General features: G+C 45.9%; 4 protein-coding genes across 8 annotated transcripts; 1 reads left to right on the top strand and 3 right to left on the bottom strand.

Annotated features, from left to right (window-relative positions):
* Window positions 1-18,749: 18,749 nt before the first annotated feature.
* LOC120319903 (arylacetamide deacetylase-like 4) lies at window positions 18,750-21,444 on the bottom strand. The gene is made up of 4 exons (XM_039369252.1): window positions 21,433-21,444; window positions 20,379-20,595; window positions 19,873-19,900; window positions 18,750-19,763 (listed from the first exon to the last, which is right to left on the bottom strand). Exons 1-4 carry the CDS (start codon window positions 21,442-21,444, stop codon window positions 19,298-19,300), a joined length of 723 nt encoding a protein of 240 aa, XP_039225186.1. The 3' UTR covers window positions 18,750-19,297.
* Window positions 21,445-24,948: 3,504 nt separating this feature from the next.
* On the bottom strand, window positions 24,949-35,504 carry LOC120319911 (zinc finger protein 397-like). Of its 2 annotated transcripts, none has more exons than XM_039369264.1 (4): window positions 35,292-35,504; window positions 33,582-34,425; window positions 30,579-30,699; window positions 24,949-26,263 (listed from the first exon to the last, which is right to left on the bottom strand). In XM_039369264.1, exons 2-4 carry the CDS (start codon window positions 34,272-34,274, stop codon window positions 25,089-25,091), a joined length of 1,989 nt encoding a protein of 662 aa, XP_039225198.1. In that variant the 5' UTR covers window positions 34,275-34,425; window positions 35,292-35,504; the 3' UTR covers window positions 24,949-25,088. The 2 variants fall into 2 exon arrangements, with proteins under 2 accessions (XP_039225198.1, XP_039225199.1); XM_039369265.1 differs by having other exon boundaries at window positions 33,588-34,425.
* Window positions 35,505-37,911: 2,407 nt separating this feature from the next.
* Window positions 37,912-51,499, top strand: LOC120319908 (zinc finger protein 184-like). Of its 3 annotated transcripts, XM_039369257.1 has the most exons (5): window positions 37,912-38,449; window positions 40,386-40,468; window positions 44,047-44,761; window positions 45,334-45,454; window positions 47,973-51,499. In XM_039369257.1, exons 3-5 carry the CDS (start codon window positions 44,078-44,080, stop codon window positions 51,029-51,031), a joined length of 3,864 nt encoding a protein of 1,287 aa, XP_039225191.1. In that variant the 5' UTR covers window positions 37,912-38,449; window positions 40,386-40,468; window positions 44,047-44,077; the 3' UTR covers window positions 51,032-51,499. The 3 variants fall into 3 exon arrangements, with proteins under 3 accessions (XP_039225191.1, XP_039225193.1, XP_039225194.1); XM_039369259.1 differs by lacking the exon at window positions 40,386-40,468; XM_039369260.1 differs by lacking the exon at window positions 37,912-38,449 and having other exon boundaries at window positions 40,425-40,468; window positions 44,073-44,761.
* A 3,457-nt stretch (window positions 51,500-54,956) lies between these two features.
* Window positions 54,957-67,943, bottom strand: LOC120319912 (zinc finger and SCAN domain-containing protein 30-like). Of its 2 annotated transcripts, none has more exons than XM_039369267.1 (4): window positions 67,733-67,943; window positions 66,304-67,151; window positions 63,422-63,512; window positions 54,957-57,219 (listed from the first exon to the last, which is right to left on the bottom strand). In XM_039369267.1, exons 2-4 carry the CDS (start codon window positions 67,003-67,005, stop codon window positions 56,480-56,482), a joined length of 1,533 nt encoding a protein of 510 aa, XP_039225201.1. In that variant the 5' UTR covers window positions 67,006-67,151; window positions 67,733-67,943; the 3' UTR covers window positions 54,957-56,479. The 2 variants fall into 2 exon arrangements, with proteins under 2 accessions (XP_039225201.1, XP_039225200.1); XM_039369266.1 differs by having other exon boundaries at window positions 54,957-57,222; window positions 67,733-67,942.
* Between the last annotated feature and the right edge of the window lie 1,778 nt (window positions 67,944-69,721).

Raw genomic sequence — 69,721 nt, 5'->3', positions numbered from 1 at the left:
TGGATGGAGTCACTGAAGCAGTAGGTATGAATTTAAATGGACTCCAGAAGATGGTAGAGGACAGGAAGACCTGGAGGAACGTCGTCCATGGGGTCGTGATGGGTCGGACACGACTTCGCAATTAACAACAACATCGCTTTTGAATACAGATTATAAGATTTTCTCGAAAATATTGGCAAATAGATTAATGCAAATTTTGAAGCAAATGATTCATAGTGATCAGTCTGGATTTATAACTGGAAGATATATGAAATATAATGTAAGACAAATTGTTAATTTAATTGAGTATTTGGATAAGAACAATCAAGTCCCTGCAGCATTGATATTTTTGGATGCTGAAAAAGCTTTTGATCAGTTGAATTGGCAATTTTTATTGAAAATTCTTTTTTTTTGTGTATAAATTTTTATTTTCAACTTTACAATACATAACAATCTTACAAATACTTCAGATAAAAAATAAAACAAATTGATACACGCCACATTCGGTCTTGCCCGCCCATTTCCCCCCAAACCGCATCCCACCTCAAACCAACTTACTTCTTTCCCTCTTTTTCTTCACTCACCCCCTCTCCTCCTTCACCTCAACCTTCCTACATACTTCTCACCTTCTTCTCCTCCCTCTTGATGCAGTCCAGGGGAAATGCCCGAGCAGTTCCTCTCTCAAAATTAAAACATTAATATTATATACAATAAAACTATTTCTACTTTATCTGAACTACTTAAACTTCAACCCATCCACCCCCCCTCCCCCTGACCTCCCAGAGCAAAATACAGGATTATGCAAACATATTAAACATAATCTATTTAAGTTTACTAATTATACAATGAACAAAATCATAAAAACCCTTAACTCTCTTCAAACTTTGACATCATAAGTTTATAAACAAAATCATTACTCATAGAATAAGTGAAACTTTGTAGTTCCATATTTCTTCTGAACATATTCTATCCATCTTCTCCATACATTAAAATATCTCTCTTGTGAATGGTCCTTTAAATAAGCAGAAATTTTAGCCATTTCTGCTAAATTAGAAACCTTAAATACCCATTCTTCTAAAGAAGGCAGAGTATCCTTCTTCCAATATTGACCCACCAGTAATCTTGCTGCTGTTATTAAATTCAACATTAAAATAGTTTCTTTAACATTAAAGTCCACGAAAATTCCCAAAAGAAACAGTTGGGGAGTAAACTTAATCTTCCTTTTAAAAACCTTTTGAATGTTCCACCAAATCATAATCCAGAAGGCTTTAATAACTTTACAGGTCCACCAAACATGAAAATAGGTTGCATCCAAGCAACCACATCTCCAACATTTAGGTTGCAGGTTTGGGTACATACAAGACAACTTTTTAGGATCCAAATGCCATCTATAAAACATTTTATAAAAATTTTCCCTCAAATTCTGGGCCTGCGTAAATTTAACATTTCTAGTCCAAATTTCCTCCCATAAGTCCAACGAGATCGGTGCTTGAATATTCTGGGCCCATTTAATCATACAATCTTTAACTAACTCTGTTTCTGAATCCAATTTTATTAACTCATTATAAATTCTTTTAATATGGGCACATTTCTGATCCTTGATCTGAATTACCAAATTTTCATCTACTAAAGTAATTCCCACTTGAAACCACGATTGTAAAATGTTTTCTTGCCTTAACACATCAGAAGACTTTAATTGAAAAAGGTTAAATATCTGGGAGTATATATTACAGCCTCTAATGTAAAATTGTATAAAAATAATTATGAGATATTATGGTTAAAAGTACAAAAGGACTTAAACAATTGGAAAAAATTACAATTATCTTTGTTGGGGAAAATTGAAGCTGTTAAAATGAATGTTCTACCAAAGTTTCTTTTCTTGTTTCAAATAATACCTATTTTGAAAAAAGACGCCAATTTGGATGAATGGCAGAAAGATATTGTTGTGTCCTGAGCATGCAAAAGCAGGCTCGGGACGTTGCAATGGTCCCAGGCTGTTGCAAGCTGCCCGGGACCAGATTGAGTGGCGCCAGCCTGTGCGCATGCACAAGGTGCAAAAGCGCGCCATTCTTTGTTACCTTTTTGCCCGGGGATTCTATTTAGAGGCAGAGAGGCCTGTGTCGGAGAGAGATGTGAGTTGTGTCGGAGAGAGATGAAGAGAATAAAAGCTGTTATAACCATCAGAATGTGTGCTCTTCTTTCTCCATTGACTCGAGGACTTAACACTGGCGCCGAAGGTGGGATCGCTTACAAGATAAAGAAAGAAGACTTGTAAGGCTTACCCAAGGAGTCCTGGAGAAAAGAAAGACGGCGTTAAACTCTGCATCTGGCCTGCCAGTACAGCGTTGCTGGAGGTAAGCTGGCTGATAGACCCCTTCCTAGAATAAGAAGCAAGGATAGCGAAGATAGGGAGATTGTCTGAATTCGACGTTACTCACCCAGAAAGATGGGAGTCTTATGTTGCTAGAGTAGAAAATTACTTTAGAGTGAATCAAGTTAGAGAAGATGGCTTGAAGGCCACGACTTTGCTGTGTGTCTGTGGTCAAGATGCATTTGAGATTGCAGAAAATTTGGCAGCCCCTGCTCCTCTTGAGTCTGTCACTTATACAGACTTAAAGAAGTTATTGAAAGAACATTTTCAGCCCAAGTTGTCTGTCATTGCATGGAGGCACACGTTTGAACTGAGGGATCAGAGAGTTGGTGAATCAGCCAAAGAATACATTGCAGCCTTGAGAAGAGCAGCTAAGCCCTGTGATTTTAAAGATTTAGAAGAAAGGCTGACAGACCAATTTGTATGTGGGTTAAAGAGCAGAGATTTGCAACAGAGACTCTTTGCAAAAGAAGATATTTTTTTCCAAGATGCCTTGAGAGAGGTCACTGCAGAGGAGGCAGCAGGTGGGGTGGTCAAGAACATGAGGCCCATCAGGAACAACCCAGAAGCAGTCTCTGTGCACCATGAGGGAGTCCAAGAGAGCTCGGAGGAAGATCCTGAAGATGAGGTGGATCATCTCTACCCATCCAAAGAAAGGAAGCAGAGAGAAGGCAAAGAAAAGGCTCCAGCTGTGTCCAAGTGCTTTGGGTGTGGAGGTCGCCACAAGAGGGCCGTTCTGCAATCTGTAGAGCGTGTGGAAGGCAAGGCCACACAGCATCTGTTTGTCTGGGCCATCAGAAGGCACAACATCGAGAAGAATTGCGTCTGAAAGGTACCAGGGTCTCCAGCCAAAACAGGGTGGGTTTCTGCGCATCATGCAGAAGTATTTGTAGAACAGGAACACACATACCACTTAAGAAGAAACTGTCACTTAAGGTGAGGTTACAAGGAGTTCCATTGGTTATGGAACTGGACACTGGGTCTGCTCTTTCAATCATTTCTATTCACACTTTCAGGAAGATTTGTAACAGTAGTGGGTTCCAGGCCAAACATAGGCCATCCAATATAATCTTAACAGATTTTCAAAATTCCAAGGTGTGTGTAAAGGGAGAGGCCACCCTTACAGTACAGCACAAGGATTTTGAAGGTCCATTGGATATATTGGTAGTTGGGGGTGAACGAACGAGTCTTATTGGACTTGATTGGTTTGAGTCTTTGGGAATCCAAGTTACAGGGCTACACAATTTGCAAACGTTAGGCCTAGCAGAGGTCTGCAAGGAGTTTGCAGATGTATTCAGTCCACAGCTAGGATCTTACAAAGGGCCTCCAGTTTCTTTGAAACTTGACCCTACTATCACTCCCATTAGGGTGAAAGCAAGGAGAGCACCCTTTGCTCTTAAGGGGAAAATTGATGCTGAACTGGATAAATTGATCCAGCAAGGTATTTTAGAACCTGTTGATTTAAGTCCATGGGAAACCCCCATAGTTACACCTCTCAAGGCTAATGGGGACATTCGCATCTGTGCAGACTACAAATGCACATTAAACAAGGCATTGCAACAGCATGCGTATCCCGTACCTGCAGTCAGCCATATTTTGGCTTCCCTAAAAGGGGTGTGGGTTTTTGCAAAGTTAGATCTGGCACAGGCATATCAACAGTTACCTGTTGATGAAGCTGCTGCTGAAGCACAGACTATTGTGACCCATAGAGGGGCATTCAAAGTCAAAAGACTACAATTTGGAGTAAATGTAGTTCCTGGAATTTTCCAAAGTGTTATGGAGAACACCCTGAGAGGTATCCCCGGGGTTTGCCCCTATTTTGATGGTGTCCTTATTGCTGGAGAATCTACTCAGAATTTAGCTGAGAGATTAGGTGCTGTTTTGCTTCGTTTCAGAAAAACAGGCCTAAAACTTAAAAAAGATAAATGCAAGATAGGAGTTACTTCTACAGATTTCCTGGGATTCAGAATAGATGCCAGGGGTATTCACCCTGCTGATTCTAAATTAAAAGCCATACAGCAGGCTCCTAGGCCTAAGTCTAAAGCTGAGTTACAAGCATTCCTAGGCCTCTTGAATTTTTACAACGCTTTCCTACCTAACGAGGCTAATGTAGTAGAACCACTTCATAGGCTTTTAGACAAGCAGGCAGTTTGGCAATGGTCCCAAGTACATGAGAAAAGCTTCAGTGAGGTCAAGGCCTTGCTTACATCAAATGATGTGCTTGCCCATTTCAATGAAAACCTACCACTCTGCATCGCTTGTGATGCTTCCCCTTATGGGGTGGGGGCTGTATTTAGCCACTTAAGAGCTGATGGGACTCAGGTGCCTGTTGCATACTACTCCAGAACTTTATCCTCTGCTGAGCGAAATTACGCTCAGATAGACAGAGAAGCCTTGGCCACTGTAGCTGGAATTAAAAAATTCCATGATTTTTTATATGGCAGACATTTCATGGTCTATACTGACCATAAGCCCCTGTTGGGGTTGTTTACCACTAACAAACAAACTCCCCATATTATCTCTCCTAGAATGCTGAGATGGTCTATTTTTTTGTCAGTCTATGATTTTTCATTGATTCACAAACTTGGCAAGGAAATGGGCCACGCTGATGGCCTAAGTAGATTACCTCTGCAACTGGTAGAGACTGTCCCTGCCCCTGCCATCAATATTCTCTCCATTCAGGCATTGCTTGAGTCTTCCCTAAATGCCAGGGATGTGGCTGCTGAATCAGCCACAAATCTCACGCTTACTCGTGTGCTTTCATGGGTTTTGTCTGAGTTCCAAAGTTTCTGGCTCAAGAAGCATGAGTTATCCACTTTTCAGGGTTGCCTGTTGTGGGGCAGCAGAGTAGTTATTCCTACCTCATTGAGACCTAGAGTCTTGGCCTCTCTCCATGAGGGTCATCCTGGCCTTGTCAGGATGAAAGTGCTTGCGCGCAGCCATTTATGGTGGCCAGGATTAGACAGGGAAATAGAGGCCCAAGTGCATGGATGCCACTTGTGCCAGCGTTCACGCCCTGAAATGCCTCAGGCTCCTGTGCATAGATGGGAGGAGACACAGTCACCTTGGTCTAGGGTGCATGTGGATTACACTGGGCCCTTTCATGGACAATTCTTCTTGGTCCTTGTTGACAGCCATTCCAAGTGGCTTGAGGTTGTTCCTGTCTCTTCCACTACTGCTGCCAAGACCATTAAAGTACTAAGAGGGATTTTTGCTGCTCATGGCCTTCCAGATCTTCTGGTTTCAGACAATGGTCCTCAATTCACTTCTTCCAAGTTTCAGGCTTTTCTGCAGGCCAACATGATTCGTCATGTGACTTCGGCACCCTTCCACCAAAGGTATGACTGAATGGATGGTTCGCATCACCAAGGATGCTCTCAAGAAACTGACTTACGGTGACTGGCATCACAGGTTGGCAGATTTTCTTCTTGCTTACCGCACCACACCTTCTACTTCCACTGGGAAGAGCCCGGCAGAACTTCACTGGGGGCGCAGACTGATCACCAAGCGTGACAGGTTGCATCTGGACAGGGTGGCTCCTCAGGTCTCCTAACCAAGGGCACCAAGGTGTCTGCAAGTGGGTGCCCCGGTATGGACCCGGAACTATGGGCCCGGTCACCTGTGGGCTCCGGCGGTAGTATGCAAGGTCACTGGTCCATTGTCCTACGAGGTTTCCCTGGATGACGGTCCTTCGACGGCATATCGATCAGCTGCGTACGAGACTGGACTCTCCCTCTTCAACTCCTGGGTTTTCTACGGGGGGAAGGGGAACCACTGTGGGCAAAGGGAAGGGTGTTGGCATCAATCAGGGGCAAATGGAGAGATGGAGGAAGGCCTTTCCCAAGGTTCTGCAAGTGTCCCTAACAGGAATTCAGGGGAACAAGGAACAATACAGGCACCAGTACTTATTCCAGTCAGGGAGTCACCCAGGGGGCATACTCATTATTCACAACCCCACTACAGCACTCCAAGCAGGGAGAATAACCGGGAGCATCCAAACAACCCAAATAACACAAGAGAACTGGCATTCAAACAAACAAGCTGGCCCAATGCTGCAACTGCTCCCAAAAGGAAGTCTGCATACAGGGAGGTAGTCAGAGAGGCAAATCCTGATTCTGGTACCTCTGGCATGGAATGGGGGGCAATTGAGTACTGGGGCACCGCAGAAACCCTAGACAACCCAGTTACGGGGCTTGGGAGTAAAGGGATGCGTTCCCTTGATAGGTCCATTGTGGACTTGGAGAGTACCACAGAATCGCCAAATACTGGTGGGAACATAGAGGGGCCCAATAGCCTACAGTTAGGCAGATCAACCAGGTACAGTAGGGAGCAAAGTCCTGGTCTGACGAGCCTGGTGGGCAAGCAAGCAGACCAGGCAACAGAAACCAGGTCACGGGGACCACCAGGGCTTAAAAGAGGGGGCAACTCCACTACAATCACTGCACAGGATGGTCAAGGGAGTTCTCAAAATCTGAGGAGGTCACAGAGGGCTAAAAGATCGCCCAAATACCTGGAAGATTTTGTGACATTGCTGTCAAAGCAAGGGAGGTGAAGAGGGTGCCTGCTGTTGGGTGAACTTGGAATTGTGAATCTTGGGCACTTAATTCCAAAATAATAGCATGGTACCATGTTATAGAGTGGCTAGTAAGTAGCTGCAACAGTTGTGCGGTTCCATAAGGGATAGCACACCACGTCCATTTGAAGGTCGCGTATAGCTATCTATATAGGTTCATTAAGTTTCATCCGGGGGGAAGGGGTGTTGTGTCCTGAGCCTGCAAAAGCAGGCTCAGGATGTTGCAATGGTCCCGGGCTGTTGCAAGCTGCCCGGGACCAGACTGAGTGGCGTCAGCCTGCGTGCATGCGCAAGGCGCAAAAGCGCGCCATTCTTTGTTACCTTTTTGCCCGGGGATTCTATTTAAAGGCAGAGAGGCCTGCGAGCCTCTGAATTGTGTCGGAGAGAGCTGAAGAGAATAAAAGCTGTTATAACCATCAGAATGTGTGCTCTTCTTTCGCCATTGACTCGAGGATTCAACAGGTATTAATAAATTTATTTGGGCAGGGAAAAAAAACAAGAATTAAATTTAAGATCTTACAAGATGCACGGGAAAGAGGATTTAAGGCGCCTAATTTGAAATTATACTATGATGCAGTGGTTTTAACACTGGTTAGCGATTGGCTTAATTTAACAAATAAAAGTATACTTCATCTTGAGGGATGGGATTTATTATATGGGTGGCATGCATACTTAATTTATAACAAAAAAGTTGACCAGGCTTTTAAATCTCATATTTTAAGAAGTGCTTTATTGCGTGTCTGGAAGAAGTATAAGTTAAATCAGTGGTAGTCAACCTGGTCCCTTCCACCCACTAGTGGGCGTTCCAGCTTTCCTGGTGGGCGGTAGGGGTTCAATCGAGCCGTTTAAATTTTCGGATCCATCGAGCCCTCCGATCGGCTCACAGAGTTTTCCAGCAGGCACGGGGTGTTAGTCTCAGCTGTGCGACCCCCCACGGAGCTCTCGAAGGCCAGAGAACCTCGCCGAAGCGCGCCGTCGTTGCGAGGCTCCAGTCGACTTCCTTGACGATCTGGATCACAGCAGAGGCTGCACAACAAGGTAAAACCGCAAGTGCCTCATTTTTGGCTCCAGGGGGTGGAAATTAAAGGTACAATGAACAACAAGCTTCCCCTCAGGGCCCCTCAAGGCTGGGAAGGTCCGGCCGAAATACAAGCGGCCGCTAATTTTGGTGCAGCCGCTATTTTGAGAGCCAAACAGAGCCCTCAATCATAGAGGTTTCAGGCATCTCTGACAAGAACCAGGCTCTCTTCATCCTGCTGTGACAGGCACGGATCGGGGGCAAACCAGACTCCACTGGGCATTCCCTCAAGACCAAGGTAGAGGCCTTGTCTCAAAAAAAGAAATACGCTCGTGGCTATTTGCCAGAGTATCTGAAGATGGGTTTCATAGAATCTGTTGTAAATAAACAACATCCAATGTGTTTATTCTGTCATAAAACATTATCCAATGAGGCAATGAAGCCAAGTCGATTGCGAAAACATCTTTCTACAAAGCATCCAAATGATAAGGACAAGCCCATTGAATATTTTCAGGAAATATATAAAAATTTCAAAATTGTTCAACAATCGTTGCATCATTTAAGAAACAACATGCAGCGAACGAAGATGGATTAATTTGCGCTTATCGCATTTCACAATTAATTGTAAAAAGTGGTAAAAGCTATAATATTGGAGAAACAGTAATAATACCCTCTATAAAAGAATTTATTTCAACAGTAATGCATCAGGATATACCTGAAAATTTAAAAACGTTGCCCCTAAGTGATAGCACAGTAAAGCGACGAATTGATGAAATGGCAGTTAATGTTGAAAAAAACCTGATAAGTATTCTCCAAAACACTTCATTTTCTATGCAATTGGATGAGTCTACCACTGCAGATAATAATGCTTAATTGATGACATATGTACGTTATTTTGATGAAAAGGGGTGTTGTCTTACCTGAACGCCTTTTCTCAGTACGGAGATGGAGAATCCACCTATGGGTTTTCTCTGTCTGCCTGTTCTTGAGACCAAGCAGCCAAATTAGCCACGCCCCTCTTGCCAGGAGATCCAGTCTTAATGAGGGCGAAGCGGCTAAAGATGAACTTGACATTGGGTCTCAATTCCCTAGAACGGCCTAACTGACCCTAGGGTGGGTGTAGATTTTCCATCTCCGTACTGAGAAAAGGCGTTCAGGTAAGACAACGCCCCTTCTCCTGTACAGGAGATGGAGAATCCACCTATGGGACATACCAAAGCCTCACTGTCCCGATGGGTCGGAAACAGATAAGGCTGGAATAGATTCCCCAGAGACCACTTGCTGGAGGACCCTCCTACCAAAGGAGGCCTCTGCTGAAGCAAAACGGTCAATTTTGTAGTGGCGTACAAATGGAGATGGCGAGGACCATGTCGCAGCCCTGCAAATATCCTCAATGGATGCCTGAGTGGCCCAAGCCGCAGAGGTTGTGGCACTTCGAGTGGAATGGGCAGTAAGATGACTTGGAGTCATCAGGGAAGCAGACTGGTACGCTTCCGCTATACAATTTCGGCTCCACCTGCCAATGGTGCCCACAGAAACCTTCTGTCCCATGGAAGCCGATCAGAATGAAACAAAGAGGGCTTCTGATCTATGGAATGCCTCCGTGCGCTTGAGGTACCGTCTCAAAGCCCTGCAGACATCCAGTGTATGCCACTGCCGCTCCAAGTCATGCGTCGGATTTGGGCAAAAATTTGGTAGAATTACTTCCTGTGATCTGTGGAACAGGGAATTTACCTTTGAGACGAATGAAGGATCTATACGTAGGACAGCCCTGTCTCTGTGAAAAATGTAGAGGTCATTCCTGACCGATAATGCAGCCAGTTCCGATATTCGTCTGGCTGATGTGATGGCTATCAGGAATGCCACTTTTGGGGACAGGTGTTTCAACGAAATGGTTCCTAGAGGTTTAAATGGTGGTTTTGTGAGAGCACGGAGGACTCTTGGTAACTCCCAAGTTGGGTACCTGTGAACAACAGGAGGTCTGGTGGTGCACGCCCCTTTGATAAATGCACGAATCCTGGGATGGTGAGCCAAGGGAACCGAATCCTGACACGAGAGAAGAATGGACAAGGCCGCTACTTGTCTGCGAATAGTCGCAGGGGCAAGGCCTCTGTCCAGTCCGTCCAACAGGTAATCCACTATTTGGGGAATGGTCAATTTGGATATGACAAGTTGTCACCTCCTACACCAAAGGCAAAAATTCTTCCAAGTGGAATCATAGATGCGATTGGTCGCAGGACGGCGCGCAGCCTGAATCATGGAGATGGCTCGCGAGGAAAATGATTCTTGTGCCCTTATGCTGCGTTCAAGTGCCAGGTGGTCAGTTGCAACCATTGGGGATCCGGGTGACTGAGGGTCCCCTGATGCAGTGACACTTGATGCGGGGGAATCCTCCATGGGGGTGACTGGGACAGGTTCATCAAGTCGGCAAACCAGGGCCTCTGTGGCCAGTAAGGGGCCACGAGTATCAGTTCCGCTCGTTCGTGAATTAGTTTGCGGATGATCGCCGGAATGAGTGGTAGTGGCGGAAAGGCGTAAAGTAAGCCTTGTGGCCACTGGGTCCATAAGGCGTCCGTCCCTTCCGCCTCTGGAAGGAAGTAACGGGAATAGAACCTGGGGAGTTGGGCATTGTCCTGTGAAGCGAACAGGTCGAGAACTGGGCGACCGAACCTGCGAGAGATGTCTGAGAACAAGTCCGGATGTAGGCCCCACTCCAAAGGGTCCACTGTGGTGCAGCTTAGGAAGTCCGCTTGTTCGTTGTTGACCCCTGAAATGTGTTCCGCCTTGAGTGACTCCAGGGTGGACTCTGCCTAGGTGAACAGGAGCCGCGCCTCGGACATGAGGGATTTGGACCTGGTGCCCCCCTGTCGGTTGATGTGCGCTCTGGCCGCCACATTATCTGTGAGGACTAGAACGTGACAATCTTTGATCATGTGTTTGAAGTGTTGTAATGCTAGGTGGATGGCTCTGAACTCCAACCAATTTATATTGTTTCTCAGATCCGCGGCGGACCAACATCCCTGCGTGAAATGAGAGCATAGATGGGCTCCCCAACCGTACAGGCTGGCATCTGTTGTGATGGTGACTCGTTCCAGTTCCTTGAAGAGTGACCCTTTGGTCACTGCCTGAGAGCACCACCAGCGGAGCGTCCTTCGAATGTGAACCGGAACTTTGACCAGGCGGCTGGATGCGCTGGTATTCTGTCACTAGTATGGGAGAAGGAACCATTGAAGGTCCCACAGATGGAGTCTGGCCCAGGGAACTATGGTGCCCAGTAACTGAGAGAGTAAGACCAGTGGAACTGTGTGTTGCCTGTATACCTGGCGAGCCAGTTCCTTGATGCTGACCACATGCTCCTGGGAGAGATAGACCATGCAATTTGATGTGTCTATGATGGCTCCCAGGTGCAGTAGTCTGGATGAAGGAGTTGTCTGGCTCTTTTTGAAGTTGACTGAGAACCCATGTTGTTGCAGAACGTGAATGGTGGTCATCACGTCCGCCTGAGCTGTCTGGAGGGATGCTGCCTGTATTAAGATGTCGTCCAGGTAGCATTGGACACAAATTGGGATTTTCCTTAGTCTGGCCGCTACCACTGCCAGAATCTTCGTGAACACCCTGGGTTCTGAAGATAGGCCGAAAGGAAGAGCCCTGTATTGGAAGTGGTTGCCCTTGTAACAGAAACGTAGGAACCGACGGTGAGCCGGGTGAATTGGAATGTGAAGGTAAGCTTCCGTGAGGTCTATTGACACCAGGAATTCGCCCTGCCTGATGCCTCCCAGAATGGACTGGAGGGATTGCATCTTGAATTTTTTGTATTTTATATACCTGTTGAGATTTTTTAGATCCAGGATGGCTCTCCATCCTCCTGAGGCCTTGGGAACCACGAAGAGGATGGAGTAAAACCCCTTGCCCCTGTAACCTGTCGGAACCTGCTCAATGGCTTGAATGTCCAGGAGATGTTGGATGGCCTCCTGCATAAGCCTGTGTTTGCTGGGATCCCGAGATACTGAGCAGACTATGAATCGGTCTGGAGGTGTTGCAAGGAACTCCAGGGACAACCTGGATTGTATGGTCTGTAGGACCCAGTTGTCCATGGAGGTCTGTTCCCACTGGTGGAAAAAATGGGCCAACCTTCCCCCGATTGGGAGATTGGAGTAGAAGTCATTTGGTTTTACAGAAGAGGCGGCCTGCTCCATGAAAAGGCCGTTTTGACTGGTTCTGTTGCCTGGGTCGAAAACCTGGCCTGTCGTAGGGACGGTTGTATGACCTGTCCTGTCTGGGGACATATGTTCTGGGGGGTTGGCTGGCAGCTGTGGCCACCTGCTGACGAAAGGACTGTCTCTGAAAATAAGGTGTAGGCCGTTTTTCAGCTTTTTTGTTTAAATGTCCCATGATTATCCTTATTTTCGACTAGGTAAGGTGTGAGGGCCTCCCCAAACAAATTGCTGCCTAGATAAGGAGCGGTTGCTAGGCGCCACTTGGCCTTGGTGTCAGCCTGCCAATACTTTAACCACAACATCCTCCTAGAAATTATGTTGGACGCTATGGATCTGGAGTGTTGCATCTGCCGCATATTCTGTGGCTGCCACCATTTTGGCTAGGTCCTGATGAGTGTGCATGTCCTCAATTGGGACCCTGGCCTGAAGTTGTTGCAACCATAAAAGGGTGGAGCAAACATGCTGCAGATTGATGTGTTTTGCGGAATGTTTGCTCCCACCTCTTGTCATCTGCCTTTAGTGCCTCCAATAAGTCCCCATGGTAGTTTGGGAAACCAAAGGAGTCCAGGCTTCATCCACCTTGGGGACTTCCAGGGCATCAGAGAGATCCGTGGGTGTGGTGTATAGACTTTTGTCCATTCCACTTACTGAAGGGAGAGAAGATGGCGTGTCCCATTGTTTCTTGATCCCCTTCAGAAACATGGCAGGACAAGGAACATGATGTTCAGTAGCCACCTTTTCGACAAAAATTGGCCGTGATGGGGTGCCTGTCGTTCCCTGCGGCTGAGGGAACTGGTCTGTCCCTATATTTGCCGTCAGGGTGGCCTTGCGGAGTATTGTTAGGAACAGGTTGGCATTAAATAAACTCCCTGAAGTGGAAGACTCTGGGGGGAGTTCCTCATCCTTCGAGAGAGTAATTTCTGGTTGCTCCTCCTCCTGAGGGGAAGAATATCCACTCATGGAGGACTGGCCGGGAGAGATGGGTTCCTGAGGTGCTGGGGGCTCCATAGGGAGCTCGTAGGGTGGCATGGTCGAGGTGAAGACCTCCTGCTCGGAGTGGACTGAGCGCTGAGCCAGAGCTCTGTCCACAACCTCAGTTAACAATGCCTCCAACCATCCGTTGGAGAAAATATCTCCGATGTCTGGAGCCCTGAGTCCCGTGGCCGTGGTCGTGAATGTGGACTCAGGGATGGTGCCCAGGACAGGTGTCGCTTGCTGAGCCGATGTGGAGGGCGAACCCAATGTTACCGGCATTCCCAGGACGGACCACACCCCTTGAGATGATGTTGATGGGCCCAAGGGAAGTTCCATTTCGGTGGCCACCATTTGATCCATGTCCAATTGTGCCTGCCTCTGTGCTCTGGAGAACTCCTTCTCCAGAGCCTGGTGCCTACGGCTGGCTTGCTTTTCCGCCAACTTGGATGTCTTCTTTAGCATATGTTTTGTCTTAGCTTTGCACTTGCCCACCGCCTTCTGTTCAGAAGGTTTATTGCAGCCGTAATTGGGTGATGGAGAGGGCGTGCCCAAGGTTTGAGGCAACGGTGATCCCTCCATCCCACTTGAGCAATCTCAGTAAGAAAAACACTGAGAAGGAGCTCTGGGGGACAAGTAGTTGGCGGAAGCAAAATTGGAGCAAATACCAAGACTGCTCCCCTGACCCCCTGACCAAAAATAATTCTCTCTGGACTATGGTCACGGTAAATGAGGAGGTACCGAAGGCACGTTTGGAACCACTCTCTGGGCTCCACCCGTGGTCCTTAGGTGGCCAGGCAGTGTGCACCAGTAATAAAAAAATTTGCAAGCAACCCCAATTAAGGTACAAAAAAATATATTTTTGAGCAATTGGAGTTATTTTCAATTGGCGGCTAACCGATGGAGAAGAGGCCCGTGATGGTGGCTTTTTCCCCCCCTGCTTCCCAAGCCGAAAGAAGCAAAATCCGGCTCCCCGGATCATTCGGGCTTTCAAAATGGCGGCCGCGACCTAATTCCACCGAATTTAGGCTCTGTGGCCTCCACGGGGAGATCTGGGCTCCTCCGAACGATCGGAGCGTTCTGGGGGCGTTGCGATGCGATCGCAAAGGCCCCCGAATGCTCCCTGTTATGTGCACCAAACAGGGGAAGTTAATTTCTGTTAGAGAATTTTAATTTCTCTAATTGGTGAAAAATAAATCAGAAGCTCTTACAGTTGACTGCATTTAGCTGATTCAAATAACTTTATATTTATATAAAAATATTTACAATACCATTCTTCTTTACAGCAACATAATGAAGGCTTCTTACAGAGACAGACCAAAGACAAAACCTTGAGACTGGAAATCCAGCTCCTAACTCAATACTCCTTTTGCACAGACTCAGTAGCACCTCCAATAATGAATCTTTCATTGTTTGCAAAACACCATTCCTTCTTTCAGCTACACCATTCTTTGCTGCTGTGTAAGGATTTGTACGTCTGTGTCTTATCCCCAACTGCCCCAACCATTGTTGGAATTTAGTTGACATAAATTCAGTACCTCTGTCAGTTTGCAACTGACACACTTGTTGTCTGTACCTTCTCTCTACAAAACTTACCCACTGTTTGAATTGTTGTAGCACCTCTGTCTTTGCTCTAAGCAAATAGCAAAATGAATACCTGCTAAAATCATCAACAATTACCAGTGCATATTTTGCTCCTCCCAAACTGGCTTGCATAGGTCCCACCAGATCTGCATGGACCAGCTCTAGAACTCTTTTTGTTTGTCTTGTGCTACATTTACTAACTGGGAATGCCTTTGACTTTGATGCTTTGCATACTGCACAGTCCAAATATGTTTTGCATCCCTTCAAATTTAGCCCTTCTGCAAAATCTTGCATTTGCTGCAAAACTTTAAAGCTTGCATGGCCAAGTCTTCTATGCAGAAGATGAACACATGAATCATGCTCTGCAACATTCTTAAATATATGGGAACATTGAACCTTTTGTCCCTGCAATACATATAGATTATCTTCCTTTATGCCTTCTGCACAAATATTCCCATTCCTTTTGATGAGACATTTCCCATTTACAAAAATGACCTCAAAACCTTGTTTGTCTAAATTAGACACACTTAACAAATTATGTTCCATCTCAGGTAGACAAAGCACATTGGTAAACTTTGATTCCAAATATGGAATTTTTACATCGCCTTTTCCAATGACTTTTGCTTTCTGGCCATTTGCCAAAGCCACAGCTTCTTGTGCTACTGGAACAAACCTGCAAAACAAATCACAGTCATTAACAATTGTTTGACTTGCCCCACTATCAATTAGCCACTTGTCTCTGTTGTTGCTATTGCAAACTTTTGCAATTCCAAAATGTTCCTTTTGCAAAGCAGTCCTTTTTCTTTGCACAAATGTCTTGTTCTGCAAATTGTTCCTTTGCAAACAGTTCCTTTGCAAATGTGTCTTTTTTCAACAAATGTAGCAAGTCTTTTCCCGATTCATTGTTAGAGGATTCTGGTATGAGCAGGTCATATTGGGGAGAAGCCATATTGACTGCCAATTATATAGTTAACAGGCTGTGGAGTTCCTCCATTAATAATACTCCATATGCCATTCTATGTGGGAGAAAGCCATCACTGGCACATTTGAGAATTTTTGGAAGTACTGCATGGGTACATATTCCAAAAGCAATTAGAAGAAAGGGACAGCAAAAGGCAAGAAAGCTCAGGTTTGTGGGCTATGAGCCAGGGTCAAAAGGATATCGCTTTAGCGATGGAAGTAAAAGAATTATAATTTCAAGGTCTGCTAATTTTGCAGAACAAAATTGGGACAGAATTAATGCAAATTCTGGGTATGTCTCACTTAATGATGGTGATCTGTTTCGTGACAATAATTCATCTAATGATAAAAAATTCATTATTGAAGATGTCCATGTTCAGGGAGGAGAGGTTGAACAAGACATGAAGCCAGAAAGACTTGAGACACAGGAGCAGTTAATACCTCGTAGGTCAGAGCGATGTAATAAAGAAATTCCGCCTGACAGGTATTCTGCTAGCAAGGTAAAGGTTTGCAATGTGTGGTATGAGCCAAGAAGTTATAAAGAGGTGTTGGCATTATCAAAGGCTGAACAAGAAAGATGGAAGGAGGCCATGGATAAAGAAATGAAATCCATGGGAGACCATGAAGTATTTAAATCAGTGACTTTGCCACAAGGAACCAAAGCTGTGGGTTGTAAATGGGTATATAAGAAAAAGGTATTGCCAAATAATGATATACAGTATAAGGCCAGGTTAGTGGCACAAGGTTTTTTCCAATTAAAGAATGTATTAATAGGTCTGATGTCTCTTCCTGTCATGAAGGGAGGAGTGTTGGAATATTCATGAGCAGGAAGAGTCATGTGGTAACTCAGTCAGCCAATGGGAAGAAAGTGCTACTGAGTCTGTGCAAAAGGAGTATTGAGTTAGGAGCTGGATTTCCAGTCTCATGTCTGTATCTGGTCTGTCTCTGTAAGAACTGTTCAATTAAGATATGTTGCTGTAAAGAAGAATGGTATTGTAAATATTTGTATATAAATATAAAGTTATTTGACTCAGCTAAATGCAGTCAACTGTAAGAGCTTCTGATTTATTTTTCACCAAATAGAGAAATTAAAATTAAAATTAAAAAAACTCTAACAAGTTTCCATCCATGGTTTCTTGTCCAGCCTTCTGGTGCTTTGGAGAATAGACTGACTCCCTCATCTCTCTGGAAACCCCTGAAATATTGGAACACTGCTATCATGTGACACTTAGTCCTTCTCTTCATTAAACCAGACAAGATATTTCTTTGGATGGTTCATATTTATGACAGTTGCAGTGTGCCGGAATCATGTGATTACCTCTTGTGAACTTCTGACAAGCAAAGTGAATGAGGAAACTAGATTCACAACGGTGTTACTAACTTAACAACTGCAGTGATTCACTTAACAAACATAGCAAGAGAGGTTGTAAAATGGGGCAAAATTCACTTAACAACTGTATAACTGAGCAACAGAAATTTTGGGCTCAATTGCATTTGTAAGTCGAAGACTACCTGGGTTTTCACAGACCGATTCTGGCTTGTCCGATGAGGCAGTTGCTGTTTTGCCTAATTCAGGTTGAGGACGAATCTGGGGCTTGGTTCATCTTTCCTCTCCACATTTTCCTCTTCTTTGTTAAGATATTTAATTTAATAGCTGGAGCAGTGAAGGGTTGGACAATGAATCAGAGCACACAGTTATAGCTGATTGGTTGAAGAGGGTTGGCTACTGCATGAGGCAATCTAAGCTGTAACCTTGAGCAAAAAGGGGGAGGCTCCTTGTTTCCCGACTTTTTTCCAATGTGCCCTCTATAATTTACCTCATGATGCCTTGATTTACCTGATATGCTGCTGTTTGCCTGATTATCTTATTTACTATTAATATATTTATTTATATAAAACTATATGTTTGTGTCAGCATCTCTGCCTCCATTTGGACACCGGCTGTGCAATTCCCTGACTTTTTCCCCTGCAGTCCCTGATCGCAGAGGAGCTGAGGACAGGGACACACAAACACACACACCATTTCATGAGGGACTGACAGTCTTCTGCCCACCGAAGGGGCTTGCTAGTCCGTGCCCTTCCAACACACACACAGACACGGACCCATTCTGTCAACATAGCCATGCCATTTACAACACCTCTGCACCACCTTCCCCTTTTCTCTCCTTGCCCTTTGCGGTGGGCAGAAAGGAATCTGAAATGAAATAGAAATGAAACAGACTGGGATTTATTTCTTGAGTCTTTACTGAAGCTCAAAAGGTTTACATGAAGTCAGTTGTCACTATTCTAGAAGCTCAGCAACCGGGGACCACCTGCAGCTAAAGCAAAGGGGGAGCAAGGAAAGCGGATACAGGAAGAGTTGAGATGGAAGCGTCAACAAGGAGAGGTCCCTTAAGATCTTACTGCATTAGTCTTGTTGGAGAGAAATGCCTCTTCAGAGACAGAGGAAAGGAAGGCACGGTTCAAGGCAAGGTCCTGTTAGGAAACAGAACCTATGCCAATGGGTGAGGGGGGGCTAGCACAATAGGCCTCCAGAGCTTTTGGGGGCTGATTCCCTTTTTTCGTTCATTTTTGGGTCTGCCTGTGGGAATAATGGTCTCCTGAAAGAGCTGCACTGGGTTTTCCATGACAAATGAAGGCACATATACATCTCCCAGGATAACGTTGCAATATCCAATCTGGGTTGGTCACCAGGACCAGAGGTTTACTGTTCTGAGCATTCAGACCCGTGCTGGAGCCCATCCTCAGGAAACCTCTCTTTACTGGAATACAGGTAGTCCTTGACTTGCAACACTTCGTTTAGTGACTGTTCAAAGTTACAGCGGCACTGAAAAAAGTGATTATAACTGGTTTTCACACTTAAGACAGCTGCAGTATCCCCAGAGTCACATGATCAAAATTCCAACACTTGGCAACTGGCTCATATTTATGATGGTTGCAGTTTCCTGGGGTCATGTAATTACCTTTTGCTGCCTTCTGTCAATGGGGAAGTCAGATTCACTTAACAACCGTGTTACTAACTTAACAACTATAGTGATTCACTTAACAACTGTGACAAGAAAGGCCGTAAAATGAGGTAAATTCACTTAGCAACAGAAATTTTGGACTCAATTGTTATCGTTAGTCGAGGACTACCTATATGCACTTTGGGCCATTCTGTGAGTCGCAATTATGTGATGCCTTCCTATTGGTTCATTGGGGTGTTGATGGCTGGTGATGGGCTGTTGTTTCCTTGTGCTGTCATGTTCAACATTCTCCACAAGTTTGATATTCCAAAGAACCACTGTCCTGACTATAGGGAGGAGGAGAGCGCAAAAGTTAGACATCTGACCACTCTCCCAACTGTTCCTCGGTGCCACTTAGACTGTCATATGGGAAATTCTGTTTTTTGGGTAAGAGGGAAAACCACAGTTTCCTGCACAGCCTGACACCAGGCTACCTGAGTGGTGGGCTATGAAAGAGCTGGAGAGGGCAAGGATGTGTCTCTTCAAAGAGTTGGTGGACCATCTTCAGGTTAGTTAAGCAGGACAGATGGATGAAATTATAGGGTACAACCTCTTCAGATCCAGATCTGTAAGGCAAGGGCTAGATGAACAAGGAAGAGGAACGAGGCTGTTTGATTTCTAGAATCGTTCTAGGAATTGGATTACACTATTCATACTCTTCCTCGTACTTGGAAACTGGATTGACCTCATACCTATCAGCAAGGTGATCCCATGGAATCCGTCCTTGAGGTGAAGCCAGGTGACAGGGACACCATTGTCTTCCAGCCTCTTCTTATAGAGCAAGCCATCATCTCGGAAAATGTCATATTCGCAGGTTAAAAGGAAAGTCTCTGGAAACTGCTGGATGACGGCGTCTTCCGCCAGGAGTGGGGAAAATATGGGGTCGAAAACTGTTTTGTATTTTTGGAAAAGATCTTCTGAAAACGGACCAGGTACAAACGGCACGTAACCCCGGCCTTTAAATTCCTCCGGAATATGTTCCGCACTGATCCATTTCTGATACTTTGCCATGAGTTCCTGCGGGACATGGGCATTGGCCATAATTTCATTGACCCCAGCACTGGTTCCTGAGAGATAAATGCAGCTCGGCCAAAAGCAAGCATGGAACAATCACCTGCCCGTTCAGCTATAGCTGTGGTGCTCTGTAGGCAGAGCTGCGAAGTTAGAAAGTCTGATGAAACTTTTTTTTTTACCAATAGTCCCACAAACACGCAGCGGAGTCTGAGAAGCGAACAGAGGAAACGGAATGCAGCTGAAAGGCAGGTTAGTAAAAAAAAAAGCTTGGGGGAGGCGAGGGCATCTGGACGAGGGCGGGCCCGGCAACCTTACCCTGGGTGGCTTAGGCAGGTGTCTGGCAAGGGAATGGAAGCAATTGGTCTACCACCATGCAAGTGCCGCTGCTTTGCTTCTCTACCCCATTCACAGGCCCCATCCCACCCCTTGCATGGCGGCAGGGGCCTAAAGCGAAAAGATTTTATACAACCCAGCTTAAAAAGCCACTTCCCCGGGGAGATTTTGGTGCAGGTTGCTCATGGACGGGACTTAAGGCCTTCAACTGGGGCAGTGGTGAGCGTGCCCACAGAGAGGGCTCTACGTGTCACCTGTGGCACCTGTGCCATAGGTTCTCCACCACGGCCTTAGGTCAAACATTTGTCCGTCCTTCTTGCACATCAATCAAACAATTATTTGGAAAACCTACGGGGGCTTCCAAACAAGCCTGCTCCTCCGTGGATCCAGACAAGTCCTCGTCTGTTCTCTGGACTTGCTCTTTTGGGACAACAGACCATCACCGGCACTCTGTCAAAAAGCATTTCCTTGACAATCAAGTCAGACGGTTTCCTGGGGGGTATTCCATTCACAAGGAGCCTCCATATCGCAAATTCATGGCAGATGCCAAGTTTATCCAGAATCTTGGCCTGCACAGGGGAAAGACAAGAAAGAAACCAAAGGATAACACACAAAGGATTTGTTTAGATGCTATCCAGAGCGAGTTCTAACAAAAGAGAATATTTGGAGCTCAGGGTTGAAAGGAGGGATCCTTGGTGCTCTCTGAGCTTGCTTGTGGATCCTCAGGTACACCAAGTGTAGGACTGTGCCATTCAGGCAAACCAACTGAAAGCAAAGCTAGAGTCCAAAGGCAGAGACTTATCAGTCCGAGAACAATTCTTACAAACAAATAGAGAAGGCGCAGTTTTCTCCCCTGGCTGATTCCTGGCGGGAGATGCATGCTGATGATATTATAGTAAAGGATCCACCCGAGGAATAACAATGTGACTGAAATGCAAAAGTAAAATGCCAATATCCACAGGGTTTGGCCCAATATCGTTTCCATGGTGGAAAGGTCCTGAGATCAGAGATGGGATTTTTTTTTTCACTATCTCACCAAAGAAAATTGTCTTAAAGCTTAATTTGCTTTCTTCTTGGTCCGTGAGGTCTATATTGCCCTGTAGTTCTTTTAACAATAGGTGACATGTACACCTCGATGCCTTCTCTCTTTTTTTTTAATGAAAGTTTTTTATTTTTTCCATATAAACATTATAAAAAAAACAGTATACAATATAAAAAAACAGTATACAATATAAAAAAACAGTATACAATATAAAAAAAACAGTATACAATATTCGATGCCTTCTCTTATACCATTTCAACAGGTATGATCGGTCATCTGATCATTTTTTAATTCATGATTTAACTGGACCAACAAGTTCTGAACAAACAGATCTCTTTCAAAAGTCTTCTCTCTTGAGGGTTACATCATCCAACATCGGTTGAGTTTACTTCATGATCACCCCACAGATTAAATGAGGAGGTTCATTTATCTGTATTCCTTAATTACGGCTTTCAGAGGCACACTGTAATCTGAGTAAGCTTTTGGGAACCACGTTCCCTGACACAGAAAAATGACTTTACACAGATTTTGAGATGACAACAGCATCAAAAAGGTTTCATGCCAAGTGGATTTTGCCATTTGGGTTGTAATTTGGTATTTTTGCTTCTGATGGTCAGAGGCAGATCAGTTCAACTAAAATTGTCTAAAATCGCCGTCATAGCAGTGTTCCAATATCTCAGGGGCTGCCACAAAGAAAAGGGAGTCAAGCTATTCTCCAAAGCGCCTGAGGGCAGGACAAGAAGCAACGGATGGAAACTAACCAAGGAGAGAAGCAACCTACAACTAAGGAGAAACTTCTTGACAATTAGAACAATTAACCAGTGGAACAACCTGCCTCCCGATTGGACAATTATTTGTCTGAAATGGTATAGGGCAGCTTGGGGGGAGGGGGAAACAGGGCTGCATGCATGCAGCTTGACTTGTACAAGTAGCAGGCTGGCACACGGAACTTGATTGTAAGTTGACCTGTATATGCCCATGCATGCAAGCCCACTTGCGCAAGCTGCACAGACACACTGGCCCGCAGCTCACGTGGCCCAGTTGCGAATAGGCCACAGCCCAATAGTAGGCCACAGTCCAGGGACTGGGGACCCCAATATAGGGTTTCCTGCCTGAGCAGGGGGCTGGACTAGAAGACCTCCAAGGTCCCTTCCAATCCAGAGCCCTGAAATGCAGTTCTTTGCCCTTCCTTAATAATGGGACATTTGTAGATGGGAAAATTGCAACTATCACTATTGGGTAGTTTTATGTTTGCAAGGTTGAGGTATTAAGCAAAGACACATGGTGAACAAACAAGCTTCTTTATTGATCTCTTCTTACAACCAGCAACAGCAAAATGGCACGCAGGCCATTTATAGAGTCCTGAACTCAGACAGTGTCAGCCAATAGGAAGCTGGCTGTTTTCGTGCCGTGCGCATGCGCGCAAGGCTAGCAACAGCCAGTCTTGTCCCGGGCAGCTTTTGGTCTGCCTGGGACCGTTTGCAACATTGCTGAGCCTGCTGAATGCTTCAGCAGGCTCAGGACAACTGCAGCCAGCAGTCAGTCAGTGGAGAAATTGGTGGAAAGACTTGAGGAGCTAGAGATGAGAAGTGAGCCCATTTAATCATACAATCTTTTACTAACTCTGTTAGGAACCAATCTTATTGGATCAATGGGAGAATATTTGGATTAGAAATGTTAAATTTACACAGGCCCAAAATCTGAGGGAAAATTTTTTATAAAATGTTTTATAGGTGGCATTTGGATCCTAAAAATTTGGCTTATATGTATCCTAACTTCTCGGTAGCTCCACCGCTCCTGTGTTTGAAGCCGTTGAGGGTGGCAAGACCGTCTCGAGGTGCCTGGAGTCTTTGCTAGGTAGGAATGTGATTTATGACTGTTAACTAGAGGAGGGAGGGAATTGTGCTTTGATACTATGTGCCTGGGGGGGGGGGAATTCAGTTTTTGGCTTCGATTACGCAAGTGCCGATATTAAACTACTTGAATAAAAGATCCTTTAAGGTAAACAATGCCTCGAAGTTCTTTTGAAGAGTTTCATCTGTTGGAACCATGACAGGGGGTGTAAAACGGACGTAAGTTACTTTTTTCAGTGCTGTTGCAACTTTGAACGGTCACTAAGCAAACTGCTGTAAGTCGGGGAATACCTATATATGAAATAGAAATTCATAAAGTGGAAAGGTGATTGGGGAAGAATGAAGGGAAGAAAAAAAAGAGCTGGGAATGCTGATGGTGGCCCTCGGGGAGGGGGCTGAACTGTGCCCTGGGGAGGATCATGGTTTCCTTGCCCCCTCCCCTTTGGCAGCTACTCTGGCATTCCCTTGTGTCTTCTCTGGTTGCCATACCTGTTGCAAGATGGCCTGTTGGAAAGAACTGGAGAGTCCAACCTCGCCATTCTTCAAATCAGCAGGCAGAGAAGAGCAGTCACAGCAGTGGTGACAAGGCCCCAGCAAAGTCAGTGAAAGCATTGCCTGCAGGAGTGCAAGCTGGCCACATGGATTTACATTATAGAATAACAGAGTTGGAAGAGACCTTGGAGGTCTCCTAGTGCAACCCTCTATAGAAACAGGGGGCCCTATACCATTCCCGACAAATGGTTGTCCAATCTCTTCTTGAAAACCTCCAGTGATGGAGCACCCCCACTAAACTTCTGGAAGCAAGCTATTCCATTGATTAATTTCTCCTTAGTTCTAGGTTGCTTCTCTGCTTGTTAGTTTCTATCCTTTGCTTCTTGTCCTGCCTTCTGGTGCTTTGGAAAATAGGTTTACCCGCTCTTCTTTGTGGCAGCCCCTCAAATAATGGAACACTGTCTCAAGGATTAAACTTTGACAGCTATGTTTCTCTGCATTTCAACTTGCCTTTAGAGTAAGAGGGGGGTAGTCTTACTTTCCAGTGGATTAGATGGAAAAATGAAATTTGTACAATTCCGCTGAAGACTGTGAGAACCTGAAACCTTTTCAAGGACACCAGAACAGGTGTGGATGTGAAGCAGACAGTTCCCATAACAAACAGAACTTGTTTATATGGACTACGTAAGACATTGGGGGTTTGGCTGGGAAAATTATTGTTTAAGTCTATGAATTGATGTTAGAGCCTCAGAGTTAGTTTTGTTTCAGCAAAATCAATCAACTTAATAAACAGTAAGATTTTTAGAAACGGAATGAACCTGGAACTTTATTTGGATTCTCAAGCCGGCTGTTGACACACTGCTATCATGTCACCCCTAGTCCTTATTTTCATTAAACTAGACATACCTAATTCCTGCAATTTAGAGGGAGCTGCCGCTCGGGTGTTTCCCCTGAACTCTATCTGAAGAGGGATAAGAGGGGAGGAAGAGGGAAGGAAGGAAATTGGATGAGAGGAAGGGGTGAGGGGAGAGATGAGAGGAGAGAGGGAGTAGGGAAGTAAGGAAGGAAGGTTGAGAGGGCAGATGCAGTCGGGGGGAGATAGACGAGTGACACCTAAGGTCTTATTTTAAAGGTATTTTTCTCTTGTTTTAGTTTTATATATAATGTATGGAAAGTATTATATGTATTGAAAATTCAAATAACATTTTTAAAAATAAAAAAAAATAAACGGTAAGATTTTTGGAAATGGAATGAACTTGGAGTTTTATTTGGATTCTCGAGCTGGATGTTGACACACTGTTATCATGTCACTCCTAGTCCTTATTTTCATTAAACTAGACATACTCAATTCCTGCAACTGTTCTTCATATGTTTTAACCTCCAGTCCCCTAATCATCTTTGTTGCTCTTCTCTGCACTCTTTCTAGAATCTCAACGTCTTTTTTGTACCGTGGCACCCAAAACTGGATGCAGTATTCCAAGTGTGGTCTTACCAAGGCATTGTAAACCCTTATTAACACTTCACATGATCTTGATTCTATCCCTCTATTAAGGCAGCCTAGAAATGTGTTGGCTTTGTTGGTGGCTGCAGCACACTGCTGGCTCATATTTAAATGATTGTCCACTAGGACAATCCCTCTCACAGTTAGTACTATTGAGCCAAGTACCACTAAATGTTAGCTTTCAAGCGCCACTAAACCATTTGCAGGATTTGGTGGAAAGACTAACATGGCCATCCCCGTGTTAAGTATTTGGGGAGACTCTTCTGGAAGTTTCCCATCAGTGTGCACCCTTTGATGCAAAGTCAGGTTTGTGCTCTGGCTGAAGCTTTTCCCACACTCGGAGCAGGTGTAGGGCTTCTCCCCGGTGTGGGTTCTCTTATGTCTAATAAGGCTGGACTGATCCCGAAAGCTCTTCCCACAGTCCGTGCAGCCATACGGCTTCTCCCCCGTGTGCATCCGCTGATGCGCATTGAGGCTGCCCCTATGACTGAAGCTCTTCCCGCACTCGTAACATTTGTAGGGCCTCTCCCCCGTGTGAACCCTTTGGTGCTGAATGAGACTCGGTTTGTCAGAAAAAGTCTTGTTGCAATCGGCGCACTGATGCGGCTTCTCTCCTTTGTGGATCTTCTGATGCCTCACGAAGTTGGTGCTCTTGTTAAAACTTTTCCCGCATTCCGAGCAATGGTATGGCTTCTCCCCTGTGTGGATAATTTGATGGGAGGCGAGGTGGGCGCTCTGAACGAAGCTCTTCCCACACTCTAAACACGTATACGGTTTTTCTCCGGTGTGGATGATCTGGTGGGACGTCAGGTGGGCGCTGCGACTGAAGGACTTCCCGCATTCCAAGCATTTATACAACTTCTCCACTTTAGGGATTCTCGGCGGTGTCAGCAGGTTGGATGGACCATGAAAGCTTTTGCTGAAATCAGAGGGTTGATGTTGTCCATCAGCATGGACAGCCTGATACGATGGAGGAATTAAAGGAACTAGAAACTTCTCTCGGTTTTCCAGAAATGTATATGAACTCTCTCCTTCAGAAAGCATTTCCCTGTCTCTGGTATTCTTCCCCAAAATACTTTTCTGGGATTCAATCTCGGCAGATATTTCCCAGGGATCACTGAGACATCCATTTCTTTCCTCTCCTTTCTGGTTTTTTTGCTGCAATGAGATTTGATGGAACTCTCCAACAGAACAAGGAAGGGGTTTATCGATCCATTCTTCTTGTTGGCTTCCTTCTTGGTGTGAGGGTTGAATTCGGTTCCAGACTTTCTCTTCAAAGGGTTCCTGCTCAGTTTCTTCAGAGAAATTCCCACATAGTTGCCCCTCTGTTTCACTTTTCCATTCAGATCCTGTTGGAATTAAGATTGGGAGATGGTTAGAGCTCACACCAAACTATTTAGAAGTAGACTCTCTGAGAATATTTGGGGTTCCCCATTAAATAAAAATAATGAGGGAAAAAAGTTCTGGATAATGGATGTCCATGGAGATTTTCAGTCATCCAGGTCATGATTGTCCCAAAGGTGCTTTTTCAAGAGGCAACTGGACTTTCTTGTGAAAGCCCAGTTGCCTCTTGAAAAATCACCTTTGGGCTTCTGGAAAGTGGACGTGGCAGGACCAAGAGACAGCAGAAGACAAGAGAAAGAACTGGATTAGATGGAGAAATGAAATTTCTACAATTCTGCTGAAGACTGTGAGAACATGAAACCTTTTCAAGGATAGCAGAACAGGTGTGGATTTGAAGCAGACAGTTCCCATAGCAAACTGAACTTATTTATATGGACTACATAAGACATTGGGGATTTGGCTGAGAAAATTATTGTTTATGTCTATGAATTGGTGTTAGAACGTCAGAATTAGTTTTGTTTCAGCAAAATCAACTTAATAAACAGTAAGATTTTTGGAAACGGAATGAACCTGGGAGTTTTATTTGAATTCTCAAGCTGGATGTTGACACACTGCTATCATGTCACCCAGTGATTAGTTCCCATCAATTGTTTCTTGCCCTGCCTACAGGTGCTTGGCATTAATCAATTCCTGAAACCAATATATAACTATTGTGGACTATTACCCCTATGTGCTAAGTTTTTTTGGGAGGCGGGGGGAGTTTCACCATCTTTTAAAATCCTCCACTGTTTCCTATTCATTTGTCCACTTTTCTTACCAATCAAGCTAAAAGCCTCAAACTGAGATTTCCTTCATATGTTGATTGGGCTTGTCTGCAGTTTCCTGAGCTTTAAAAGAAAGTCTTTGAATCAAGATTTCTTGCTTCAGCAGGGGGCTGGACTAGAACAGGGCTTTTCAACCTTTTCACCCATTGTACCACTTTTAGGATATGGCAACATCCGAGTACCACCAGTCGCCTAGCAAGGTGTCAAAAACTTGATGACCAAAACAAAAAAAAAGGAAAAAAGTGATAAAGTACAGATAGTCCTCGACTTACAACAGTTCACCTAGTGACTGTTTGAAGTTACAATAGCACTGAAAAAAGTGTCCCCCGAGCCACAGCCGAGCAAGACACCTGCCTGCCCGCCCGGCAGCGCTCTTCCTCCTGTCCGAGGTTTCCATTGTTGTGAGCATTTCTGTTGATGATTGGCAATGGGGGTCGGGTGGGAGGGTGTTTGGTTTTTATTCCGTCCATCTGCTAGGTGGTTGCAGCAGGTTTTGGTCACTTCACATGACCCTGGGTCACTGTGACCGTTATAAATATGAATCAGTTGCCAAGCAGCTGAATGTAAATCACAAGACCCTGGAGATGCTGCAACATTCCAGCTGATCGGCGCTTCTTCTGGGCTCAGCAGAAACACCAGGATCAGCGCCAAGCTCCAGATGGAGACTGGTGCTGATCCTGGCGCTTCCGCTGAGCCCTGACAGCCCTGCAGCTCCAGCCGTCTCTTGCTCAGGCTTGTGCGGTGCTGCCACCGGTTCAGCTCATTCCCCTGCCCCGCTACTACTTTTCTAGGATGGTCGCGTACCACCTGCCAGGTGCCAATGTACCACAGGTGGTACCCATATCACTGGTTGAAAAGCCTTGGACTAGAAGAACCTCAAGGTTCTTATTACGGATCATCGCACAGTCTGCCAGATGTTCAGACTGGATTTGGCATTTTGTCTACCTATCGAGTCCTTACCCAGGACCTGGGATAGGCAGACGTGGATGTTTGATGGTATTACAGGTATTGTCGCAGGATGGAAGCAGTTCCTAGTAAGGCCGCCTTTTGCAATTGACTAATGGCAAATTTGTCAATGCCAATGGTATTCAAGACAAATTTGCCATTATTATTATTATTATTATTATTATTATTCATTAGACATGAACCTCAGTCAACTGAACATTCAAATTGGCTGGCGCTGATGGTTGACACGAGTTGCTACCAGCATCCTAGGTGTCAACCAGGTATCTCCTTAAAACAGTGGTTCTCAACCTTTTTAATGCCGTGACCCCAAACTGGTCGTAAGTCGAGGACTACTCAACCGGTCGTAAGTCGAGGACTACTCAACTGGTGCAGCACCGTTTGCAGAATGGGACTTTTGGCGGGCTCAGCAGGGCAGAGACAGCTAGGACAATTCCTATTGGCTTTTGAAAGCCAATAGAATTAGACTCTATTCAAGAGAGTCTATTCTATTGGCTTTCAAAAGCCAACAGAATAAAAAGGAGTAGCACAGCTAAGGAAAAAGGGAAAAAAAATGGCGGACTGCGTTGTTTGGCGACCCCCGTGAAATGGTCGTTCGACCCCAAATGGGGTCCCGACCCACAGGTTGAGAACCGCTGCTTTAAAATGTAAGATGTTCCGAGTAGTGCAGGTTTTTGTTTTTTTTTTTGTAACATTGCTGGAGTTATTGCAGAAAGCTACAGTTTCTTGATATATTTTGCAAAGTTTTCGGACATAGTTCCCAGTGCCCCGATGACAATGGGTACCACTGTTACACGTTTCATCCATAATCGTGCAGTTTCGATGGCCAGGACGCGATGTTTCGTAATTTTTTCCAATTTTTTTTCTTCGATTCTGGCATCTCCTGGTACAGCGATATCAATCAGCTGTACGCTTCGGTTCTCTACAACTGCGATATCTGGCGTGTTGTGTTCCAAATGTCTGTCTGTATTATTGTTGTTGTTCTTGTTGTTATGGTTGCAGAGTTCTGGGTTCACGTGCTTGCCATCTGAGAGGTTCCCAGCCAGCTTCCAGCAAGCAAAGCCAGCAGGGGAAGCCATTCGCTTAAGGATTGTATGGCCTGTTTAACAACTTCAGTGGTTTGCTTCACAACTGTGGCCCCCCCAAAAAATGTTGTCAAATTAGGCGCGATTCACTTAATTGCTCTACTTAGCAATGGAAATTTTGGGCGTAAGTCGAGGGTTGCCTGTACAATAACATTTATGAACAGAACAATGAAATAAGGATATGAGCTAAAGCAATGAAGCCTACAAATCAAGAAAGGAATTTGTGATCCGCAAGTAGTCCTCAACGTACGACCACAGTGGAGCCCAAAATTTCTGTTGCTAAGCAAGACATGTGAGTTTTGCCCCATTTTATGATCTTTTTTGCCTGTTGTTAAGTGAATCGCTGCAGTTGCTAAGTCAGTAACTCAGCTGTTAAGTGAATCTGGCTTCCCCATTGACGTGGCTTGTCAGAAGGTCGCAAAAGGGGATCACGTGACCCCGGGACACTGCGACCGTCATAAAGCTGTCAGTTGCCAAGCGTCGTGAATTTTGATCACATGACCGTGGAGGATGCAGCAAAGTTCAGAACTGTGAAAAACGGTCACTTTTTTCAGTGCCTTTGTAAGTGAACGGTCACTAAATGAACCGTTTGTAAGTCAAGGACTACCTCTGTTACCTTCATCCGTTCAAATGTCTTTCTGGGAAGAAATATCGGATAAGGATAAAAATGTTGCAACAGACATCCAGTCTGTTTTTTTTTTAAATATATTCCTGTGTATTTTATTTGTTCTTTATATTTTTTGTTTATATATATATCTATATTAAAAAAAAAAACCTTGGCAAGTTTAAATAGCAACGTAACCAAACTAATGCACAAAAGACTCAGCATTGCTAAACCAGCAATTCATTTAAATCAGTGGTTCTCAACCTGTGGGTCGGGACCCCATTTGGGGTCGAATGACCATTTCACGGGGGTCGCCAAACAAGGCTGTCCGCCATTTTTCCCCTCTTTTCTTTGGCCACGCCCCTGGCACCCGGTGATGTATAAGTGGTTGGGGGTCACCACAACATGGGGAACTGTATTATGGGGTTGCGGCATTAGAAAGGTTGAGAACCACTGATTTAAATCCAGTTTCTCTCACCCTGATCTTTTCTAGACATCTTGCCTCACAATTCCCCCACAGCAGGCCCACCCATGCTGGCTGGGGATAATGGGAGCCCTAGTCCGCAGCATCTCTTTGCAAGTAGACAGATTCTGAATAGGCCGATTTTGGGGACTTGGGCTCCTTAATTCAGGGGTTCCCAGCCAGGGGTGCTCACACTCCCCGGGAGTGCGAGATGTGGGTTTTCAAAATTATAGTGCATATGCATAATTTGTTGCTGTTGTTTCAACTTTTGTTAAGGGGTGCGAGAATATATCAGAAAAGGGTATAGAAAAGGTTAAACTCTGCAAAATCCCACAAGAATTGTCCACTTGACCGTGAGGAAAACCAAGATGGTCTCCTTACCTAAGAGGTCAACACTGGCATCTTGATTCTCCTGTTTGGTCTCCACGTATAGCATCCTCCACTCAGCCTCAGATCCAGCCTGGCTAATTCTGGAGATGGTTGCTGCTTCCTTCGATAATACCTATAAAGGAAATGGACAGCATTGCCCTCTCTCAGCCCCTCGGATGCTCGACAAAAAGGGTTAAAAACAGGCAGCCAACACTAACACAATCTTCAACCTTCAGGGATACCAGCTGTAGGTGTGGCCTCTAAAGCTCTTTGAGGCCATCAAGTCAGGACATTGGGGTACGCGTTTAGGGGCTGTAAGCTAAGCGCACTGGAGGGGTGTCAAAGGAGATAAGTAGTCCTCATTTAACATCCACTCATTTAACGACTGCTGAGAAATGCAACGGTGCCGAGTGAGGGGCATTTGCAAGGGGATGGCCTCTCAGTCAGGCATTTGCAAGGGGATGGCCTTCGCAGAGTCCCCCGTAATCACGTGATCGCGATTCAGGTGCTTGGTAACCGGCTCACAATTTCGGCGTTGCAGCATCCCGCAGTCATGTGATCCCCATTTGCGACGTTCTTTGCTGGCTTCGGACAAGCAAAGTCAACAAGGCAGCTAGCCAAAGGTCACAAATGGCGGTCACAAAGACCGTGGGATACTACGGCCGTGTGGCATCCGGTTAAGGACGACAACTGGACAGTCACGACTGCCGTCCTAGGTCGGTGTGATTGTGACCACGTCATTTAGCAACAGAGGTCCTAATTATGAGGGGTGCTTGGTGCTCTCTGAGCTTGGTGGTTTTCTTGCAGACATTTCATCATGCAAACGAGGTAATGTCAGGTAATATCATTAGTAATCACTGATGAGATTGGTAACAAAACATCTACAAGAAAAACCACCAAGGACTCCGCAGGTCAACCCTGAGCTACCAATATTTCTCCCTTATTGTTCCTAACTATCCTTGGTACACAAGCACTACCTATAATCATGTGGATGATAAACAGATCAAGGTAGGGTAATGAAAAATGAGTTGCATTATTAACTTGATGTAGATCAGTGGTTCTCAACCTTTTTAATGCCGCGACCCCCAACCGGTCGTAAGTCGAAGACTACCCAACCGGTCATAAGTCGAGGACTACCCAACCGGTCATAAGTCGAGGACTTTCCCTGCCTGGGAGTGCCGCGTACGCATGGTGCCACCTCCTGCGCCGGCCGAGGCGTAGCTGGCAAGCAGCAGAGACGGAGCAGGCCGAACACTGGCTGGGCCACCAGCTGGGCCCCACGCGCGCCAGCAACCCTCCCTGCACCCGCCGGCCTCCCACCTCCCACCCCTGGCCCTCTTTTACTTACATTTTTAGTAGTTGCTCAGCAGGAAAGGGTGGAATCTTCCAGACAGCTCACCTTCGCTGCAGACAATTTGCAGCACCATTTGCAGACTGGGGCTTTTGGCGGGCTCAGCAGGGCAGAGACAGCTTGGACAATTCCTATTGGCTTTTGAAAGCCAATAGAATTAGGCTCTATTCAAGAGAGTCTATTCTATTGGCTTTCAAAAGCCAATAGAATAAAAGGGAGTAGCACAGCTAAGGAAAAGGGGGGGGGGAATGGTAAACTGCGTTGTTTGGCGACCCCCGTGAAATGGTCGTTCAACCCCAAATGGGGTCGTGACCCACAGGTTGAGAACTGCTGATGTAGATGGTGAGAACTTATATCAGTGGTGGCGAACCTATGGCATTGGTGCCAGAGGCGGCACTCGGAGCCCTCTCTGTGGGCACACGTGCCGTTGCCCCAGCCTTGCCTCCCCCCGCGACCCCCTCACCAGTAGCCCCTTTGGAGGAGAGTCACCCCCAAGCGTGGCCCACGCGGAGCAGTGCAGCCAAGGACATGGCAGCCAGGCAGCGTAGACAAGACTCTGCCCTCACATCCCATCATGTAGTTGATGTTGCAGGGTGTGGGGAGAGGGCGTGGCCGGCATGGCACTGCTGGGCTGCCTGGGTGATCTGCGGTGGGCCCTGGATGCAGTGAGTGGCCCTGCGAGCAGGCGGGGTGGGGGCGGGGCAGGGGGTGGAGTGGGGACGGGGCCAGTTTTTGGGCACTCGATCTCTAAAAGGTTCGCCATCACTGACTTATATAAATAAAATGTGTATCCTGAATATTAGACTTTGGGAGGAAGGGCGAGAAAGGAATTGGGGTCATCTAAAGTATGGAAATGATCATTATTCAACGTTACATTTAAACATGAATGGGAAATTAAAACTGAGAAAAAATGATTAGGTCACTGATTGTCTAAAGCATTGGTTCTCAATCTGTGGGTCGGGACCCCATTTGGGGTCGAACGACCATTTCACGGGGGTCACCAAACAACGCAGTCCGCCATTTTTTTCCCCCTTTTCCTTAGCTGTGCTACTCCCTTTTATTCTATTGGCTTTTGAAAGCCAATAGAATAGACTCTCTTGAATAGAGTCTAATTCTATTGGCTTTCAAAAGCCAATAGGAATTGTCCAGGCTGTCTCTGCCCTGCTGAGCCCGCCAAAAGTCCCATTCTGCAAACGGTGCTGCACCAGTTGAGTAGTCCTCAATTTACGACCGGTTGAGTAGTCCTCGACTTACGACCGGTTGGGGGGGTCGCGGCATTAAAAAGGTTGAGAACCACTGGTCTAAAGACCGAAAGTTAAAACAACTATATTAACTAAAAATGATTGATAAATGTTAGAAAGTTACTTTCTATTTGATTGACAGAACAAGAATTGTATTAGTTAAAATAGGAGACGGTAGATATTAAGAGAGGAAGAATGGGGATGGTAACAGTTTGAGATCTGTACTAATGATGTCTATCTGTAATAGAATTATTGTACCCAGCCGCCACATTGCTTTCAAATATTCAAATGTAATATTAGAAAATCAATAAAAATTTACAAAAAAAAAAATAAGAAAAATGAGTTGGGCAAGGACTCTGCCCTGGTTCAACTCTGACACCCGTGTTCCTCACACCTCGTTAAAAAAAGAACAGACTGAAATACCCCTGCCTGGTTTCCCCACATGCTCGGCTCTTCCTTCTCCCCAAGGAAGTCTTCAACCAAGGCCACTGCCTGCGAGCAACTCTCCGGGCTGCACGCTCGGACCCAGCGCTGCATCTCCGGAGGTAGGATGGCTAGGAACTGCTCCAGAATCAGCAGCTCCACAATCTGCTCTTTTGTGCACGTGTCCGCTTTCAGCCACCGCTGGCAATGTTCCTGGAGTCGGCTGTAAGCCCCTCTGGGCCCCTCAGCTTCCTGGTAACGGAAGCGCCGGAAATGCTGGCGCTGTTCCTCCCGCCGCCGGGCGTCCCTTTGCAAAATGGCCACCTTCACTTTCCCGTAAACCCCCTTGCTGCAGCCTTCCAGGCTCAGAAAGGCCTGCTCAGCCTCTCCGCTCAAAGCCGGCTGGAGTCGGGCTACCCATTCCTCCTCGGGCCACCGACAGGCTTGGGCCACCTGCTCAAAGGAGCCCAGGAAGGCCAAACTATTTTCCCACGGATCCACGGGTGATTTAGAGCTCCCCGAACACGGGGTCTCCACCGTCTTCAGGAACTGCTGCCACTGAGCTTCCCACTGCTGGAGGGATCCCTCGTCCGGTTCCCGCTTGATCTCTCTCCCCGTCCTTCGGGCGGGGGTTCCCCCTCCGCGAGGATAGTCTTTCTTTGGTGGGTGATCCCTGAGGTCCTGCTCTTCCATTGTCCTTCTCAAGAGGGTCTCCAGGCAAAAGACCCACCCAGCCCGACGGTCCAAAACCTGCCCCAGGATCTAAACCGTTGCGGCCGTACTGGCATCAAGAGCAGGTCCTCAGGTTACGATCTCCGAATTGTCGTTGGTCAAGGAAGAAAAGCTAAAGACACAAAAGGAATTTGCAAATCAGCCACAGGGAATGCTGGGGGCTTGAGGTTGCTGGGGTTTTTAATCTTACATTATTAAATAAGCTAAAAAAAGCAAAAAAATATTACTATTATTCATATTAATAATAACACAGCACCGCGCTGGGGGGTGGTTGATTCATTAAGGGAGCAATCCCACCTCCCTCCCTGCACATCCTGCTCCCTCTTTCCCCATTTTTTTAAACTATAATTTTATCCTTGATTGTGATTCCGTTTTTATTGCTTTAGAAATATTTTATTTTCTGATTCTAATGCTTTCAATGTTGTAAGCCTCCCAGACTGGTTTCAATGGGTGGCAAGTAAATCTAATAAATAAATAAAGTGACAAACCAAGCCATCCCCTAGCGCTGATGATGTTACCTCGTCAGGTAATGAAATGTCTGCAAGAAAACAAGCAAGCTCAGAGAGCACCAAGGACCCCTCATTTCAACCCTGAGAATACAAATATTCTCTTTTATTCAAGCCACCCCCTCCCGCCTCTTGAGAAGAAAGAATGGGATCAACATTCTTCCAATCAGCATACTTCCAATAATACAACTGAGGCAGGATCTCTCCCTGCCCTACCCCACAAGGTTGTTGTTGGGTGATAAAATGGGGATTTCTATTCACGCCTCCTTGAGCGCCTGAAGGAAAGGGCTAGGAATGAACATGAACGAATAACACTAGCAATAATGATAACAATGTGTATATTTAATGCATAACATTATTGTATGATGTTTTGTATATGTGCATGCATAATATGCACATTGTATTATAATGTACAATGCATAATGTATATATATAATAATAATAATGTGATATTAGGAACGATCAAATTTACCTGCTTGCTTTTTAGCATTTCCATATTTTTTCCCCTTTGCACTACAAAGGCATCAAACTGTGTTGTAATCCTTGCTTTCTGCTCACAGGCGTTGCTTCAGCTTTGTTCTTCCTTCCAACTCTACGCAATCGTGTTTTTAAAATACAAAGTGGAGAAACCCTTGCTGGGAAGTAGATAGGCTTCCTTACCTCCCAAGTTCCATGCTTTTTTTTTTTTTACAGTCCATTTCCGGGGGGGGGAGGAGACAGGCTAGGACAGGGGTGGGAGAACCTTGGCTCTTTTATGACTCGTGGACTTCAACTCCCAGAATTCCTGAGCCAGCCAAGCTGAGGGGGAAAGGGAGAGGTTTCCAAGCTGAGCCATGCTGGCTCAGGAATTCTGGGAGTTGAAGTCCATGAGTCATAAAAGAGCCAAGGTTCTCCCACCCCTAGGCTATATAAATTAGAATAGCCCTTAGACCAGGGGTGGGCAACCTTGGCTCTTTTATGACTCGTGGACTTCAACTCCCAGAATTCCTGGCTCAGCTTGGAAACCTCTCCCTTTCCCCTCAGCATGGCTGGCTCAGGAATTCTGGGAGTTGAAGTCCACGAGTCATAAAAGAGCCAAGGTTGCCCACCCCTGGGCTAAGGAAGAAGACTGCAATGTTCACATCTTTTTGCAATTTTTTTTTTCAAAGCCAAAAGGAGACGCGTCCCATCTAGCCCTCCACCGGTTAGATCTTTCTGATCGTCTCTCTCGCTCACTCGCTCGCTTTTTTTTTTTTTTTTTTTGTGGAAAGGTTTTGATGGCGGGAGATCCTTTGTCCTCGTTGCTAAGCAAAAACAGATATATTTGTGCTCTCCCCAAGGGACCTCTGCACGCTTTGCAAGCGCTCCTTCCTTGCCACAAAGCAGTGTTTGGGGAGGGGCAGAACAAAGCCTACTGTAACCTCGAAGTGAAAGCTGGTGGTCGCAGTTTACACAGTGCTAGCAAAAGCATACACAAGAAAGGGGCCCACGATCATTTAAAGAGCTTTCTTCCAATTGCTGCCCCTAATTTTGATTGCAAAATATGCATCAGATACACATACAAAATATGCATCAATATACACATAAAAAATGGTGGCTAGCAGCCCCATTCGTGCATGTGCAAATGGGCCACACGCACACACGCGTGCACCCTGCAAACAGGGCTAGCAGCCCTGTTTGCACCTGCGCACATGCGCCACTGGGGCCATGGGTGCTAGCACGAGTGGGGGGATGCAAGCCCATGCGTGCGCGCACCGGCCAGCCATTTCCATGGCCCACTGGCCAACAGCCCGCAGCCCGGTCCTGGTCTGCAGCCCATAGGTTGGGGACCCCTGTAGTAGACCACTACATATACTTCGGCCAACGGATCTCAATGGAAATTGAATGTCGTGTTTAATAACGGGAACTGAACGGCGTGTTAAATGTGGTTGGCAAGCATTCGGCAAGCTAAGCATAATTTTCAAGATCAGTGTGTGCTACCTACTCTAATATATGCCAGTGAAAGATGGACACTAACCGCACAATCAATACAAAAGCTAGGAATGGCGCAAAGAGCCATTGAAAGATTAACATGCTTGGCATCACAAGACAAGCGCTAGAAAGACCCGCACATGGATTGGAGAACGAATGAAAGTATAAGATGCCATCAAGAGAGTAAAAGAATTGCAATGGAAATGGGCTGGCCACATCACAGGAAGAGCTGATGGCAAGTGGGACCCAGGCAGGCACAGAGGGATTATATTTTTAGATTTTAGGTTATTATTATTTTGATTTGTCCAGCTGCCCATCTCAGTCACCGAGAGGGGGGCACCCAACAATTTTAAAAAATCCCCTTAAAAGCAGGTTAAAAAAACAATATATACATAAAAAAACCTCCCGTAATTACTGTTAGAATCCCACACATTGTAACATGGTTGGACTAGAAGACCACCAAGGTCCCTTCAAATCCCATTAATCTATTTTCTAACTATAATGACTGAATTCACACAACACACTAAACCCAAATACAGGCAGTCCTTGACTTACGATCACTATTGAGCCCAGAATTTATGTTGTTAAGTGAGAAATTTGTTAATTTTGCCCCATTTTGCGACTTTTCTTGCCACATTTAAGTGAATCCCTGCAGCGGTTAAATTAGTAATCCAGTTGTTAAGTGAATCTGGCTTCTCCATTGACTTTGCTTGTCAGAAAATCACAAAAGGGGATCACATGATCCTGGGACACTGCAACTGTCATAAATGTAAGTCAGCTGTCAAACATCCGAATGTAAATCACATGACCATGGGGATGCTGCAATGGTCATAAGTCTGAAAAACAGTCATAAGTGACTGGTTGCAACTTCGAGCAGTCACTACAAAAAAGAGGGAGTCAAGCTATTCTCCAAGATGCCTGAAGGCAGGACAAGAAACAACGGATGGAAACTAAATCAAGGCGAGAAGCAACCTAGAACTAAGGAGAAATTTTCTGACAGTTGGAACAATTAACCAGTGGAACAACCTGCCTCCAGAAGCGGTGAATGCTCCAACACTGGAAGTTTTTAAGGGGCTGGACAGCCATCTGTCCGAAATGGTGTAGGTTTTCCTGTCTGAGCAGGGGGTTGGACTAGATGACCTCCAAGGTCCCTTCCAACTTGATGATGATGATGAAGATGATGAAGATGAAGATGATGATGTTGAGGACTACCTGTAATTGAAAAAACACAAGCCGGCTTGCGGTCATCCAAAACACACGTGGCTGTTTCACTGGAATCTCACCTCTCGCCATTTGCACGCCCAGCCAACAACCAAATAGGTGAGAAACAAAACAATGTCGGTTTAAAACGTACACAAGCCGAAAAAAAGAGCCGTTAGTGAAAGACAGAGAAGCTTTTTGACGCCGCAGGTTTAAAAATCCCCTTTCGGCCGGGAGGGGGAGCTAGAAAACGCGGCAGCAAATCGACAGAGCCGCAACATCCTAGAAGGGCTCCGCCCAAAGACCACAGAGTTGACGAAGGAATCGGGGAGGGGCAAACCAGTCCCGAACGCTAGACTTCCGGCCTGGCTCTTCAAGCGGGGCATTTCTCTCCCCCCCCCTCCAATCGTGGGTGTGTGTGTGAAGCCCGTCCGGCTCCCTCGTGCTCCGGAGCAGGGAAGCGGCGGCGGTGCAAAAGGGGTGAGTTGCGGAGAAGGACGCTCATATCTGGCCGAGAGAAAAGAGGCGCAAGCAAACAGGCGTAGGCTGGAGATTTAAAAAATTTCCTCCCCCCCCCCCTCTTCTGGGAGATTTTTGCAAAGCCATCTTAAGCTAGCAGCTCGATCCCAAAAGATCCCCGGGATTTGCTGCTCCATTAACTGGGAAAGGGTCCTCAGGAGATCGCCTCTGGCAAGGAGCTCGGGGACTGCTGCCCCAGGGATAAGCAATTAATGCGTAAAATCTGTTATTAGATAATGAACTTTTGACTTGCCTCGAGAGACTTGCCAGGAGATGTAAAACAAAGTCGCGGACGGAGCCGGGGGGGGGGGATTTAATGCAGATTTAATTAAATCGGCCTTCCTTAATGGGAGGCCCCCCCCACCACCACCACCAAAAATCTCTTAATATTGGGAAAGGTGGAAAGAAAGTGATGGGCTGAGGGCGATGAGCTCTTCTCTTTCCTTCCACCTTTCCCAGTATTAGAGATTTTTGTGATAAGCAAGTGTGAAATTACTTTTTTACAATTTTAATATTTATAAGATCACGTGAAGTACTAGTATATTTACAATTCTAATATTTATAAGATCACGTGAAGTACTAGTACTGCTTTATAATGACCTTAGTAAAACCACACCTGGAATACTGCATCCAGTTTTGGCCACCATATTATAAAAAAAGATATTGAGACTCTGAAAACGGTGCAGAGAAAAGCAACAAAGGTAATTAGAGGGCTTGAGACTAAAACATATAATGAACTGTTGCAGGAATTGGGTATGGCCAGTCTAGAGAGAAGAAGGATTAGGGGGGACATGACATTGTTGTAATTAGTTGTGAAGTCGTGTCCGACCCATCGCGACCCCATGGACAACTTTCCTCCAGGCCTTCCTGACCTCTATCATCTTCTGGAGTCCATTTAAGCCCACGCCTACTGCTTCAGTGATTCTATCCAACCACCTCATTCTCTGTCGTCCCTTTCTTCTATTGCCCTCGGGGACCTGATAGCAGTATTCCAATATTTGAGGGCCTGCTGCAAAAGGGAGTGGGTCAATCTATTCTCCAAAGCACAAGAAGTCAAGACAAGAAACTATGGATGGAAACTAACCAAGGAGAGAAGCAACCAAGAACTAAGGAGAAATTTTCTGACAGAGCAATCAACCAATGGAACAGTTTGCCTTCATAAGTTGTGGGTGCTCCATCCCTGGAGACTTTTAAGGACAGCCATTTGTCTGAAATTGTACAGAGTCTCCTGCTTGAGTAGGGGGTTGGAGTAGACTAGAAGACCTTCAAGGTCCCTTCCAACTCTGTTATTCTCTTAAATAATTATTCTGCTCAAAGAGGAGGGGGCATGGACTCCGTAACAGAGGCAATGAGGCCATTGTGGGAAGAGTTAAGTACCTAGTTAGAGACACATCATCAAGGAGAATATCTATGTGATTGCTAAGAGTTGACAGCAACTTGATGGCATGTAATCAATCAGCCACTCCTATGCTACATTTACATAATGTGAACCTTTAAAATAAAGTATTATGTTCACAATGGCCTGTGAAGCAAACATCCCAATTGCTCCGGCTTTGAGATGATCATAAAAGAAATAGTTACTTTATTTGTGTCCTTGATGGTAATTATTGTTGGAATCAAGGATTGAGGGGGAAGTGCAAAATCCCAGTATGCATTCAGCCTGTGTTCATATACTTTTGGAGTTTAGAATACGAATCAAGGCTGTAGTACTCATGATAAATGAATGTTGGATTGCTGGCAAGGTTCCTCATTGTTAAGAGGGACAGGTAAGATGGCAAGTTTTCTATTAGCATATTCTTGATTTCGAGAGAATTTGAGCATGTGGGGAACTTACCATCATCCTAAATATTTATAGGAACAAGCCTATGTTGAATTTTTTTATGTCTCTAATTTGCAGGCCACTTTAGCTGACTGTGTTCAGCAGGTCAGCAGTTCAAATCTCACCGGCTCAAGGTTGAATCAGCCTTCCATCCTTCTGAGGTAGGTAAAATGAGGACCCAGATTGTTGGGGGCAATGTAAATATATATATACATTGCTTACTGGTGTTCACCGCTTAGAGAGTGCTTGCACTTAAAGCGGTATATAAGTCTCATAAATAAATAAATAAATTTTTATGAGATTTTTGCATCCAGAATAGCAAAATAATATCGTTGGAAGGGACCTTGGAGGTCTTCTATATCATTTCAGACAAACGGTTGTCTAATCTCTTCTTAAGAGCGTCCCGTGTTTAGGTGCCTTTTTCCTTTATCCGTATCTCGCCTCCTGTCATTGAGCACTTCCCTTTAAGAAAGCTTTTATCAAAAGAATTTCAGGGTGTCCACTTAGATTTCTCCCGTTCATCTAAATATCTGCGATCAAAACTAAACAGAGTTTAGTCACAGAGTCCAATTACTAATAATTATTTGTCAGTTAGATCTCTTGTATTCTCTTTGCCCTCCACATTTCTTTTTCTCTATTAAATGCAGTATATCTGTAATGGTATGTGTGGGGTGACTTTGAGGAAATGGGAGGAAGTGATGTTGGCTAGGAGGCAGGAGCCCTCAGTGGCTCAAGAGCCAAGAGAAAGGAAGGAAGGACCCATCCTAACGGATCAAGCTATTAAAAAGTGGTGGCAGGAAGTTTGTCCTTGCAGACTTGCAAGGTTCTGTTAATGTAGCTTCCAGTAAAGTAGAATTAGTTCATCTAGTTGTGATTCCTGTCTGAGTTACACGGGAGGGCTGATAGTATCAGATCGTGCAGTGATTCACTTAAGAACTGTGGCAAGGAAGGTTGTAAAACGGGGCACAAGACACTTCAGTAACTTTTGCCCCAGTAACCTTTGTTACTTTTGTTACTGCTACCATTTACCAACAGACATTTTGGGCTCAACTGGTCGTAAGTCAAGGACTACTTGTATATCCTGCACAGACTAATAATTGGGACCCAGAAGCCAGTCACTAGACCAGGGGTGGGCAACCTTGGCTGTTTTATCACTCGTGGACTTCAACTCCCAGAATCCCTGAGCCAGCATGGCTCAGCTTGGAAACCTCTCCCTTTCCCTTCAGCATGGCTGGCTCAGGAATTCTGGGAGTTGACGTCCACGAGTCATAAAAGCCAAGGTGGCCTACCCCTGCACTAAATGAACTGTTACAAGTCGAGGACTATCTTTACTTATAGAGTTGTGAAAAACATAGGGATCCTGCCAGACGCATTTTTGCTTTTCTTCCACTCATCCGTGAGGGAAATTTAAAAAATAAATAGCTATATTCATTAGGAGGACTTCCATCTTCAAAGAAAAATTATCTCCAAATAAGAGATATATGAACAAGCTTGGAAGCTGTTGCTTTCTTTCCATGTGGACCACCCAGAAATCTGATTGGCCATTGCTGGAAGAAAGGGGCTGGGCTACTTCAAGGAATTGACATCATGATGATGATGGAAGATATCTTGGAGGTCATCTAGTCCAACCCCCTGCTCAGGCAGGAAACCCTATACCAGTGATGGCAAACCTTTTAGAGACCGAGTGACCAAACTACAACCAAAACCCACTTATGTATCGTCAGGTGCTGGGTGGGCGTGGCTTCAGTGATAACGGCAGACTGGGTGGGACTAAAAAGTTCAATCAATCAATTCCAACTTTGCAAAATCTTTTTTTTTCCCCACGAGAAGTTGAAGTTGATTGATTGATTGAACCTTTTTTTTTTTTTTTGCACACGGCAGTGGAGGCCTAAAGCGAAAAGTTTTTATAAAACCCAGCTGAAGGCCTCGGACTGGGGCGACGGTGTGTGTGCCCACCACAGCCCTATAGCATTTCAGACAAATGGCTGTCCAGTCTCTTCTTAAAAACTTCCAGTGTTGGAGCAGGAAGTTTCTCCTTAGTTCTAGGTTGCTTCTCTCCTTGATTAGTTTCCATCCGTTGCTTCTCATCCTGCCTTCAGGCGCTTTGGAGAACAGCTTGATCCCTCTTCTTTGTGGCAGCCCCTGAGATATTGGGACACTGCTATCATGTCCCCCCTCGTCCTTCTCTTCATTAAACTAGACATACCCAATTTCAGCAACCGTTCCTTATATGTTTTAGCCTCCAATCCCCTTATCATCTTTGTTGCTCTTTGCACTCTTTCTAGAGTCTGAACATCTTTTTTTACATCGTGGTGACCAAAACCAGATGCAATATTCAAAGGCCTTGTAAAGTGGTATTTTCACGTGATCTTGATTCTATCCCTCTGTTAATGCAGCCTAGCACTGTGTTGGCTTTTTTGGCAGCTGCAGCACACGGCTGGCTCATACTTAAGTGATTGTCCACTAGGACTCCGAGGTCCCTCTCACAGTTGCTACTATTGAGTGAGGTATATATACTGTACTATACTGTACCTGGTGCATTTGATTTTTCTTGCCTAAATGTAGAACCTTATTTTTTTCACCATTGAATTTAATTTTGTTAGATAGCGCCCAGTGTTCAAGTCTGTCCAGATCCTTCTGTATCTTAAGCCTGTCTTCTGGAGTGTTGGCTATTCCTGCTATCATATCACCCCACGTCCTTTTCTTCATTAAACTAGACAGTGGACCAAGCAGAGTCCTTGTGTAACAACAACAACAACAACAACAATAATAATAAAGTTGGGAAGGACCTTGGAGGTCATCTAGTCCAACCCCCTGCTCAGGCAGGAAACCCTATACCATTTTGGACACATGGCTGTCCAGTCTCTTCTTAAAAACTTCCAGTGTTGGAGCATTTACTGCTTCTGGAGGCAGGCTGTTCCACTGATTAATTGTTCTCACTGTCAGGAAGTTTCTCCTTAGTTCTAGTTGCTTCTCTCCTTGATTAGTTTCCACCCGTTGCTTCTTCTCCTGCCTTCAGGTGCTTTGGAAAATAGCTTAATTCCCTCTTCTTTATGGCAGCCCCTGAGATATTGGAATACTGCTATCATGTCCCCCCTTGTCCTTCTCTTCATTAAACTAGACATACCCAATTCTAGCAACCGTTCCTTATATGTTTTAGCCTCCAGTCCCTAATCATCTTTGTTGCTCTTCTCTGTACTCTTTCTAGAGTCTCAACATCTTTTTTACATCGTGGTGACCAAAACTGAATGCAGTATTCCAAGTGTGGCCTTACCAAGGCATTGTAAAGTGGTATTAACACTTCACGTGATCTTGATTCTATCCCTCTGTTAACGCAGCCTAGCACTGTGTTGGCCTTTTTGGCAGCTGCAGCACACTGCTGGCTCATATTTAGGTGATTGTCCACTAGGACTCCGAGGTCCCTCTCACAGTTATTACTATTGAGCAAGGTACCACCTATACTGTACCTGTGCATTTGATTTTTCTTGCCTCAATGTAGAACCTTACTTTTTTCCCCATTGAATTTCATTTTGTTAGATAGCGCCCAGTGTTCAAGTCTGTCAAGATCCTTCTGTATCTTAAGCCTTTCTTCTGGAGTGTTGGCCATTCCTGCTATCCTGTCCCCCCTCGTCCTTCTCTTCGTTAAACTAGACATATCCAATTCCAAAAACCGTTCTTTATATGTTTTAGCCTCCAGTCCCCTGATCATCTTTGTTGTTCTTCTCTGTACTCCTTCTAGAGTCTCGACTGTGTTTGCGTTCATAGGCACGATGATGCCTGGACAAGACCAGTATCCTGGAGGAGAGAGCCAGCCCCCCCTAACACCAGTGCTATTCTCCAGAAGCATAGCTACTCAACAGGAGGTGAAGGTGGAAAATCAAGAAGATTTGGGCCAACTCTGGGAGAGTCAGTGGCAGGAGTTCCTCACTAACGTGGAAGTCCCCCAGATCCTTCCAGAGCCTTCCCCGTGGGAGGACGCTCACATCTTCCTAGCCTCCTTCGAACAAGTCGCCAGAGCTTTCCAGTGGCCCAAGGAAGAATGGGCAGCTCACCTCCGGCCCACCCTCAGAGGAGACGCCGAGCAAGCCTACAGCAGCCTGGCGCTGGGAGACAGAGAGGATTATGGGAAAATGAAGGCAGCCATCTTGCAGGCCGACGCGGTAAGCCGGGAGAAGCAGCGGCAGCGCTTCCGACGTTTCTGCTACCAAGAGGCCGAAGGGCCGAGGCAGGTGTACAATCAGTTGCAGAGTCTTTGTCGTCAGTGGCTAAAAGTCGAGAGACACTCGAAGGAACAGATTCTGGAGATGCTGATCCTGGAACAGTTCCTGGCCATCCTTCCCCCGGAGATGCAGAGCTGGGTCAAGAGACACAACGCAGAGAGCAGCGCTCAGGTCATCTCCCTGGCCGAGGATTTCTTGCTCACGCAGTGGGTGCCGGGGATAAGAGAACAAGAGGTATGTGTGGAGCTCGTTTTGTTGTTGTTGTTTTTTTTCCCCCGAGACGTCGATTGCAATCTGACAGGAAACCGCTAAGTTGAACGAAACTCAAACAGCTCTGAACTCCTAATGAAACAGCCCCATTTGGAATCTCAGTTTGGAGCATTCTGATAAAACGTGAAATCTAGCAAATAATAGGAATACAAAACCATCCGTTTCTCCTTCCAGAAAGGCCTCTGCAGCTGAGAATGGAGCTACAGATTCCGCCCGGCCTACACAATCCGGAAGGCCTCTGACGACGAAATGCAGGCCGGGCGGAATCCGTAGCTCCGTTCTCAGCTGCAGAGGCATTTCCTTCGGTCCCAAAAGTGGCCCCAGCTGGGCAGGGGCTGTCGGGGCCGCTACCGCAAGGTGAGTGGAAAAGACCACCCTTTCCCAAAATAAGACCTGGTGCCTCATTTTTTGGGAGGCAAAAAAAAAATTAATAATAATAACACCGGGTCTTATTTTCGGGGAAACACGGTAAGTGCCGTTGCTATTATTGCCACTGTCTTTAGCAGTCTCTCACATCCGCTTGGTTCTTCCTGTAGATGGGAGAGGAACTCGGTCCTAGATCTGAAAATATTCAGTCCCTGGAGAGAGGGCCGTCTGACGCCGGGCCGAAAATACAATTTGCCAGGGAGCTGAAGATGGAAGAAGATGCCGATGCAGGTAAGTTTGGACGCGTTTATTTTAATTAAAAGCATCTGGTTTTTTTTGTTTTGTTTTTTTTGGCTGGGTAGTGGTGTTGTCCAATCCAGGGGGTGAGACTCTGGGTCAGCATTTAAATTCAACTATCTGCATCTACTAATGCTCTTGTCCTTCTGCTCCAAAGCATAAAGATGTTTTTGTCCTGACTCCTTCCTTACAATAAACGCAGTGTTTCTCAACCCTGGCCACTTTAAGATACATGGACTTTATCTCCCAGAATTCCCCAGGCAGGATAGCCTGTCGAGATTGATGGTCCGTTATACGTTTGGAACAACTGGTTGTTAAGCAAGGACTACCTATATATAAGAGTACAGAGAAAATAATAATAATAATAATAATAATAATAATAATAATAATAATAATGGGAAGGAATAATTATGGAATAATTATAATTATGGAATAATTATAATAATAATTATGGAAGCAGTTCCAAGTAAGGCGGCCTTACTAGGAACTGCTTCCATCCTGCGACGATACCTGTAATACCATCAAACATCCACATCTGCCTATCCCAGGTCCTGGGTAAGGACTCGATAGGTAGACAAAATGCCAAATCCAGTCTGAACATCTGGCTGACTGTGCGATGATCAATAATAATAATAATAATAAAAAAAAACTGGTGGGATCATAAAATAGAGAAAGTCATAGAAAATGATAAAATTAAACTGCTCTGGGACTTCAGAATTCAAACAGACAAGCACCTGCAACATAACACCCCAGACTTAACAATTGTCGATAAGAAAGACAAAAAAGTCTGGATAGTGGACGTGGCAGTGCCTGGAGACAGCAGAATAGAAGAGAAAGAACTGGAGAAGATAACAAAATACAAAGACCTACAAATAGAAATAGAAAGACTGTGGCAAAAGCAAGCAAGGGTAGTACCAATAGTCATAGGCTCCTTGGGTGCAATCCCAAAACAACTGGAGCACCACTTGAACACCATTGGCATTGACAAATTCGCTATTAGTCAATTGCAAAAGGCGGCCTTACTAGGAACTGCTTCCATCCTGCGACGATATCTGTAATACCATCAAACATCCACATCTGCCTATCCCAGGTCCTGGGTAAGGACTCGATAGGTAGACAAAATGCCAAATCCAGTCTGAACATCTGGCTGACTGTGCGATGATCCATAATAATGATAAAGTTGGAAGGGACCTTGGAGGTCATCGAGTCCAACCCCCTGCTCAGGCAGGAAATCCTATACTATTTCAGGCAAATGGCTATCCAGTCTCTTCTTAAAAACAAAACCACGCCTCCGCCGATCCACGGAAAAACCTCTCTCCACGGAACCGGTCCCAGGTGCCCAAAAGATTGGGAACCTCTGCCTTATACCGTTTCAGATAAATGGCTGTCCAGTCTCTTCTTAAAAACTTCCAGTGTTGGAGCATTCACCGCTTCTGGAGGCAGGTTGTTCCACTGATTAATTGTTCTAACTGTCAGGAAGTTTCTCCTTAGTTCTAGGTTGCTTCCCTCTTTGATTAGTTTCCATCCATTGCTTCTTGTTCTGCCTTCCGGCGCTTTGGAGAAGAGTATAAAGAGTAAGAGATAAAAAGTACAGACGAGCAACAAAGATATTTAGGAGACTAGAGGCTAAAATATATGAAGACCATTTGCAGGAATTGGGTATGTCTAGTTTAATGAAAAGAAAGACTAAGGGTGACATGATAGCAGTGTTCCAATATCTTTGCCACAAAGAAGAGGGGCTTGGCCTGTTCTCCAAAGCACCTGAAGGCAGGACAAGAAGAAATGGATGGAAGCTTATCAAGGAGAGAACCAACCTAGAAATTTCCTGACAGTGAAAACAATTAATCGGTGGAAGTCCTCCAGAAGTTGTGGGTGCTTCAACACTGGAGGTTTTTAAGAAAAGATTGGACAGCCATTTGTCTAAAATGGTATATGGTTTCCTGCTTGAGCAAGGAGTTGGTCCCTCCCAACTCTATTATTCTGTTACAATATCTTTGTATTGTATGATGTGGTTCCGGCTAATGAAACATTCCAAAGAACTTCCAGGCATTTATTTTCCTAAAAGTCTTTTATTGTTACAAATTTCGGCACAGGCACAACGGAAGGATGCTAGGATCTAAGTTCTCTTCCTCTGAGCAGTTAAATTATCAGCATGTTCCCTCCCTAAATTCGCTGTCATATCTCATACTATCCAATTAGTGTGAAGGTCAAATGTTTTCTTCCTCTTTCTTTCCCGGGCTTTACCCCCAACGTCCCTTCTGCTCTTTATTAACCCCATATTTACCAGACAATTCTGCATATTGTCAAAAGAAAGAATATACAATATTTGCAGCGTTGACATTGTTTTCCTTTCTTGTTATCAACTAGTAAAGGTTTTCTTTTAATTCTGGGCACAACATCCAGGAAATACTTGCTTCGCAATCCGATTTCATGATGCTTATTAGTTCTGTTAAGCCTATTCTCGTGGCCCTTGAGTATTCTCTCATTGGAGATGCATTTGTCATTTCTGCAGGTACCTGGAGGCTGCACGAGAATGAAAATCACCTGCAGGGAAGACCAAAGCAAGCAGAGCAACACGGGGTGGCCCCAGAGAGAGCTAATAGCATTGCTCCAGAACGTTGTGATCCAGAAGAGGCCCTTGGAGGACAGCAGGGTGTCTATCGCATGGAGGAAAGACCTTTCATCATAAATTACGAGCAGGCAGGTAGAAAAGCAGAAATTATTGTCTTCTGTTCAGACACGCAGAAGGAGAGAAGGAGAAAACATTGCTTGGTGTGCGGGAAAAGTTTCTCACGAAACTCAGCCCTGACCCGGCACGAAAGGATCCACACGGGGGAAAAATCATACAGATGTTTCCAGTGTGACAAAAGTTTCTATGATAAGACAGCCCTGAAAAGACATCAGAAAACCCACAGTACCGTGCGAGGATACGCTCAGGGCTCTCACGCCCAGCCAGGTGAGAATTTACCTCTCTCTTCCCCAGAGAACATTGCACGGAACTTTTGCAGCGTGTGTGGGGAACACTTTGACAGTGCACTGGATCTCAATGTACATAGAAGGATTCACCAGGAGCAGAATCCCAGTGGCAGTGGAAAGACATCTGGGAAAAGCCAAAGTCCAGAGCTGAAGAAACACCCGACGGTCCTCCCTGTGCGGAAAACCTACAAGTGTCCGGAGTGTGAGAAAAGCTTCATTTGGGGTTCATCGTATCACAGGCATAAAAAGATCCATTTGAGGAACAAATCGGTCCCAGTTTCGTATGAAAAGAAAAGCTTCAAACAAGGGTCCCATCTCATGAAATTTCAGCCTTTCCCCATTGGAAAGAAACACTACAAATGCCCCGAGTGTGAGAAGAGTTTCCCGGCGCTCAAATCCTTGGAAAGACATAAAAAGTTCCACCAGAGAGCGAAACTAAAAAGCGCTTTGCAAAAGACACCCACGACAGAAGAAAAAACCTGTTCGGAATGCGGTAAGTTTTTTCATCGGCTGTCCCACCTAAGAAGACACCAGCGGATCCACACGGGCGAGAAACCCTACAAGTGCCCCAAATGCGAGGAGAGTTTCATGTGGCAGGGGTCTTTCGAAAGACATCTGAAGGCTCACAAGAAGCAGAAGTCGGCATCTCCGGCGCCAACATTGCCTGTTTTGAAGGAGAAACCTAATCAGTGTTCGGAGTGCGGGAAGACATTCAGACAGCACTCGGATCTCCTTCAACATCAGCGGATCCACACCGACGAGAAGCCTTATAGATGCACGGAATGTGGGGAGTCCTTCACGTGGCCTTCATCTCTCAACCTGCACCGGAAGAAAGTTCACAGGGGGAAGCGATTGGTCCCCCTCCTCCAAAAATTACCCCTGGGGCAAGGGAGATCCTACAAATGTTTCGAGTGCGGCAAAAGTTTTGACCGTTCCTCGAGCCTTATAAACCACCGGCGCACCCACGCCGAACAAAAGCCGTACTCGTGCACCAGCTGTGAGAAAAGTTTCATGTGGGCTCGCTCTCTTCTGAGACACCGAAAGATCCACGATGCCAGGAAACCAGGAGGCCCCTTGCCGAAACAATCCACTCCGCAGGAGAAATCCTGCGTTTGTTCCGATTGTGGGAAGCGCTTTGTCTATTCGTACCTCCTGATGCGGCATCGACGCATCCACACCGGAGAGAAACCGTACAAATGCACGAAGTGCGGCGAGAGCTTCAGGTGGGCTTCCTCATTTAACCTGCACCAAAAGAAGGCCCACCAGGACACGAAGACCACTCCTCTCCTCCCAAGACAGTCGGACAGGCAGAAAAAACCTTACGGGTGTTTGGACTGTGGGAAATACAGGATAACTTCCCATCTGTCAAGCCATCAGAGTACTCACACTGGGGAAAAGAAGCACAAGTGCACCACTTGTGGGAAAAGCTTCTTCTGGCAATCCTCGCTGGCGGAGCATCGCAAGGAGTTACATAAGACAAAGGCAAAGACAAAAGTCCCTGCTGAAGGGAAAACTTTCAAATGCTCCAAGTGCGAAGAGAGCTTTGTGGGGTATTCAGCTCTTCTGCGACATAGAAAGATCCACGAGAGAGATAAACTCGGGCTCTTTTTCCAAACAGGACCCGTCACCCCAGAGAAATCATATCCCTGCAATGAATGTGGGAAGAACTTCAATTGGCCATCCTGCCTCTTAAGACATCAGCGCATCCATTCGACGGAGAGACCCTGCCGGTGCCCTGATTGTGGAGAGAGTTTCAGGTGGGATTCCGCTCTTAAGGCACACCACAAGAAGATCCATAAACCAAAGGAGCCGGCGGTGTCTTTCCTGTCCAAAGACGCCGCCGTCAAAGGGAAAAATCACCCATGCGCGGAGTGTGGAAAAACCTTCACCTCTTTGTCGTCTCTCCTAAGGCATCGGAGTATCCACGGGGGAGAAAAACTGGAGAAATCCAGCCACTGCGGAGACAATGTCCCGTGGAATTCAGCCCTGCCAAAAAACCCAAAGGCCTGTAAGCAAGAGGAACCGGATTCCCTGCCTCAAAAGCTACCCAGCCGATGTGGAAGCACCTACCCTTGTCTCCAGTGTGGCAAAAAATTCTCCAAGTTGAAGCTGCTGCAGAAACACAAACGCCTCCACGTCAAGGAGAAGCGTTACACCTGCACTGAATGTGGGAAGCATTTCACTCAGTCCGCCAGCTTGAAAAGACACTGGTTCACTCACCAAGAAGAAAAGTCATTCCACTGCTCGCATTGCGAAAAAAGCTTCGTTTACAAAGACAGTCTCACGAGGCACGAGAAGTCCCACGCCAGGTTGACAGAGTTCACCGTGCAAGTGCTGGACAAAGAATTCCTCGCAACGTCGGAATCGCCCCAATTCGTAGCGCCGGAGCCCGGCGTGTGTGGCGGTCCCCTAGACCTCCAAGGGGAGAACCCCGTTCCCTCCTTGAATGCTCCAGAAACTGTGGTGACATGGTCTCAAAGCAGGCCAAACGATACAGGAGTTGGCATAGAGAAATTGTGCAAGCCTGAGGAAAGATCACCGACCCTGTCAGTTTTAGCAGAAGAAAACCTTCCGGAATCTTCTCTTAACCGTTAGCGTAATGAAAGCAGTGGTCCCAACAAAGCGAGCAGAATATCAGCAAACCCAAATTGAGTTTTGCCTTGTCTGGGGCCATGTTGGTTTGTGCTCCCTGGCTCCTTAACTATACTTTAAAAATTCTAGCGTGGATGCCCACCCGACATCTGGTTTTGTTATTGAACACAAAGTCATATCAGCTGTATATTAGTAGATGCAGATAGTTGAGTTGAATTGAGTTGGGTGGGGCAAGAGGGAACAGACTCAGGTTTTAAAAGATTTTAAAAAAAGGAAATACATTTGTGCCATGTCTTGTTTCGCAGAAGATACTGCGGTGTTGATTCTTGCTGTAAAACTCCTCAGAGATGTAATACAACGGTTGGGGATTCTTTTGCATTGTTTAACTTTTGTTGTCATGATCACAATCTGTTGTTTGTTCAGGTTTATGAAAGGGAACTACTAATAAATGCAACGTGCACATTGAAAGAATAGGGCTTGTGCTGTTCTTACTTAGCAATGACTTGAATGCCCCACCTCACAGTGCCAGAGTATATTTGTGAACATCCTCAGGTTCAATCTTGACACACCTGGGGAGATGAGAAGAAACCTGGAATCTGTTGGACCCACATTGGGCTAAGCCGTGATTTGTTTAAGCCATGTTCTGTTGAATAAACCATAATTAGCTGGTTCCCACAACATAACCTGCAGAAGTCACACTCAGCCATAATTGGGAAGGGAGTTGGTTGTTTTATTTGGAGCTCCCATGCTGTTGAATTCTGCCAGTCATTGTTGATGGCCTGGATGGAGTACAGATAATCCTCGACTTACGACTGTTCCTTTAATGACCATTTGAAGTTTAAAAGGCACTGAAAAAAGTGACCGTTCTTCACACTTATGAGCGTTGCAACATCTCTATGGCCACATGATCTGAATTTCGATGCTTGGCAACTGGTTCATATTTATGACGGTTGGCGTGTCCCAGGGTCACATGATCACCAGTTAATGGGGAAGCCAGATTCACTTAACTGCAGTGATTCGCTTAACAACTGTGGCAAGAAAGGTGATAAAATGGAGCAAAAGCCACTTAACCAATGTCTCACTGAGCAACAGAAATTTGGGACCTCAGTTGTGGCCTACCTGTATATACAAGCAGAGTAAAACGAGACTAATCTTGAAGGATGATTTAAAAAAAAAAAACATGTACGCAACTGTCGCATTGCCATAAGGAGGAAAGCATGTTTTATTATAAAGCCTCTTAGGGGGGCTCCATAGCCAAAGAGGACGGAGGTGTGAAAACAAAGAGAAAGAAGAACGGAGAGAAGATAAAACAGTTTTGGGGTTGTTGTTTTTTTTGAAGAATAAATACATTGCAAATAGATTAACTCTAGATCGCTCTAGAGACAAGCAGAAGTACCTCAGAATATAGGGATTCAACGCTTTCAGGATCTGTTCTCCGAGCTTGCTGTTTAGCTCCTGAACATTTCGTTACCAAACTAGGTAACATCTTCAGTGGGGTTTGGGGGGCTGAAGTGTCTCCACCAGTCCCAAGACCAAACCACCATCCAGCCTACAAACGAAGAAGACATTTCACCCAAAAACCCTGCTGAAGATGTTACTTAATTTGTTAACGAAACGTCCGGGAGCTCAACAGCAACCTACAACCCAAATTACAAATATTCTCAATAATTTCTTTCATGAGGACTAGCACCCCTGTACTTCAAGTGAATCTCAAGGAGGTTGAGAACAATATCCCGAAAACCCACTCAGAGGTGACCACTTGTACTTTCTAACCTCTTGGACCCACATCAGAGAGGGGGAAACAGTTGTGCGGAGGCTGATAGGTGAAAAAAAAAAAAGCTACATTCTCACACTTTACCTAACTCACTCTTTCTTCTCCCTGTCCATACCAGTTCGGGACTCTATGGGGGTAGAACTTGGGCATAAGATCTTTCTAGTTCAGTGTGTTTCAGACGTGGTAACTTTTAAGACGTGTGAACTTCAATTCCCAGAATTCTGGCAGTTGGAAGTCCACGTGTTTTAAAGATGCCAAGTTTGAAAATAACTGTCCTAATTGAACATTCTATCCCCTACAGGGGCCAATCAGATTCTTCCAATTAGAGGGCTACAAGCAGTGCAGGAAAATGGCTGCCCGACCCACTATACGGCCTTGTTATTACCTCAGATGATTGACAGCCACGAACGGTTGCTCAAACAGCACTGACCTTTCTTTTGTCGAGGCCACAACGAAGGATGTTGCATAAACAGTAACAGCAGCAGTACAGGCAGTCCTCGACTTACGACCACAATCTCCACTGCTAAGCAACGCAGTTGAGTCGCGTTCGATTTTACGACCTTTATTGCCTTTGTTGTTGTTGTTTTAAACGAAGCATTGCAATTGTTAAGTAAATCACATGGTCGTTAAACGAATCAGCTTCCCCTATTGACTTTGCTTGTCAGAAAACCAGCGGGCAAGTTCACAAATGGTGATCTCATGACCCCGGGATCTTGCAACTGTCATAAATACAAGTCAGTTGCCAAGTGCCTGAATTCTGATCCCGTGGTTGACAGTCATAAGCGTGAGGGTTTTTTTTTTTTTCCAGTGCTATTGCAACTTTGAACAGTTGCTAAACAAATAAGTTGAGGAATACCTGTGCCAAATTCTGGTTTGTGTGTGTGTGTGGGGCACTGGTTTCCTTTGGTTCAAGCATGAGAACCAGGGTTGTGTACAGGTAGTCCTGTTGTTTAATGACTCTTTCAAGTTATAACACGGAGGTCCCCAACCTCTTGGGCACCAGGGACTGGATCCATGGAGAAAGGTTTTTTCCACGGACCAGAGAGTGCGTGGTTTTGTGTGCTGCCTGCATCCCACGGATGTGGCTTTGCTTGTTTGTGTGGACCGGTTGCTGGCAAGCCGTGGACCGGTACCGAACCACGGACCGGGGGTTGGGGACCCCTGTTATAACAGATCTCTCTTGAGGTTCTTACAACCTAGTTCCAGAATTTGGACAGCTGCTGGGAAAAACAAAAGAGCATACAATTGGATAGGTCATGTGGGTGACCCGATTTACGACCGTCACAACTTACAGTCTTAAGTCGAGGACTACCAGTAATCACTCATCATTGTGCTGAGTGGTAGACTTTGACTTCCCTCCCTCCTTAGGTGTGGCTTGTTTGGTTGATCTACCTCAGTGGTTCTCAACCTGTGGGTCGGGACCCCATTTGGGGTCAAACGACCATTTCACGGGGGTCGCCAAACAACGCAGTCCGCCATTTTTTTCCCCTTTTCCTTAGCTGTGCTACTCCCTTTTATTCTATTGGCTTTTGAAAGCCAATAGAATAGACTCTCTTGAATAGAGTCTAATTCTATTGGCTTTCAAAAGCCAATAGGAATTGTCCAGGCTGTCTCTGCCCTGCTGAGCCCGCCAAAAGTCCCATTCTGCAAACGGTGCTGCACCAGTTGAGTAGTCCTCGACTTACAACCGGTTGAGTAGTCCTTGACTTACGACCGGTTGGGGGTCGCGGCATTAAAAAGGTTGAGAACCACTGATCTACCTGATCAAACCATTTTGCCAACCTCAAAAACTTTGCACGCGATAAAAGTAATGCCCTCATGTAGATTTGGGCATTCCGATTCTCTACCCCCAGATTAGACAGATTGCTCCCTGGCGTATTTGCTGACCGAATTTATTCTGCATTTTTTATTAAATTTCCTCTCCTCCTCTATAAAGACTAGGAATGGATGCTCTTTTTTTCCTGTTTTTTCCTCTCTTTTTTTGAAATGAGAACCTCTTTCGGCACCTCCCCAAAGCTAAAAAAAAAAAAAAAAAAAAGCCACAATTGTGTAGAACGGCGGAATTACTATCGGAGCAAAAGCAGAATTTGTCGCTGTTTTGACATGCCAAAAATCTTAAAATCCAACCCCCAGCTCCTCAAAAGAGACAGGTAGTCATAAAAAATAATAATTATAATAAATACTTGAGCTTTGTATAGCAGCTTTGAGCCATCAAAGCCCTTCACATATATTTATCTTGAAATAATAGAATGTAATCTGCCGAATGAACACATGGCAGTTTCTCAACCTTGATGGCTCTGGGAGGTGTGAACTTCAACTCCCAGAATTCCCCAGCCAGAGAGTTGAAGTTCACACATCTTAAAGCCATCAGGGTTGAGGAAACACTGCCCTATGGTAAGTTTGTTGTTACTATGCCCATAGTACAGATGGATGGGCTGCACTTGGGAAAAGCCAAAATAACAAGAGACATTCTACTTCCTAGCTGGTACATGACAAGCAGATCAAAAGACAAGTGCTGGGCAATGCCCTTTGGATCTGATTCCCAAAAGGTTTCTCTTAAATGCAAACAATGCCCGTCTGCCACCCCTTAAAGGCAGCTGGTGTTTGACATTAAGATCTTCCGAAATTGATCCATAGAAAAATCAACGGTTGCTCTAAATCAAGAGGTCTTCAAACCGGGCCACTTTTAAGACTTATGGACCTCAACTCCCAGAATTCCTCAGCCAGCCATGCTGGAATTCTGGAAGTTGAAGTCCCCAAGTCTTAAAAGTGGCCAAGTTTGAAGATCCCTGCTCTTAAGGGAGGGGTCCCCAACCTGTGGGCCATGGCCCATTGGCCACCGGGCCCGCATGAGGGGCTGGCCGGTGCATGTTTGCAGGCGGGCATAGTTGCACTTCTGGCCCCACTCGCGCGAGCGTCACAGGCATTCGTGACCCCATTCGCGCGAGCCGTCACGGTCCTACTGCGCGAGCTATGGTGGTTGTGTTCACACCCACACCCACACAAAACCATCCCTTCTTTCCCCTCCCCCCCCCCGATCCGGGCTGCCAACTCCGAACGGTTGGGGAACTCTGCTCTAACGGAATGAAGAAGGGGTTAAGCAGGTGCCTCCACTGCTCCAAAGTGCTTTGGGCGGTTCAAATCTGCATCCCTCTGCAACTCTTTAAAAAAAAAAGGCCCTCTCCTTTAGCCTCAAGATGGAGAAACCGTCTGACCCAGAATAAACATGCCTTGCTAACCAGGTCTTTCTCAGCTCTCCCAGTTTTGGTTTTGGGCAATTCAAATTGCTCCCACCGTAGTGAATCGCGTCCTGAGAGAAGCTATCGTTCCAAATGGGGTCACTGTATCAAATTGCCCTACTCTTGGAACTGATCAACTGGGCTTGGAACAAAGGATTCGCCAGAGGGACCGTCCGCCGGAATGAAGTTCCAGCTGACTTTTTTTGCAACTTTAGTGGGCCAACCTTGCCTGGGGTGGGACTACTGTGGATCTCATCCATCACTGGTCATCTGGAGAGGTTGATGAGCTCCCCCCCACCTCCAACCAAGCCCAGGGGCGACCATTTTGTTCCCCACTGAGGCGAAAACTGCGACGGATGCCATTCAGACGAGACGTTTGATGCCCTCCTCAGGAAAAGTCCCACGGCCGAGGCGCCACTAACCAACGCTCGCACCCGCTCACTCCCCCGAGTGCGTCTTTTTGTGTGCAATCAAGTACAGGCCTCGGGTGAAGCTTTTCCCGCAGTCCAAGCACTTGTAGGGCTTCTCGCCCCGGTGTGTCCGCTCGTGGGCCGTGAGGTTGGAGCTGCGGCGGAAGGCCTTCCCGCAGTCCGCGCAGCTGTAGGGCTTCTCCCCGGTGTGGGTCCGCTCGTGGACGATGAAATCCGAGCTCCACCGGAAGCTCTTCCCGCAGTCCAAGCACTTGTAGGGCTTCTCGCCCGTGTGGGTCCGCATGTGGGTGGTGAGGTTGGAGTTCCGATTGAAGCTCTTCCCGCAGTCGGCGCACTGGAAGGGCTTCTCGCCCGTGTGGATCTTCTTGTGGCGGATGAAGTGGGAGCGGTGGTCAAAGCTTTTCCAGCAATCCTGGCACTTGTAGAGCCGTTCTTCTGTCTGGATCCGCCGGCGGAGCACGACGCAGCGCTTCTGCCGGGGGCTCTCTTGGATCCTCTCCTGGAAAAGGATCCCGCCGAGATCTTTGTAGCCCACCCTACACGGGATCGCTTCGGAGCCTCTCTTGGTCGGCAGGGGGACCGAGGACTTTTCGGGCCTCAGCTCGTTCTCGGAAAATTTGCCCAATCCAGGCCGTGGCAAGAGGCTGTCCTGGTTCTTGGGAAGCGACGTCCTGCCGGCCGACTCTCGATCAAGGTAACCTTGGGCCCAGAGAGATGGCCGCTCCTGTTCATTCAACAGCCTGCCCCCTGCTGGAGGAAGAATAGAAGGATACAGTGAATTTGTGGGAAAAACTTACAGGTAGACTCGACCTGTTCCAAGGTTCTACAGATAGTCCTCGACTTACAACAGTTCACAACAGTTGGTTTAGCGACCGTTCAAAGTTACAACGGGACTGAAAAAGATGATTTATGACCGTTTTTCACACCGACGACGGTTGCAGCATCCCCGTGGTCACGTGGTCAAAATTCAGATGCTTGGCAACTGGTTCATATTTATGACGGTCACAGTGTCCCGGAGTCACCTCTTAACGACCTTCTAACAAACAAAAGTCAATGGGGAAGCCAGATTCACTTAACAACCAGGTTACTATTTTAACAAATGCAAATGATTCGCTTAACAGCTGCGGCAAAAAAAGTTGTAAAATGGAGCAAACGCACTTAACAAATGTTTCACTTGGCAACATAAATTTTGGGCTGAATTCTGGTTGTAATTCAAGGACTAATGGTAATGGCTGCCCCCTCCCCCCCAAAGTCAAATGACAACTGTTTGCAGAATCCCGTTCTCACATGACCGCAACGTGCAATGTTTTTGCCCCCAAGTGCCATTTATTTCCACTTTTTGGCAAAAGCATCCCATAGTGAAACTGGCTCATTTAATGACCACAGAATTCACTTAAGGAGTCTGGCTTCACTTAATGACCATGGTGATTTGTTGAATAACCACAAAAATAGTTTGTAAAATCGGGTTGGTTACAGGATGACCCACGTCGTCTTTACTTATGGCTCATTACCGTCATAAGCCAAGGACTACCTGTAGTTTTTACCAGCGGCCTTCCTCAACTCAGTGCTGATCAGATAAGGCAGGGGGTCTTCCCACTTGGCCCTTTTATGACTTGTGGACTTCAACTCCCAGAATTCCTCAGCCACCGTGCTATGCTCGCGGAGGAATTCTGGGAGTTGAAGTGCACAAGTCGTAAAAGGGCCAAGTTGGAAGGGTCTGTCTTCTCCCATCCCCTCCACTCCACTGCCCATGCCTGCTGAGGATGATGGGATAGATAGGCACCCTATTGGGAAGGTCTTACTGACTTACTTCCTAATCTGCATAGAAAAGAGGGACCGATTATGTTAAGCGTGCCGTGGGAAGCCTCCTTGCATGGCTCACAAATTAAAGCTTCAGAGAGGTACAGAGAGTGGGGAGGACGGCAGAAAAGATTATTGGCAGTTCCCTCCCTTCCATCCAGGACACGGCATATAAGCACTGCTTGAGCAGGGCCCACAAGATTGCCTGGGGCGCTACATGTCCTGTTTTCCTTGTTCCCTTCTGGGAGAAGGGGGCTCCGTGGTATCCGAAGCAGAACATCCAGATTCAGCCACAGTTTTGTTCCGTACAGCGTCAACCTTGTGAACTCTCAAGCGTCCTCCTTCCGCTATGTATTCCAAGATGGACAGCAATTAATATTTATATGTATTTATATGTAAGGGTGTGGGTATATACATATGTACGTACATAGCATGTTCATATGGGTGTTATATATGTGTACGCTTTGGAGAGCAAGCAACAGATTTTCATTTTTAATGTGTGCCGGCGTGTCCCATCATTTCTTATGACATACATCTGGCTGCAAGCTGTAAGTAATCCTTAGAGGTGTCTACATAAATTCTGTGTTCTGGCCTACTACTACCAACGCTTCTGGAATGACATCACTAGCACTAGCGATGATGGTTACAGCCCTTATTCCCAGAATGGATGCCTTACAAGTTGCTCTTTTCTTGAGATCTATAAATGCCTCTTCTCCATTCAGAACCACTGGTTTTGATAGTTTGGTTATCCATCACAGACACGACTTTGATAGTTAGGTATACTGGCTCTATATGGTTCCTTTAGGTGGGATATACAACTTGTTTGTTACTCCTGGAAATTCCTTGAGTAACAAACACTTTTCTTGGTTGTTCTGGTGAAGGAGACTGGGAATGGGGCTTAGAGACTGAGAATGGGTTTTGAAGATCTATGGATAGTAGAGAAAAATCCCATGATTTCTATGCATCCTGCAGAGGCACATTGTTAGCCAAGCTTCAAGACATGGGCCTTTGGTGATGCAAAGTAAAAAAGTGACAATAAAGATTAACTTATCTTCACGTTCGCAAACAATTGTTGGTGGAGGATTACGGCAAACCCCCAAGCTTAGCCTAACATGTGAACTAGCTATTTTTCTGCTCGGTGCAGAAAAAACTCCTTAAAAATGAACAGCACTGGAATATCTCTGAAATGCGCATCTGACCTACACTGGCCACAGTGGAATAATAACCATAATAACACCCACCAGATCCTAAGCATCACATGTAAAACATTACAGTGTAATGGCAGGTGAGAAAGACCTTTGAAAACACGGCAAAGAGATTCTGCCTTGGAAAACACCAGATAAAAGAGGGCGGGACCCACAGCTGTACAATGGCTGGAGAAAAGAAGCTCAAAATGGACCCTTCCTTCTCAGGGTGTAAAGGAGATGGCGAGTATCTGTCTATGGCAGTGTTTCCCAAACTTGACAATTTTAAGGCATGTGGACTTCAACTCACAGAATTCCACAGCCAGCGTTGCTGGCTGTGGAATTCTGGGAGTTGAAGTCCTCATGCCTTAAAATTGTCAAGTTTGGGAAACACTGGACTCTGTGGCAGGGGTAGGCAACCTCAGCTCTTTTATGACTCGTGGAATTCTGGGAGTTGAAGTCCATGAGTCACAAAAGAGCCGAGGTTGCCTACCCCTGGTCTATGGAGATTCTCAGTCATCCAGGTCATGGTTGTCCCAAAGGTGTTCTTTTTTACGAGGCAGCTGGACGTTCTTGTTTTTTTTCCTTTGAAGAGGTTTCGCTTCTCATCCAAGAAGCTTCATCAGAACCATTTGCACTTCAGTTTGACATTCAGACAACACAGACTCATCCCCAACAACCTGCGCCTGTCTTCAACAGCGAAGAGAGACAGGGCAGAAAACATCCTGCAGCCAACATGGCTCCACACACTCAGGTAACCCTAAGGACACAGGTAAACCTCCAAGTAGCCTCAATGACTCTCTAAAAGAAGGCAAATGATCAGTGGTCTGCAAGGAGTATAAATCCTTCCATTCCCCACCATCCAGTAGGAGCTGAAGAAGCTTCTTGGATGAGAAGCGAAACGTCTTCAAAGAAAAACAAGAAAGTCCAGTTGCCTCCTGAAAAAAGCACTTTTGGGAGATGGTGGGTAATTTATACATTATGTACTCATACTTTCAGAATTGCAAGATTCTGCAACCTTACAAAAAAGTAGAAGTAGATTGGGAAGCTGCCCAGAGTTTGTTGTAAGATGGGAAGAAGTTATAATTAAGTTTAATATACCGTACTTTCCGGCATATAAGACGACTTTCGAAAGCATTGAAATCTGTGCCGAAGTCGGGGGGGTCGTCTTATACGCCGAGTCATCTTATACGCCGGAAATAACAGTAGTTTCCGGCGTATAAGACGATTTTCTAGGCATGCGACTCGGCGCCGAAGTCGGGGGTCATCTTATATGCTGGAAAATACGGTAAGTTTACTAAAAATGGGTGGAATGTTATAACAACTAGAAAAAAAAAAAACCAACTAGACACAAGGACAATTTTTTCCCCCATGCCATCATTCTGCTAAACAACATATTCCCACAAACAGTCAAAACTATCTAGTTAGGTTGTATTACTATTCTTCTTCTCATCTTTCCTGTTATATCTCCTTATCTTCTGATGGCTATAACTTTGTATGTTAACGATTTATACTGTTTTATTTAATATCCTAGTATGATTTCTTGATTGCTTTAGTATCCTTTGACCATCGCTGTGTGTTCTACCTTATGATTTATGATGAATGCATTTTATGATTATAATCATGATTTACCATTTGTTGCTTGTACGTACACTGAGAGTTTATGTACCAGAGACAAATTCCTCGTGTGTCCAATCACAATTGACCAATAAAGAATTCTAATTCTAATTTTTCTAATTCTAATTCTTCTAATTCTAATAATTCAATACAGGTAGTCCTCGATTTCCAACAGTTCATTTAGTGACCGTCCAGAGCAGTGTTTCTCAACCTTGACAATTTTAAGGCATGTGGACTTAAATTCATTCTGGGAGTTGAAGTCCACATGCCTTAAAATTGTCAAGGTTGAGAAACACTGGTCCAGAGTTACAACCGCACTGAAAAGCGTGGCTTATGACCATCGCAGCACCCCCAGCATCATTTGATTTACATTCAGACACTTGGTAACTGCTTTATATTTATGACGATTGCCATGTCCCGAGTCATGTGATCCCCTTTTGTGGCAAGCAAAAGGGCAATGTCTAGTTCAATGAAAAGAAGGACGAGGGGTAACATGATAGCAGTGTTCCTTTATAACAGCGGTTCTCAACCTATGGGTCACGACCCCATTTGGGGTCGAACGACCATTTTACGGGGGTCGCCAAACAACGCAATCCGCCATTTTCCCCCTCAGGGGGTGCCGCCACGCATGCGCGCCGTGCATGGAGGCGCCGCCACGCATGCGCGCCGCGTCCGTGTGACGGGGGTCGCCGTCACACAAAGGTTGAGAACCGCTGCTTTATAAGGCCTTTGAATACTGCATCCGGTTTTGGTCATCGCAATGTAAAAAAGATGCTGAGACTCTAGAAAGAGTACAGAGAAGAGGAACAAAGAGGATTAGGGGACTGGAGGCTAAAACATATAAGGAACGGCTGCTGGAATTGGGTATGTCTAGTTTAATGAAGGACGAGGGGGGGGCATAATAGCAGTGTTCCAATATCTCAGGGGCTGCCACAAAGAAAAGGGAGTCAAGCTATTTTCCAAAGCGCCTGAAGGCAGGACAAGAAGCAACGGATGGAAACTAATCAAGGAGAGAAGCAACTTAGAACTAAGGAGAAACTTCCTGACAGTTAGAACAATTAATCAGTGGAACAACCTGCCTCCAGAAGCTGTGAATGCTCCAACATTGGAAGTTTTTAAGAAGAGATTGGACAGCCATTTGTCCAAAATGCTATAGGGTTTCCTGCCCGAGCAACTACTGGCAACCACTGCAGGAAGTAACGGTTATCCCTCTTAATTTAGTATAGATAGTTGATGTGCTAGATCAGGGATAGGCAACCTTGGCGCTTTTATGACTCGGGGACTTCAACTCCCAGAATTCCTGAGCCAGCCATGCTGAGGGGAAAGGGAGAGGTTTCCAAGCTGAGCCATGCTGGCTCCGGAATTCTGGAAGTTGAAGTCCAAAAGTCATAAAAGAGCCAAGGTTGCCTACCTTTGTGCTAGATGTATTTGTCACTGCAAGGAGATGTGGTGGGGTGCACATCGTATTTTTCTCCGCTTGCATTTTGTTTAAAGCAGGGGTGTCAAACTCAATTTCATTGAGGGCCATATCAGCATTACGGTTGCCCTCAGGGGTGCGGCCTACTGGGTGGGTGTGGATGGAGTGGGTGTGGCCTACTGGGTGGGCGTGGATGGAGTGGGTGTGGCCTACTGGGTGGGCGTGGCCAGCTCTACATTGTTCGCGTCAAGGGGGCCTGTGGGGGGCCTGGGCAGGAGTGGGACAGATCTGAGGGTCTCTGGCAGAAGAGAGTGGGACCAGGGCAAGTGCCAAGGCATGGTCCACTGGAGGAGCTTCACTGTTCCTCTCAGGCCATGAGGAGGGGGGGCTTATGGAGCTAAGACTGAATGCGTTTCAGCATAGATGGCCACCACAAAATTGTACATTGGCTCCCGGCCAGCCCGGGCCAGGGCCAAGGCAGCGGGGGACGTTCCCTGTTTCCAGGATGGCTTCGCGGGCCACGTGAAACCAGTTCGCGGGCTGCATCCAGCCCCCGGGCCTTGTGTTTGACATGGCTGGTTTAAAGCAACACCGTAATCTCCGCCTTCTTGTTAAAGCAATCTCATCGTTTATTTATTTCCCAGCACAAATCCAGCACATTTGATTTTTATTACCACACCTTGATTTTTTACTCCTGCTTCCTATTTCCTGTAAAACACCAATCCTGTAAGGTGGATCAGGTCTGTCCTACCAATAGATTAGGGCAGTGTTTCCCAAACTTGACAATTTTAAGGCATGTGGACTTCAACTCCCAGAATTCCACAGCCAGCAATGCTGGCTGTGGAATTCTGGGAATTGAAGTCCACATGCCTTAAAATTGTCAAGTTTGGGAAACACTGGATTAGGGCACCGGAGGGAAAAAAAAACTCACCCTTTAGAGCACCTAGCTTTCGAGAAGCCCCAAAGCAGACTTGATGGATCCTTGGAAGGTTCACTGTCATTTCCTCAAAGGAATCCTGACCCTAAAAGAGCAAACAAAGGATCACTCTCAGTTCAAAGGAACCCCATGATATTGAAACAAAAAAATGGACAATCTGACTATATAACATTAGAATCCTGTTTTTATTAACGTTGAGAAAGTAAATTGAATTGCAGCAGGCAGAACCACCTAGACCAGGGGTAGGCCACCTTGGCTCTTTTATGACTCGTGGACTTCAACTCCCAGAATTCCTGAGCCAGCCATGCTGAGGGGAAAGGGAGAGGTTTCCAAGTTGAGCCATGCTGGCTCAGGAATTCTGGGAGTTGAAGTCCACGAGTCATAAAAGAGCCAAGGTGGCCTAGCCCTGCCCTACACCATTTCAGAGAAGTGACTGTCTAGGACAGGGGTCTTCAAACTTGGCCCTTTTATGACTTGTGGACTTCAACTCCCAGAATTCCTGAGCCAGCATGGCTCAGCTTGGAAACCTCTCCCTTTCCCCTCAGCATGGCTGGCTCAGGAATTCTGGGAGCTGAAGTCCACGAGTCATAAAAGAGCCAAAGTTGCCTACCCCTGGAATAGAGCTAGACGGGATCTTGGAGGTCTTCTAGTCCAGGGGTAGGCAACCTCAGCTCTTTTATGACTCATGGACTTCAACTCCCAGAATTCCTGAGCCAGCCATGCTGAGGGGAACGGGAGAGATTTCCAAGCTGAGCCATGCTGGCTCAGGAATTCTGGGAGTTGAAGTCCACGAGTCATAAAAGGGCCAAGTTTGAAGACCCCTGAGCTAGACAAGCTCAGCTGAACTTGGAAAACTAAGGGAGTCAGACCAGGTTAGGGTTTGAATGGGAGACCACAAGGAAATCTCTCGAGAGGGAAGTTGAAAGAAAATCATCCAGAAGAAAATGATGGCCCAAAACATATTCTATACAAGCAGTCCTTGACTTACGACCATTCATTTAGTGACCGTTCAAAGTTACAACGGCACTGAAATTAGCAACTTATGACCATTTTTCACACTTAACAACCTTTGCAGCATTCCCCCATGGTCACGTGATCAAAATTCAGATGCTTAGCAACTGGCATGTATTTATGACAGTTGCAGCGTCCCAGGGTCACATGACCACCTTTTGACAAGCAAAGTCCATGGGGAAGCCAGATTCACTTAACAACCGTGTTACTAACTTAGCTATAGTGATTCACTTAACAACCATAGCAAGAAAAATCGTAAAATGGGGGTAAACTTGTTTAATGGCTGTTTTGCCTAACCACAGAAATTTGGGGTTCATTTTGGTTGTAAATTGAGGGTTACCTGCATTGTCGTCAAAAAGGCCCTCAAAGCCACCAGGATTTAGGATTGAGAGATTTTTCATTTCTATTAAAAAACACACGATCTCCAAATGTGCAAAGCTGGTCTTTGCTGCCCTGAATCAAATTGCTGACAGTGTGGTAGATGAAATTCATATTTAAGTATTGATATTAACCAGTGGAACAACCTGCCTCCAGAAGCGGTGAATGCTCCAACACTGGAAGTTTTTAAGAAGAGACTGGACAGCCCTTTGTCTGAAATGATATAGGGCAGGGGTAGGCAACCTTGGCTCTTTTATGATTCGTGGATTTCAACTCCCAGAATTCCTGAGCCAGCCATGCTGAGGGGAAAGGGAGAGGTTTCCAAGCTGAGCCATGCTGGCTCAGGAATTCTGGGAGTTGAAGTCCACGAGTCATAAAAGAGCCAAGGTTGCCTACCCCTGGTATAGGATTTCCTGCTTGAGCAGGGGGTTGGACTCGATGACCTCCAAGGTCCCTTCCAACTTTATTATTATTATTATTATTAATAATAATAATAATATTAATGTGAAGCCTAGTTCAAATATGTTCTTATTGGCTGTTATAATGAGAGGGCTTGTGTCAAAAAACTTAACTTTCCCTGGGAATTAAAGGCTATGAAATCAGCTCTTCCCTTGAGATGTGTTGCACTACAACGCTCATCAGCCACAGCCAACAATGGCCCTCCCCAGCTAAGCATGGCACTGATGGGAGTTGTAGTCCAAGCTATCCAAAAAGCACCTGTTCAAAACAGTTCCTTGAGACGCAAAATCGTAGAACTTTAAAAAAGATCAAACTTTCCGGCCCTCTTTTTCCAAACTAAGGATCCCGTTTGTTCTATTAATGGCTCTGCAAAATGGGCGTAGGCAGGATGAAGCCTAAATCTGACCTCATTTCACATACAGTTTTAATTCAATTAAATGCACATACCAGGTTGTATGTATTTATTTACAGATTCCCCTTGATGGTTTGCTCGACCAGTGTTTCTCAACCTGGGCAAACTCTTTTAAGATGCGTGGACTTCAACTCCCAGAATTCAGCATAGCTGGCTGGGGAACTCTGGGAGTTGAAGGTCCACCCAGCCAAAGCTGGGAAACGCCGTGCCAGACAGTCAGTTTGGTGCAGTACCCTGAGCTACAAATGAAGAGATCCTGAGTTCTAATCCTGTCTTAGGTGAACATCCCGGGGCAAGTCAGCGCTAGAAAAAAAGGCAAGGAAAATTCATTTCCAAAAACCTAGCCAAGAAAACTACAGGGACTTGTCTATGCAGTCGCCAGGAATGAAGACTGACTAAAAAGCACCCCCCCAAAATATTAAATTGCTAAGACTTTTGATGGACCTCTGGGGGGCTACCTTCAGCTTTTGGAGGGAGAGCACTGACAATGCCCCTGGCTCAGGGCACAGTTCAGTGTTCCCCAAACAGTCCATCACAACTGAAGGAAGTCAACATGAGCTTTAAAGGTCAATCCACCAAGACAAGGTGGAAAACAGGCGATAGGACCAACGCTCACCAACTGGACCTCCTTCTGCCTTAGAAGGAAGCCCTCAGCAACGGCCACTGCCTGGGCACAACTCTCCGGTCCCCTGTCCCTGACGCAGTCTTGTATCTCCAGGGGCAGGATGGCCAGGAACTGCTCCAGCACCAGGGTCTCCAGGATCTGCTCCTTGGTGTGCCTCTCCGGCTTCAGCCACCGGTGGCAGAGCTCCCGGAGACGGCTGCAGACCTCGCGGGGCCCTTCGGCATCCTGGTAGCAAAAATGCCGGAACCGCTGCCTCTGGGCCTCCGTGTTCCCCATCTCTTCCTCGCAGACTTCCTCTTTCACTTTCCAGCCGAAGATCTGCGGGGTCATCCCGTCAGAGGGCGGGACCCTTTTAGAGTCACTAAAAGCCACCAGCTCCGGCAACGGAGGGGTCCCCCAACCTGCATGTGGGGCCTGCACCATCTTCAAGAAATTCTGCCATTGGGCTTCCCAGCGCTGGGCCAGGCCCTCGTCCGGCTCCTGCTTGATTTGCAGTGGGGACCCCCATCTCGGTATTTCCGAGGGGCCACCAGCCTGGACGACACACGGTTCCTTCTGAGCTCCCTCGGCCAGTTCGGCACAGGCTGTTTCTTTCTCCTCCATTTTGACTCCCTTTGCTTGAGCAAGCTGGACTGGGAGGTGCAGGGATGAGGGGGTCTCCCTTTCTTTCCGGATCGCTTTGCTGGAGGCCATGGAGGGAGGGGTTCTTATCCCATGTCAGGCCCAGACGGGGGTGCCTTCCTTGATATCGGCCAGAGAGTCCTTTTGGGACGGCGGAGGGCAAACTTTCCCAAGTCAAGACTCACACCGATGCTGCCAATGGGGTGAAGCCTTCTCCCCTATGTCAAAGAAAATAAGAGAATAAATAAATGATAGTCTTAAAAAAAATCATTGTTTCTCAACTTTGGCCACTTTTAAGACCTGTGGACTTCAACTCCCAGAAGTCCCCAGCCATTTCTGGGAGTTGAAGTCCACAGGTCTTAAAGTGGCCAAGGTTGAGAAACAATGGTCAACAAACTATAGTTCAGTTACCCATATCTAAGATGTATATCAGATAAGCATCTTCAGCAAACATACTCTTATTTTGTTTTGATCTAAGCACCTCCCATAATTTGGCTGCTGTCCTTCCCCCTCCCCCCCCCCAATGAAAACACCACTCTCCCATCTTTGCATAATCCTCTCTCCAGAGTAGCGGGATCGGGTCCCGGCCCCATCCTCCCCAGCCGGCTGAGCACCATGGGATTTGGATCCAGACCAGCTGCAACCAGGCCAGCCTTCTGCAAGCCTTTTTGCTATTGGGGAGTCGCTTTGCACCAAGGTCTCCCCTCCAAAGGGCTTGATGGACGCCTTATCAGCCCCAGCTGAGCAATCACTGCACCCGTTTATGCGCTTTTTTTCGGGGCGGGGGTGTTTCACTCACTTGCGCCCTCAATGCCTCCGCCGGGCCCCCTTCGCCCCGCGCAACTGCAAGGGCGAGATCCCGGAGAAGCGCTCTCTGCAAAGCAGCAGCAGGAATGGAGGGTGAAGGCGGAAAAGGCAGGGAGGGGGATGCTCCTTGCCAAGGACCCCCCCCCCGCCAAAAGCAGGGATGGCCGCTCTAGCAGCCGGCCACTCTATCGAATTAACCCTTCGGCTTGGTCCCCGCAGCGCTGCCAAGCCCTCCGGGGGCCGGTGGGCAACCTGAGCGGGAAAATTTGCCTCGGGCAACGCCTAGAGTGGGATCGTGGGGAAGGCGCTGGGCGAAAAGGAGGGGAGACCTAAGGAGCAGGTCTCTCTGTAGGCTCCCCAGGGGACTCCGAGTTGCTTCTTTCAGGCCAGCCTACCTGGCAGGGGTGTTGTAGGAGGGTCGAAGGAGTAGAGGTAGACCTGGGCTTACAACAGTTCCTTTAGTGACTGTTCAGAGTTACAACGGCACTGAAAAAAAGCGTCTGGTGACCGTTTTTCACACTTATAACCATTGCAGCATCCACTTGGTCATGTGATCAAAATTCATGAAGCTTAGCAACTGACTCAGATTTATGATGGTCCGCAGTGTCTCGGGCTCACATGATCCCCTTTTGCGACCTTCTGACAAGCAAAGTCAGTGGGGAAGGCAGATTCACTTAACAACCAGGTTACTGACTTAGCAATTGCAGTGATTCACTTAACAACGGTGGCAAAAAAAGGTCGTAAGACGGGGCAAAACTCAACAAATCTCTCGCTCAGCAATGGAAATTTGGGGCTCCACTGTGGTCGTAAGCCGAGGACTACCTGCGGATCACAAATTCCTTTCTTGATTTGTAGGCTTCATTGTTTTAGCTCATATCCTTACTTCATTATTCTGTTCATGAAATTTTATTGTACAGGCAACCCTTGACTTATGGCCAGAATTTCCATTGCTAAGCAGAGCGATTAAATGAATCGCACCTAATTTGACAACATTTTTTGGGGTGGGGGCACAATTGTGAAGTGAACCACTGAAGTTGTTAAACAGATCATACAATCCTTAAGCCAGGGGTAGGCAACCTTGGCTCTTTTATGACCCATGGACTTCAACTCCCAGAATTCCTGAGCCAACCTGGCTCAGCTTGGAAACCTCTCCCTTTCCCCTCAGCATGGCCGGCTCAGGAATTCTGGGAGTTGAAGTCCACGAGTCATAAAAGAGCCAAGGTAGCCTACCCCTAGGCTACATAAATAACACTTAGAATAGCCCTTAGACCAGGGGTGGGTAACCTTGGCTCTTTTATGACTTGTGGACTTCAACTCCCAGAATTCCTGAGCCAGCATGGCTCAGCTTGGAAACCTCTCCCTTTCCCCTCAGCATGGCTGGCTCAGGAATTCTGGGAATTGAAGTCCACGAGTCATAAAAGAGCCAAGGTTGCCGGCAATGTTGGAAGAAGGAATCTTTGCCTACTTTGCAAGAATGGTTTCTTAAAGTTTCTTATTTGGCGGAAATGGCAAAGATTTCGGCTTTTTTGAAAGATCAATCGCAAGAGAAGTATCTCTTGGTATGGAAAAGATGGATAGATTTTATACAATATAAGTTGGATATAAAAAAATATTATTTAGTTTTTGAATAACTTATATTTAAAGTTTAAGATTTCTGTTTCTTTTTTTCTCTCTTGTTTTTTTTTATATATACTGTTGTCAATTATTTTATAATTTGTGTAATTAATGTATTCGGATATGTTCATGGAATATATGTGTTTTAAGATTTTTTTTTAATTTTAACTAAGCATGTATTCAGCTCTGGGAAGGTTGGGGGAGGTAGGGGAGGGTCGGGGAAGGGAACTTTTTTTTGTAAAATTTAAAAAAATTTCAATAAAAAAAAAAGAGCCAAGGTTGCCTACCTCTGCTTTAAGCGAATGGCTTCCCCTGTAGGCATTGCTTGCTGGAAGCTGGCTGGGAACTTCTCTGATGGCAAGCACAT

This window comes from Crotalus tigris, unplaced genomic scaffold (assembly GCF_016545835.1).
Source record: "Crotalus tigris isolate CLP2741 ecotype Arizona unplaced genomic scaffold, ASM1654583v1 scf7180000020992.475769, whole genome shotgun sequence".
NCBI lineage: Eukaryota > Metazoa > Chordata > Lepidosauria > Squamata > Viperidae > Crotalus > Crotalus tigris.
Note: the sequence above shows the minus strand (reverse complement) of the source record. Positions and strands in the feature narration are given on the sequence as shown.

Coding starts and splice junctions, on each gene's coding strand:
- LOC120319903 (XM_039369252.1), bottom strand. Junction 19,901..20,378: donor AGGCTTGTTTGGAAGCCCCC/GTAGGTTTTCCA, acceptor TTCGCTTCTCAG/ACTCCGCTGCGTGTTTGTGG. Junction 19,764..19,872: donor GCGTGTTTGTGGGACTATTG/GTAAAAAAAAAA, acceptor CTTTTGGCCGAG/CTGCATTTATCTCTCAGGAA.
- LOC120319911 (XM_039369264.1), bottom strand. CDS start 34,274: ATGGAAGAGCAGGACCTCAGGGATCACCCACCAAAGAAAGACTATCCT. Junction 30,700..33,581: donor TGTGGGGAAACCAGGCAGGG/GTATTTCAGTCT, acceptor TTTCCTTTATAG/GTATTATCGAAGGAAGCAGC. Junction 26,264..30,578: donor TGCCAGTGTTGACCTCTTAG/GTAAGGAGACCA, acceptor TAATTCCAACAG/GATCTGAATGGAAAAGTGAA.
- LOC120319908 (XM_039369259.1), top strand. CDS start 44,078: ATGATGCCTGGACAAGACCAGTATCCTGGAGGAGAGAGCCAGCCCCCC. Junction 44,762..45,333: donor CGGGGATAAGAGAACAAGAG/GTATGTGTGGAG, acceptor TTCTTCCTGTAG/ATGGGAGAGGAACTCGGTCC. Junction 45,455..47,972: donor GGAAGAAGATGCCGATGCAG/GTAAGTTTGGAC, acceptor TCATTTCTGCAG/GTACCTGGAGGCTGCACGAG.
- LOC120319912 (XM_039369266.1), bottom strand. CDS start 67,005: ATGGCCTCCAGCAAAGCGATCCGGAAAGAAAGGGAGACCCCCTCATCC. Junction 63,513..66,303: donor GGCAGAAGGAGGTCCAGTTG/GTGAGCGTTGGT, acceptor TTGCTCTTTTAG/GGTCAGGATTCCTTTGAGGA. Junction 57,223..63,421: donor AAAGCTAGGTGCTCTAAAGG/GTGAGTTTTTTT, acceptor TTCTTCCTCCAG/CAGGGGGCAGGCTGTTGAAT.